Source organism: Biomphalaria glabrata, chromosome 5, assembly GCF_947242115.1.
Source record: "Biomphalaria glabrata chromosome 5, xgBioGlab47.1, whole genome shotgun sequence".
NCBI classification, from domain to species: domain Eukaryota; kingdom Metazoa; phylum Mollusca; class Gastropoda; family Planorbidae; genus Biomphalaria; species Biomphalaria glabrata.
Window position 1 is genome coordinate 18,591,823 of NC_074715.1, and position 71,457 is coordinate 18,663,279.

The window sequence follows — 71,457 nt, forward strand, 5'->3', positions numbered from 1 at the left end:
GTAAGTACTAGAACCTTTTATAAATACCAATTAAACGTTTAAATATTTAGAGGCTGTAGCTTTACATACTTTGATACGGTTTTGATTTTTGTAGATAAAGATACTAATGATATAAATTATTTTAAATGATCTTTCCCCTAGCTACTGCTAAAACTGGAAAACTTTCTATCAGCAGGGAGATTAGTAAAATCGACGCTTTGTGATTCGTTGACGTCCTTGTATCATTGTTTCCTAGAATAAACAGTTCCATTTTTCATTCGGAGAAAAAGAATGGACCAACTAGAGTCTCTCGGCGTAATTGTGTCGATATCTACCTGCTGTTGATTCGGCGTAGTGTTAGCAAATTGATTTATGTGTTGATATCATTTGCATGGGCCTAGCTGAGCTAAAAAGTAAAGAAGGGGGACGTTACAAAAGTACTCGAACCATTCCCAGGTTACTTTCACAATGATTATTTGTCCAGATTTGGTTGGCTGCCTATATAGACTTGCACTGCTTTATGAATGACATCGCTCGTATCGAAATTAAATGTCAGTTCCATTGTTCGCTAATGCTTTTGCACAATCTAGATTGAATTAGACTTTGTTTGATTTCTTACTGGATACTTATTTATGGAATATATTTCATGTATGTGGGAATAAAGTTGTGTATTAGGTTTGGTTATGAGAAGATTGCAAATGCGTGTTACTTAGTTGTATTAATTTCACTTTATTTGCAAACGAAAATGTTCGGGGAAAAATGGTCTTGAAAAACTTTGTGGCTCCAACATTCTGATATATACACAACACTTGCTGATTCTATCAGCTTAATAGTCGAGATTGTATTCTCATTTCTGAGTGGATCTATTCGAGTTGGACCTTGTTTTGTCACTAGATACTAGGACAAGTATATGATAATAGTTTTAGAGTACCGTCTAGATACATCATTGCTGTAGTTTCAATGCAGTCGATAGATTTATTACGGCTGTAGCTTACGTCTAAAGGCTAGATAATATTGCAATAACATGCCAGTAGTCTTTAGGTATGTATACGTTAACACAGAAACAAATGGTGCCAGAAATTTAAGCATGTGCAAAAATGAATAAGTTTTAGTAATGGAATAAAATCTGGCTATTTTCTTACCTTAATGTTCATTGTCATTTGTACAAAGGTTATAAAACTCTCCGTCTGTCTGGTCAAATTTCAAATACGTTGTTGAAAGTTTCTACAATCATTAATTGTACTTTACAAATCACGACTCAATAAACAAAAAAATAAACACCAAGTCAAATGTTTACTGGTAGTGAATTATTTGGTTTGATACCACAAAGGGGAATTAATTCTTCTGAGTTAACAGATAATTGTCCACGTTATTTCTCCCACACCCATTCTCCTATCAAGTTGAAACTTTCTATAATTATATTTTGTATCTAAAAAAAATTAACCTGTTTTGTAAAGTAAGCATTTAGTAAATTAATTATTGGTAATTAATTATTTTGTTTGATATTGAAAAGGAAATTAAATTTTACATTAATGAGAGATATAGTTGTAAAATGTGGAGTTCTTCCCCGTAAATGATATTTGCTTTTTGAAATGTATTTGTTATATTTTGCGTGTGTTTAATTTATAAATCAAAAATTGATTACTATATTATTAAACTTTTTTTTACTTTAGAGTTCCAAATTAACATAAAAAATGTATTCCTCAATACAATATGCAAGGAATGTGTATTCGTTAGACATTACATTTTTGTACTTTGTTTTCAGATAATGTCGCATTGTGCAAACATGATACCAAATCGTAGACTGGACATCTGCAGGATAAGCGCTTTCTCTGGACTACTGGTCCTTTTAGTTGCGTCCGTTCATTATATTTATAAAGAAACTATCCGAGTTGGCAGCGCTGTACATGAAGCCCATCCAGTGGTCACTGAGCACCTGCCATGGAGCCAAGTGGACAGAGAGCAGGCCGATGGAAGGTTCGCTCTAAGCATCAATAGAAAGCCCCCTGACCACCAGATCCTGGCTCCTTACAGACAGTGGAGGGGCGAGAACCTAACTGAAGTCAGTATTTTAGAAATGCTGTCATACAAGAATAGAGCAACGAGGCCGTAAATCTTGGGGTTACTTTATATTTGGTTTAGATACTCTGGTGTTTACAAAATATATCGGTTTCATTGAAATGTTAAGTTATTATGAGCATAACTCAATATTGTGGCATAAACACCTTGAATGGCTGTGATAAACCGCACACTATTTTTCCTTGGCACAGTCTGCAAAAGAGCTCACAGCTCAGCAGCAATAAAGCTGGCTAGAAGAAGAAGAAGAAGAAGAAGAAGTAGAAGGCCCTTTGTACTAGCTATACGCCTTGGAGACTTTTGGGACCTAGAGAGCATCTACGACTAATGGCTGGCACAGGGATCAAAACTCCATGTAACCAACCAGCGGCAGACAACTGTTATGTGTGCACTGGACCATCCTGGATGTGGGAGAATAGACCACACCTAGGACTACGTTGTCACGAGAAAAACTGCATTCATCTGCAATTCTCAGGTTCGCTGACATATTAGGTGTACCAACAAACTACTGAGTCAAAAACAAATACAAAATAACAACTGTTCTGCTTTTGTCGGAACAGTCTGTCGCTAGTGCCATTGAAATAGATGCCAGGTACAAGTGAATCGGATCTAAAGCACTACAGTGACATTTTTAAAAAATGATTTTTAGACTATCTATGTATTAACTTAGAATTAACTATTTCAGAATTACTAATGTATAAAATAGCTACAAACACTGTAGCGTTGGTTACAGGGCAGCCCTAATGGTTTGTAGTTTTGACACTGCTTGCTTTGAATAGTCTACATGATAACGTCTTTATACAATACACCTGCTCTACTATTGGAAAACTTGAAAGCTAACCATAAAGTGAAAACTTCTAAGCATTTATTACATTTTTTGACCTTTAAAAACTACATTGTTTGTATATTATTTTTAGGTCATAGATAACGTGCTGTCCTTGACTCCTTCCATCTGCACATTCATTATGCAGTACTAGACTGAAGACATTTGAAGACTTATGTGTTGCAAACGCGAATAACTGTATAATATATGTTTCTAGCGTGAATAAGTGTATAATATATGTTTCTAACGTGAATAAGTGCATAATATATGTTTCTAACGTGAATAAGTGCATAATATATGTTTCTAACTTGAATAAGTGCATAATATATGTTTCTAACGTGAATAAGTGCATAATATATGTTTCTAACGTGAATAAGTGCATAATATATGTTTCTAACGTGAATAAGTGCATAATATATGTTTCTAACGTGAATAAGTGCATAATATATGTTTCTGACGTGAATAAGTGCATAATATATGTTCCAAACGTGAACAAGTGTATAATATATGTGTTCCATACGTGAATAAGCGAACAATATATGTGTTCCATACGTGAATAAGCGAACAATATATGTGTTGCATACGTGAATAAGCGTACAAGATATGTGTTGCATACGTGAATAAGCGTACAATATATGTGTTGCATACGTGAATAAGCGTACAATATATGTGTTCCATACGTGAATAAGCGTACAATATATGTGTTCCATACGTGAATAAGCGTACAATATATGTGTTGCATACGTGAATAAGCGTACGATATCAAAGTCTCACCTACAGTAAACGTACAGTGCCATCTGATCCAAACTCAAAGCCACGTAAAGGAAATGTCCTGGAGTGTCCTCGTGTGTCATGATAGTTTTCCAGTGTACGCCATTGCTTGATGAACAAACCTAGCACTACAGCTAATGATCTAAACATACGTTTGTGTATGCCAATTCTCTAAATCTCAGCCTGTGTTCCTGTCTTGACCAACTGCTAGGTATCTATTTCAAAATCTCGGCACCATGTTTGTCTTGGCCGTGACCTCTTCCTAGTTCCTTTCGGGATGCCAACAGAAGGGGCTTCTTGTGATGTTGAATGCAGGCTGTAGAGGGGGGCGGACTATCCATCGCCAGTGTCTCTGAAGGTTATCAACTTCAATTGGCCGCTGCTTTGTTCGTTGCTATGGTTCCGCTTTAGTTATCTTGTCTAACCAGTGGATTACAATAATCTATGTGTAGTTGATAGCTTAAAGAAATTCTGTAGTGAATCCTGAATATCTGAATACACTTTTAGTGTATGTGACAATGATCTGATTCACTTTTAGTGCATGTGACTATGATCTGATTCCGTGACTATAATCTGATCCAGTTTTTAATGTATGTGACTATATTCTGATTCACTTTTAGTGTATGTGACTATATTCTGATTCACTTTTAGTGTATGTGACTATATTCTGATTCACTTTTAGTGTATGTGACTATGATCTGATTCCGTGACTATAATCTGATCCAGTTTTAAATGTATGTGACTATATTCTGATTCACTTTTAGTGTATGTGACTATATTCTGATTCACTTTTAGTGTATGTGACTATAATCTGATCCAGTTTTTAATGTATGTGACTATATTCTGATTCACTTTTAGTGTATGTGACTATATTCTGATTCACTTTTAGTGTATGTGACTATATTCTGATTCACTTTTAGTGTATGTGACTATGATCTGATTCCGTGACTATAATCTGATCCAGTTTTAAATGTATGTGACTATATTCTGATTCACTTTTAGTGTATGTGACTATAATCTGATTCACTTTTAGTGTATGTGACTATATTCTGATTCACTTTTAGTGTATGTGACTATAATCTGATCCAGTTTTAATGTATGTGACTATGATCTGATTCACTTTTAGTGTATGTGACTATGATCTGATTCACTTTTAGTGTATGTGACTATAATCTGATCCAGTTTTAATGTATGTGACTATAATCTGATCCAGTTTTAATGTATGTGACTATATTCTGATTCACTTTTAGTGTATGTGACTATAATCTGATCCAGTTTTAATGTATGTGACTATATTCTGATTCACTTTTAGTGTATGTGACTATGATCTGATTCACTTTTAGTGTATGTGACTATAATCTGATCCAGTTTTAATGTATGTGACTATAATCTGATCCAGTTTTAATGTATGTGACTATATTCTGATTCACTTTTAGTGTATGTGACTATAATCTGATCCAGTTTTAATGTATGTGACTATATTCTGATTCACTTTTAGTGTATGTGACTATGATCTGATTCACTTTTAGTGTATGTGACTATAATCTGATCCAGTTTTAATGTATGTGACTATAATCTGATCCAGTTTTAATGTATGTGACTATATTCTGATTCACTTTTAGTGTATGTGACTATAATCTGATCCAGTTTTAATGTATGTGACTATGATCTGATTCACTTTTAGTGTATGTGACTATGATCTGATTCACTTTTAGTGTATGTGACTATGATCTGATTCACTTTTAGTGTATGTGACTATGATCTGATTCACTTTTAGTGTATGTGACTATAATCTGATCCAGTTTTAATGTATGTGACTATAATCTGATCCAGTTTTAATGTATGTGACTATAATTTGATTCACATTTAGTGTATGTGACTATATTCTGATTCACTTTTAGTGTATGTGACTATATTCTGATTCACTTTTAGTGTATGTGACTATAATCTGATCCAGTTTTAATGTATGTGACTATGATCTGATTTACTTTTAGTGTATGTGACTATGATCTGATTCCGTGACTATAATCTGATCCAGTTTTAATGTATGTGACTATAATCTGATTTACTTTTAGTGTATGTGACTATGATCTGATTCCGTGACTATAATCTGATCCAGTTTTAATGTATGTGACTATAATTTGATTCACTTTTAGTGTATGTGACTATATTCTGATTCACTTTTAGTGTATGTGACTATATTCTGATTCACTTTTAGTGTATGTGACTATAATCTGATCCAGTTTTAATGTATGTGACTATGATCTGATTTACTTTTAGTGTATGTGACTATGATCTGATTCCGTGACTATAATCTGATCCAGTTTTAATGTATGTGACTATGATCTGATTCACTTTTAGTGTATGTGACTATATTCTGATTCACTTTTAGTGTATGCGAATATAAAATGAAGCACGCGGAGTACATGGATATTGTTGTTATCCGTGAAACAATGTCTTGAATAATTTTTATGCTTATAAACTTTACAAGTTAATTACATTTTCTTTGAGTTTTTCTTAAAACTTACTTATTGTTGGAGTGAAAGAGTTAAATGCTAATAGTAATGAAAACAAACATAAATACAAACAAGGTTACAAAGACAACTTGTGTGGAAACACAAACTGAAACTCGGCCCCCGAAGTGGTCTACCTAAAGTCTTCACCAGGATTCGATCACGGGACTTCTGGTTCCAAATGCTTTACCACTCAGCCACAGCATCTCCATATATTCATTTAGCGTACACTTATATTTTAAAAAATAATAATAATTTACCTTATTCATACATTCAAAATTAATAACATGTAACATGTAATAAAGAGAAACTAAAAAAGATTTATTCTTCTTACAAAATTAGATTAATTGGCAACACGAAAAAAAAATCCTTGACCTATTTTAGTTAGTGAGCTAGTTAGAAATGACTTGAAAGACTTGGAGTAGGTCTTCTTGGACCAGACATTCCCCTCGCAAAATAAAAATTAATATCTCCATTGTCATTTGTCATACAAACTAGACATAGATCTAGCTAGATATAGAATCTTAATATAGAATCTACTATATCTAGACTAGAACTCGTATGACTTTACACGTTTAATCTTAAAATTACTAGACCGAGGTCAATGTCATGATCATGAATAGTAGGCCTTTTGTTACCAGGCAATGCCCTTACTAATGGTGTACTGTGCTGTTCGTATCCGATTAATTTCTAAATGTGATACTATTGTTTACATAATAAATAAATCTTCACCCGTAAGCTGTCAGAAGATAAGTAATTGCCTTAATAATTAAAATTTTGTTCAAATTATTAATACATTTACTATAAATATATCTAGATCTGGGCTCTATTTAGTCTAATATAGACTGTCAAAACAACATTTGAATCAGTATTCTATTCAATGAGTTAGTTAATAAATAGAAAATATATTTTATAATAAACCATTGACACTTTTACCATTGTGACCTTAGATGCAAATTTTATTTACCAATGCTCGAATATATTAATGAAGCTTGAGTTATTAATGAAGAAGTCCATGACCTTTTTAAAAAAATGCTACATCCCCTGAAGTTTTTCATTTAAATTGGTGTATTTTTATTTTTTTTTTTTGGAAAAATCTATATATAATAGGGTTAGGGTTAGCATATATAATTTTAAAAATTAGATGGTTCACTTTCGGAAAAGAAAAAAGTAGCCGTTGCATCAGAACTTTGAATAATCTAAAATATCATGATGTCCGATTTTCATTTTCTCTTCTAGTTTCTGAGATATAAACGGGACAGACGGACAGACAGGCCACACAAAACTAATAGCGTCTTTTCCCCTTTCGGGGGACGCTAAAAATACAGTACGATACAAATTCAAGTTTAATATTTAAACAAAAAATATGAAGTTCTATGTACAGTTCATTCAATTATCAACTAAATTAAACCTTATCCATATCCCATAAGGTCATAGGTTAACTGACTAGATTTGTTTGGACAACTCAGCGATCGACAATATAGTATTATCTTATCTTATAAGATGATAGTATTATCTTATCTTATATATTACAGACGTTACTTGAAATAAAATTCTTTCTACCATTTCTTACTTTCCCCAATTTACTGTCTCGTATTATCTTATCTTATCAAATACAGACGCTACTTCAAAAAAAAAAACAAAAAAAAACACCAAAACAAAAACCATTACGTCCTACGCGTGTCATGTGCCAATCTAGTCATGCATATAAATCAAAGACTTACTCTGCTAACTCGTTGGTTTTTCTAGCGGAGACCACAAAAAAATTGCCTAGAACAGAAAGCATTGAATCATTAAATGACTGTTATAAGCCTCTTATCCTATCTAGACAACCAGACTACCAAAATACGACTGAGACTGAGCAAAGACTACAAATGTGATTCCCGTATTTTCGCGCATATTCCCCGTTTAGGCATATTAGCAGCACACGCGAATACCCCGCACAAATTACAAAATACCTTTAGTAAAAACAAAATAGTACAACCCGCACCTTTATATACCCCGCATGTGGAGAGCTTGACTTGGCGTAAACTACCGGAACTTAAAGAACTATCATCGGTACTATTTTTTTCTTGAGGTTTAGAATAAGCTGCTCATAAAGCTTTCCGATGTACAGCCACACAGTGAACTATATAGGATGTAGAAAGACCCACTGGTATTATCCATAGTTGCCTTTATGCTATGTTTATGAGTAAAACAAATTGTGTAAACCCCGCACCTTTGTATAACCCACACAGCTACCAGCGGGGCGGTAAAAAAAAAAGTCGGTGGATGGAGGTCGAGTGTATTGGATATATCACTTTAAATGCCAAGATATCTGCCTTGTCGAATAGTATGCGCTCTGGACTGTAGACTCGATGACCCCAGATGGCAGTTTTGGGCTAGAATGTAACAATCTTCAATTCTAAAGAAACATGTAAAACAATGAAACATTTTTTTTTGTTTACATATCTTATTTTTGTGAACAGATTTATCTAAAGTTAAAACAATGTCTTCTCCCCCCCTCCCACCTCCAAAAAAAAAAAAAAGAAAGAAACATTTAAGTTTGATATAAATGTGATGTGAGCCAAATAACGTTTTGGTTTTCTTAGTTATAAACAAAGGAAATTGAATATGAGTTTTGTTTTCATTCTCCGGCTACGTTCTGTCCAGTCACAATGTTTGTAGTGGTTTCCAAATAGATTTGAATGGCTTGATACAGTGATTTATAGTCTTCCTGCAAAATAATAAAATATTAGAGATACACATATGTAGAGATGGTCATCCAGGTCAGGGGTCTGCAACCTTTTGAGTCGGAAGACCTTAAAATTACAATATAAACAGTTTTCAAAGAGCCACTAAGTTTTTCTTGCCAAATATAAATAGTTCTCACATTATGAAATTTTTTTAATAAAAAAAAAAAAGAATTCATTTTTAAGTAGGGTTTTTCGTAACAAATTAGATTATATATATGTGTGTGTGTGTGTGTGTGTGTGTGTGTGTGTGACATTATTAGATAATTTTTTTCTAATTCAGTGACAACTAAAGCAATTAAACAATGACATTCAACACTAACTTGTACTTAAATAACAAACAATTGTGCAAACATATTGAATGGGCGCGATGGCTTTGCATGGTTTTAGAAAGTTTGGATACGCTTGGCACATACGGTAACTTGTTTTTTTTTAGTTTCAAACACGACTCTAAATTTTCAATTGTTAGTTGGCTTCTTCCTTTAATTTTAATTATATTTATACAAGAGAATGCTTTTTCGCACGAATATGTCGATGCAAAGATAGTCAGCACTCCAAAATGCCAACTTCTTCACCTGACTGTAGCAATCTGGAAGATTATTCCACGCGCCCAATTGACTCACGAATTTCTTTTAATTTTAAAAGCTGTCCATGTTTGTTGCGTTACGTACATTTTCCTACCTACATTTCTGGACCTCCAACACTTCCAACTTGTTTTTCAACTCTGTAAATTTTCCAGCCCACAAAGTTTTACTTTTGTAATCGATCAATTACATTTCTAGCGATCCAGTATCAATTCCAAACTGATCAATGTGGATTTCGTTACTATTTGGTGTACTAGGAATGCTATATTAGTTTTGTTAGTTTTGAACTGCTCAAATCTGTCAAGAAATTCATCTTTGATTTTTTTTTATAACTGTGCTGAAGTAATTTGTGTCTAAAGCTGCTCTGATTTTTATCGCGATACTGCTTTAGACATTAAAAATGAAATAATTAAGCGCTCTGAAGATATGCAAAAAGAATTCATTTTCCTTAAAAACAAAGGAATTCTTCTACAGCTTTAGATTCAGCTCATTTAATTTCTCTGTTATATCAATCATAAAGTAAAATGTTTGCAAAATGTTTATTTTGCTCCGACGAATTGTTGTTGCCCTTTTATTATTTCATGTCATACTTCTGTCTCTACCAGCTGCTATTGAAATAATTTTATTTAAATCGATCTTATTGTCTTCAATGTATTTTTGCATTGCAATCGCTCTATCGCCCCCTCTAGTTTGTCATGAGAGAGGTAGCAATCCTTCTGCTTCTTCTTTCTTTTTGCTGCTGAGCTGTGAGCTCTTTTGCAGACTGTGCCAAGGAAAAAAAGTGTGCTGTTTTCTTCAGTTGTTCAGCACTGCCGTACAGGGTGTTGGTTATGTTGGATTGTTGTGTTAGTAGGGTCTACCTAAGGTGGATTAGGAAGGGGCTTTCAAAGAGGATATGGTAGTAGATATCCTAGGGAAGACATATACCTGACACAATAGGCAACTTGTGCCGTGTCTTTATGTGGCAAGACTCATCTATAGCAAGTGATAAGATAGTAGAAAGTGTAATATCTTCCATGGGCAGATATTTTACATTTGAAGACATTTTAGCTATTCAATCTTGTATTTTTTCTGCGGATAGTGGCAAATCTTTGATTTTTGTTTCAAGATTTCTGGTTTGTTTTTGAAATCACGAAACAGTTCTTCAGACGCACGTAGGAAGCAGTCTTTGACATACTCATCATCTGTAATTTTTTACCTTTTTGTGACATTTCTAGTGGTAGGCAAAGCTTGCTAGGATAGCATTACTTGTAGATTGCTTCTAACTATTAGCATTACTTGTAGATTGCTTCTAACGTTGAGAAGATAATTCGCCTCTAACCCATTGACTTGAAACAACAAACTATACGTCAAAGTCAAATTACTTGGTTAAAATGCTAATTCATCTTCCGTCAAAGCGAATTCAAACCTACATAGAAACATCCGACGACGGCGTCATTCGAGAGCTTCCGACATTCTGACAACAGTGACGACGCGTGTAATGGGGGAGGGGTGTGGTGAAAAGCGAGTACAAGTGGCTGAGAGATAGAATCGGTGCCTAATGTTCGTTAAAAGATTCAGAACTATTTTTAAAAATGTTTCGATAAAATAAATAATATTTGCGTACGGAACTTAAGAGCCGCAGCTTCACATCCAAAGAGCTGCTTGTGACTCGCGAACCGTAGGTTGCCGACCCCTGATCCAGCTTCTAAGTTTCTTTGATTGCATCAAGAGATAAAGAAACAAAATGTAACGGCACTTAAATTATATTGGAATCTTATTTCATTCTAAGACCTACATTTCTGTCATAAGCCAGAACCTTTTCAATCCCCCCCCCCCTTTCCAAAAAAAAAAAAAAAAAAGAAGTGTCGTTTTAATACAGTCTTTGAAGACCTCTGAATAGCTCTGTTCCACGCTTGCAGACATCTTTGTTTAATTACGTAGTAAAACATCTTTTTTACTCAAGCTGCACTGTTGGTATATCAGCCGAGCTTAAGAGTAAGCTTGCTTCAAGAAATGATCCACCTTCAACAGGTGACTTGGCTAGAGAATAGTGACAACTTGGTTCACCTGCTCACAAAACAGCCATGAAATGTTCACAAACATTAAAACTTAGATCAATCTGCCATTTATTGTCTTCAAGTCTCATAGAACTTATTTACCTTGAAATGTATAAGTGACAGTTTTGAAGTTCTTTAAGATGTATCTATTGTCCATTACAATTTGGGTGATGGGTCGTGGTGGCTGAGTGGTCAAGTGCTTGTGGTCTTGGGTTCAAATCTCAGTGAGGACTGGGTTTTTAAATTTCGGGATATTTATGACTCACACTGAGACCACCCAACTCTTATGGGTAACTGATATTAGTTGGGGAAAGTAAATATGGTTGGTCGTTGTGCTGGCCACATGACACCCTTGTTAACCGTCTATCTAAGAAACAGATAACCATTTATACCATCTGCCATATAGATCGCAAGGTCTGAAAGTTTTTTTTTTTTAACTGTTTGTGGCAGTCATTATCTGGAGATATGTAGATTATGCATATCTCGAAAAAATGCTGACAAGAGTCGTGTTATTATCAATGTAACTTTTAGTCTGTCTTAATAGAAAATGCAAAAATATATAGGTTAACTCTGCCGGACCAAGTCTGCCTTCAAAAATTTAAACAGGACAATGAAGTGTTTTTTTTAATTTGCTTTTTCTACTTAAGGGTTAGTCTTACCAAAGATCTGACAGCCCCTGGAATGATTGACTTAACTGCTCCAACTACAAGAGGCATTGCCAGAGCCACACCTTCCTCCAGTCTGTCAAGCAGCATGTTTACACAGTAGGTCAGATTACTGTAGTTGGATCCGTTCCTAGAGGAATTCAAGACACACACAAATGAATGTCATGTAGACAGTTCTAGAATATATTACCTGATTTTCTTCATCACTATTATGTCACGCTGAGCGCCGTGGTAGAATGTTTAGACGTTAAAAACACGATATATTGGCGTCGTTATTAAACTGCAATGATAGTTGGCCTCTGAACAATCTTCTGTCTAAATGGCACAGAGTGTTGCAGTGAGAGTTGGCCTCTGAACAATCTTCTGTCTAAATGGCACAGAGTGTTGCAGTGATAGTTAGCCTCTGAACAATCTTCTGTCTAAATGGCACAGAGTGTTGCAGTGATAGTTGGCCTCTGAACAATCTTCTGTCTAAATGGCACAGAGTGTTGCAATGATAGTTGGCCTCTGAACAATCTTCTGTCTAAATGGCACAGAGTGTTGCAGTGATAGTTGGCCTCTGAACAATCTTCTGTCTAAATGGCACAGAGTGTTGCAATGATAGTTGGCCTCTGAACAATCTTCTGTCTAAATGGCACAGAGTGTTGCAATGATAGTTGGCCTCTGAACAATCTTCTGTCTAAATGGCACAGAGTGTTGCAGTGATAGTTGGCCTCTGAACAATCTTCTGTCTAAATGGCACAGAGTGTTGCAGTGATAGTATATTGTAAAGTGACAGTATTTTCCAAAAAGATGTTCCTCTAAACTGTCCCTATACTTAGACTATAGTGGCTATGTCACGTGGTCTTTGGTATCAAGATGTGATCCAAACATAAGCTTGCAATTGTGTTGTAAGAAACACAAGGCAGTAATTATTTAAAATACAAAGTAAAGACAACCTAAACATAATTTTAAAAAAATAAGATTATATTAAGTGTAATTGTTAATTTGGATCAGTCATTATATGTATAAATTGACATAGAGCAATAAATAGAATAGAAATATTTGTACCAATTATTTTTGTTTAGCTTTTAGCTTTCTTACTGCGCTATGACCCTATCACTTGTCTGGACCAGTTGGGAAAGGGGGAGAGAAGAAGTGGGTATATAGGTGAATGTTGACATGATCGTTTTCTAAATGCATTTAAAAAATGTTCACTCAGGTCTCAAGATTCCTCAAGGGGATTAATTCAACTTATACCACCACATATGTCAACTACGACTTCTTTCCCTTGTTCAAGATACTTAAACAAAATAATTAATTAAATAGTTAATTTATTGATGTTTGGGTTGTCAGGTAAAAGAAATAATTGTGCAAAATTTCACCTTCATCCAAGATTGAGTTAGGGAGAAATGACGTGTACAAAATTTTTACCAGACAGGTAGATTGAGTTGATATAAGCTTTATATAAATGTGGTCTTCTATATAAATTGCTATCTATTGCTCAACAAAGTATCAACGATTTATCATAAGTTAACATTATTCTTATTCGATAATGCAATGCAAAACGAAAGGCTGAACTTTCTCTGTGCTGTAAAGATCTTTGATTTTGTGCACCTTATTTTGCTAAATAAATAAGGCATGAGTAGAGCTCTTTGTCCATATGTTAGGTGGATACATTGACCGGCGTGTAGATCTAAATAAATAAGGCATGAGTAGAGCTCTTTGTCCATATGTTAGGTGGATACATTGACCGGCGTGTAGATCTAAATAAATGGTAGGCCTACATCAGACGCTATTGACTGACCTGCACATATAAAGAATGCGTTCATTCTCTTGCAGACGATGAGAGCGAGCTTGTCTCAGCAGTGCAGCTATACTCTCTGGAAGTGGCCACACCTTTCTAGCTTTGACATGTGACAAGGTGTGGAGTAGTGGAGGCTTAATTTGGAGGGGTGGGGGGAATATAAACATATTAATAGCAAGCCAGCACACACAAAAATGATATAAAACATTGGTGTCCAACCTATGGCCCGCGGATTATCTCAAAACCCAACCCATGAGATTCGGTCCTATTGGAAGAGTCCTTTTTTATTTTTATTTGGGGATGGAGTTCTTGACAAGTTTTTATATGTCTCCCCCCCTCCCCCTCTAATCAGGCCGAAAATGAAATGATAGGACACCAGTGAAATAAAATTACGAGTGAGTGAGTTGATGTATGCTTTGTAACAAGTTAGCTCTTCTGTCTTAATAACAATATTTTTAACTCTTCTGTCCTACATAACAATTTGTTTAGCTCATCTGTCTTAATAAAGAACAATTTGTTTAACTCTTCTTTCGTACTTAACAATTTGTTTAACTCTTCTGTCTTAAGTAACAATTTGATTAACTCTTCTGTCTTAATAACAATTTGATTAACTCTTCTGTCTTAATAACAATTTGTTTAACTCTTCTGTCTTAATAACAATTTGTTTAACTCTTCTGTCTTAATAACAATTTGATTAACTATTCTGTCTTAATAACAATTTGATTAACTCTTCTGTCTTAATAACAATTTGTTTAACTCTTCTGTCTTAATAACAATTTGTTTAACTCTTCTGTCTTAATAACAATTTGATTAACTCTTATGTCTTAATAACAATTTGTTTAACTCTTCTGTCTTAATAACAATTTGTTTAACTCTTCTGTCTTAATAACAATTTGTTTAACTCTTCTGTCTTAATAACAATTTGTTTAACTCTTCTGTCTTAATAACAATTTGTTTAACTCTTCTGTCTTAATAACAATTTGATTAACTCTTCTGTCTTAATAACAATTTGTTTAACTCTTCTGTCTTAATAACAATTTGTTTAACTCTTCTGTCTTAATAACAATTTGTTTAACTCTTCTGTCTTAATAACAATTTGATTAACTCTTCTGTCTTAATAACAATTTGTTTAACTCTTCTGTCATACATAATTTTTTGTTCATTTCACTCTTAACATATATTTATTTATAAAACTGTTTTATCTGACGTATGCCAATTAAACCCTAAGCAAGTGTAACAATGACGTCTCTAAATGACCTTAAAAGTGTTCATACTTTGCCTGTTTTCGTGTAGTTTACATGTACTTCCATTTTATGTTCGTCCCAGAACTTGGAATAACAAACGAACTCTGATCTTATCTTATAATTTGCACAATAGAATGGGTAGTCTGTGTTTAGTGGCTGATAACAGCCGATAGTCTGAAGTGATACAAGAAAGAAAAATGAACGTGTAGTTTATATGTTATCAATCTTTCTATTTCCCCATTAATTGCTGAGCTGATGTTGTTAGCACCGTTTAATTGTCAACAGAGCTGAGCCCAAGGCTCTACGAGCTCTAGGTGTGTAAGCCTGCCTGAACAACCGTTCTGTCTGGAAGGAATCCAAGTTAATGTCTATGTAAAGCATTGCTGTTTCTGATATATCTGGCACTCCAGGCACATGGACTAAAGCGCATGACCGACAAAATAAATCTACGCGACTAGAAATATTTTTACCAATTTTTAGCGGCCCCCGTAAGGGGAAAAAGCCGCTATTAGGTTTGTGCAAAATGTCCGTCTGTCCGTCTGTCACACTCAGATCTCGAAAACTAGAAGAGATATGAAAAATATTATTTCATCATTAAATCCGGCTTGAAAAGTTTAGGTGCAACGGCTACTTTTGGTTTTCTAAAAGCAAACCGTTTAATTTATAAAATTAATTATGCAAGCGATTTTTTCATAAAAATACACCAATTCTAAAACAATTACGTAAATGTAAGGGAGGCAATGTTACAATATGCTAACAAAGATGGACAATTTTTGTGTATTTTTAGTATCACTAAGTCAAATATATTTTAAAAATGTACAGGAAATGTTTACAACAAATATAAATAATAGTTAAAGACGTTTTTTCTGGTCAACTAGCTGCTAAAATTAAAAGAAAACATTTCTGTTTGTTTATAAAGGCTAATAATGCACTTTGTATGTAAATAACACGCACATTTTTTTAAATGGACTTTTTATGCAGCGATTTTCGTGCAGTAGCGTAACATGATCAGGTGCTAAACCAATTCCTTAAACTTTTTTTAAAAATCAGATTTTATTTATTTTTTGTTTAGTGCCCCCATCCGAATAAAAGAAGCTTATTTTTGTGCTTTTTGTCTGTTGGTCGGTCTGTCCGTCACGATTAGATTTAAAAAACTAGAACTCTAAAAGCTATTGAAAATCTGATTTACCCTTTAATGTTCCTCCCATAACATCTCAATAGTTTTAAGTATCTAAAATTGATTGTTCCGGATTTTTTTGTGCAAAACTAATCAACGCCAACAAATGTTTGTTTGCTCTTATAACTTATATTACATTCCATTTCCATGCTTAAACGTTGCAAAAACACATTATCAATAATATGTTGTTCCGTTTTTTATGTAAATAGCATATTAATGCTAAATAATAATCTCTATACTGACTTATATTTCATTAATTGTAAAAATGTTCCGGATATTGTTTTATAAAACATGAATTATGCCTAATGATTGTTTGAAATCGGATAAGGCTTTTAAAAAAAGTAATTTACTAGAATTGATTACTGAAAATTACTTTTTAGACATTTAATTTTCTTGTAAAACATAACATAGAAGTTTTGTAATCGATAAAGAAAGTTCCGGATTTTGTTTCTTACAAATCGTCGCCAGAAATTTCCGAATTTATTTAAAAATCTACTAACGCCAAATAATTGTTTGAACTCCCTCTTCTAATTAATAAACAAATAATCTTCTCATTTACGAAATAATGTTTTTACGGATTTTTATGAAAAATATTTTAACTCACTACTCTCTTACAGTACATTTAACTTTCTACCTAAAACATTAAAAAATCTAATTATCGTTAATATTATGTTCCGATTTTTAAGGAAAACAGAATCCAAACACCAAAGTAAGGTATGAAAATCTCTCCACGTGGCTGTAGTACATCTAATTTTTATACGAGACCATCCAAAAAATTTAATTAACGGTATTACATTTATCTGAAATTCTCTTTTTCTTTTACTATTTATACAAACATCCGGAACAATCTATTATATAAACTTTTCAATTGTGTTCATACCTAAAAATTATTGCGATGTTTTGAAACGTAAAATAAAGGTTAATCAATTTTTAATAACTTTTAGTTGTTTTTTTTATATCAAGATAACGGACAGACCGACTGACAGACAAAACGCAAAAACAATGTGGCTTTGATCCTTTTTAAATAATATCTATTAGAACTCAGTGCACCAATGTCTAAGAACCCTCGTTAAATATCTCGTGTAAATAAAGACACTTTTTTTATGGTACCGGTACTAGCCTATTGTGAGGTAATGGAATTTTTTTTTTCTTTGACGTCATATGAATGGACTCTTTAAATGTAATGTTAAAAGAACGCACTCGGTGCACCAATGTCTATTAACCCTCGAAAAAATTGCTTGTATTAATGAAAACATATTTTAGTCTAACTAAGCCGTGTGACGTAGTGTTTTTTTTTCTTTGACGTCACATGGAATGAATTCTTTAAATGAAATGCTAAAAGAACGCACTCGGTGCACCAATGTCTATGAACACTCGAGAAATGGCTCGTGTTGATAAAGGTGATTTTTAGTCTAGCTAGGCCTTGTGACGTAGTGTTTTTTTTTCCTTTGACGTCATATGGAATGAATTCTTTAAATGAAATGCTAAAAGAACGCACTCGGTGCACCAATGTCTATGAACACTCGATAAAAGGCTCGTAATGATGAAGGCGATTTTTATTCTAGCTAGGCCGTGTGACGTAGTGTTTTTTTTCCTTTGACGTCATATGGAATGAATTCTTTAAATGAAATGCCTAAAGAACGCACTCGGTGCACCAAAGTCTATGAACACTCGATAAATGGCTCTTATAGATGAAGGCGATTTTTAGTCTAGCTAGGCCGTGTGACGTAGTGTTTTTTTTTTCCCTCTGACGTTATATGGAATTAATTCTTCAAATGAAATGAAAAAAGAACTCGGTATAGTAATGTTTATTAAGCCTCGTTATGTGACTCGCGTTTAAAAAAGGAATGATATCTTGATTTAGATCTAATCTAGATTTTTTAAACTAGATCTAGATTTTTATTACAGTATATCTAGATCTGGATTTATATTCTAATTAAAATTATTTTAGAGTCTAGATCTAGAATTTCTAGAATTTCTACTATTTTTTTTATTAAATTTAAATTTAAATTTACGGCAAATGAATCTTTGAAACATTATTACTTTTGACCATCGGATGGCTGCCTGGTCGTGCGGTTTGCGCGCTGGACTGTCGTTCAGATTTATGGATGGCCCAGGGTTCAAACCCTGCCCGCTCCCATCCCCCGTCGTCCTGCGGGAGGTTTGGACTAGGAAGTAATTATCTTCAACTCTGAAGGAACATCCGAAACGTGTAAAACATTTTACATCAAAATTAAATCACCTCTTGAATATTATTTGCGAATATGCAGATCCGACAGGGATCCGACTTCGACGGGGGCCGCCTCTGAGTTTCTGTAACACAAACTCTCTTTGTAATCTTGTTTAATTTTTTTTCGCTTTTCATTTTAGCTTCTCAATCTGCTATGATCCTATTATTTGTCTGGACCAGTTGGGGAAGAAAGTTTACCGTGATAGCTTTTTAAAAGCAATTTTTTTTTTAAAGTTGCACAACTTTAAGCCTCAATCCTCCTTAGGCTGTGTAAAGTAACTACTCAGCCAGCGAAGTGCTAAGAAAACAGAAGGTTTTATAGTTATCTATTGCAAGTATCAACCATTTTAGCGACGACCTTATTCTCTACACAAAGTATAAACGGGGACTAATTCAACTTAAACCCTACATCTGTCAAGTACCAATTCTTTCCCTAGTTCGATACCAAACAAAAAATTTAAATTACCAACAATTAATTAACCATCTTGGTAATTCTTGTTATTGATTTATATGTTTTCATCCACAATGAAAAATTGTGCAAAGTTTCAACTTGATCCAAAAATGAAAAGATGGAGAACTAACGTGTACAGAAAGTGTACTAGACAGACAGACTGAGCCAAGCTAAGTATTTGTCACAGACGTGATTAATGAGTGTTTGAACATGTTTGTGAAGAATATGAAATCAGGCCAACATTGGCTCTTCGCCCAGCTTTACACTCGCGTGCTGTGACGCTGTCAACCGAATACATCTACTGACTGCAGTTAGATTTATACTATTTCTGTGGCCAGATTCCTCATACTATAACTGTGGCCAGACCCCTCATACTATAACTGTGGCCAGACCCCTCATACTATAACTGTGGCCAGACTCCTCTTACTATAACTGTGGCCAGACTCCTCATACTATAACTGTGGCCAGACTCCTCATACCATAACTGTGGCCAGACTCCTCATACTATCTCTGTGGCCAGACTCCTCATACTATAACTGTGGCCAGACTCCTCATACTATAACTGTGGCCAGACTCCTCATACTATAACTGTGGCCAGACTCCTAATACTATCTCTGTGGCCAGACTCCTCATACTATAACTGTGGCCAGACTCCTCATACTATCTCTGTGGCCAGACTCCTCATACTATCTCTGTGGCCAGACTCCTCATACTATAACTGTGGCCAGACTCCTCATACTATAACTGTGGCCAGACTCCTCATACTATAACTGTGGCCAGACTCCTCATACTATAACTGTGGCCAGACTCCTCATACTATAACTGTGGCCAGACTCCTCATACTATCTCTGTGGCCAGACTCCTCATACTATAACTGTGGCCAGACTCCTCATACTATAACTGTGGCCAGACTCCTCATACTATAACTGTGGCCAGACTCCTCATACTATAACTGTGGCCAGACTCCTCATACTATCTCTGTGGCCAGACTCCTCATACTATCTCTGTGGCCAGACTCCTCATACTATAACTGTGGCCAGACTCCTCATACTATAACTGTGGCCAGACTCCTCATACTATCTCTGTGGCCAGACTCCTCATACTATAACTGTGGCCAGACTCCTCATACTATCTCTGTGGCCAGACTCCTCATACTATAACTGTGCCAGACCCCATTTAGTGACTCTAGTTTTAGTGCCTAATGATAAGTTAAAAAGCCAGATAAATGATCAGAAACGTGTTTAATCTCACTACATATTAGCTATACTATAACCTTTGACTGGCGCCAAGATGTATTTCTAAGCAAAACAAAAATGTCACCTGTTATGACATGATTAGGAATTAGTTATTTGTTTCGGGAATAAGGGGAAAGTTTTAATTAGCGACAAGTGACGTGACAGATCTTTAAAAAATAAGAAATATCTAAGTGACGCTAAAAGGAAGACGCTTCTTGTAGAGTAGTAGACTAGAGTACGACATAACTGACATCGGACGATTCCCTTCTTGAGTATTAAACATATTTGTAGAACAACATATCAGCGTCGACTACATATTTGATTGTTTCGGCCTTTCGCCGGTGTTACTGAAGTAGTTGAGTTCAGCGTTACTTCCAGTCAGATCTACACTAGACAGATTGCCAAGAATCAACACCGCGCGGAGGCCTTAACACACCAGAACCCTTCAGGCTCCAGATCCTATGAGATCGTACACGTTGCACCTGTCACGAGCCTGGCATCACACCCACACGTTGCACCTGTCACGAGCCTGGCATCACACCCACACGTTGCACCTGTCACGAGCCTGGCATCACACCCACACGTTGCACCTGTAATGAGCCTGGCATCACACCCACACGTTGCACCTGTAATGAGCCTGGCATCACACCCACACGTTGCACCTGTCACGAGCCTGGCATCACACCCACACGTTGCACCTGTAATGAGCCTGGCATCACACCCACACGTTGCACCTGTAATGAGCCTGGCATCACACCCACACGTTGCACCTGTCACGAGCCTGGCATCATACATAAACCTTGAACGTAGACTAGCAAAGATAAAAAAAAATTACACTGTCGGTTACGACGTCATCCACTTCAAAGGCAATGACCAGGGCTACTTTGTACTGGACAACTAATCTCCAGAAGTCTTTGACAGCTGTAGGTTTTGGCAACTCTGATAAAATGTGCTGGTCTTGACGTCGTAAACCCTGAGTGAAACAAAATGACAAAATTAACTTTCAAAAGTTTAGAATTTTTATGCATCAAATTGTAATCAAGATTATATATTTTAGTTCTCTAAGTAACTAGAGCTTATATTTAGAGAACAGTTAGATCTACACGATTTAAACAATCAATTAACCTACAGTCTTTTCGGTATTTTATTTTTGGCAATCGAGCCAATGTTATAACTACATTGCAATAACATTGAAAACAAAATACTCTCTTAATAATCTTTGTTAAGTCGGGATACGACAAATTAATACAATGTATAGACGTTTTTTTTATTATCCTCTTTTACTTTATATCTGTTCTATAAGAATACGTAGGCCTACATATACAATCCTAGAAGTGGCCCTCTGAGTTTCTCTGGGAATTAGTCATAATCGAATCAAATTTACCTTTTGTTTATTTGTATGTCATTAAACATAGACCTAGGAATCGAAGACGTTGGCATTGTTATGAATCATAGGCTTGTTATTCCGACTAACGTATTATTTTAGATATATCGATTCTTCTCATTTGTAATGTGTTCTGTTTTACGTTGAACAATAAATAGAGGAAAAGATAGAGCTATGATTAGATTAAAATAAAGTCTGTCAAAGAAACGTCGATGGTCATTCTTTTATACAGACCCGTTACTTAATAGTATAAGCTGTATTTAGAATGACAATAAACTCATGATTAATATAATAATAGGAAGTATGGAAAAAAAGAGCCTCATGTGTTCCCAAAATTTGGTCACATTATCCTAGATGAATTCCGTTAGGGGTTGGAGGGGTAACCGTGACCGTAAAACTTTATAAATCTGTGCCTGTAGCCCGTCTAGGGTATTGGTCACAAGCCAGTTTTCTCTAGGCGTCTCGGTTTTAGGTGAGTCTCTATAAATGTCCCTCTCAGAAGGATTTCTCACAGCGGACAGTTGTAAACCAGTAGCTTCACTGCCTAGTTTTGTCTGTTCCATCATGTTGCCAAGTTTTGTCTGTTCCATCATGTTGCCAAGTTTTGTCTGTTCCATCATGTTGCCAAGTTTTGTCTGTTCCATTATGTTGCCAAGTTTTGTCTGTTCCATCATGTTGCCAAGTTTTATCTGTTCCATCATGTTGCCAAGTTTTGTCTGTTCCATCATGTTGCCAAGTTTTGTCTGTTCCATCATGTTGCCAAGTTTTGTCTGTTCCATCATGTTATCAAGTTTTGTCTGTTCCATCATGTTATCAAGTTTTGTCTGTTCCATCATGTTGCCAAGTATCGATCTCCTGGCTCTCCTCGATCTAGAAGCGGCCAGAGACGTACCGTACGTCTGGGATCTGTCCATCATGTTCCGACTATGTGACTGCCACGTTTTGTGAGGAGATAGTGCCCCCCCCCCCTCACGTGACAGCGATTAGGTTAAAAGATGTGGCAGCTTGTTTAGATCAATCATGAGGAAGATCTATAGATAGATCTATTTGTTTGAACATTTTTGTTATTTATCTAGAGACAGTGGCGTAGCAACCTAGGAGTTAAGGGTTTCAAGAGCCGGATACATGATCAATAGGAGCTCACCAGAGCTCTAAAACAAAAACGAATAGTGAACTAGATGCCATTAATTGCATCGCAATATGTTAAAGAAATAATAAATTAAAGTAAAAAAAAAATTATAAATATTAGCAGAGCGTGGTTTCGATCCACGGACCTCTGGGTTATGGGCCCAGCACGCTTCCGCTGTGCCACTCTGCTACGTGATACAAAGTTGTGTTTCAAACTCCTGTGCCATGGGAGTATCTTGTCACGAGTGCCATGGGTGTATCTTGTCACGAGTACTAAGTCACGAGTACCACGTCACGAGTACCTTGCTACGAATACCTTGTCGCGCTACGACACCTATATCTCTATTTTCTTGCATGAGTTTTGATGTTCTAGCTGAGAAAGTATATCAATACCTAATTCAACATCAGAAAGTTACTAAGGAAAATTTTTAAAAATACAAGGAAAGAAAGAAGAGATAATTAGAAAAAATAAGTTTACCGATAGCAAAGTGGCATCCACATAGTTATTAGTATCTGTACTATCACTTCTAATGTAAGGAGCATACTCTAAGGAAGACAAACACAATAGAATCAGATTTTAGTGGCATGATATACATTACATCCAAAAACAATTGCCTAAGAATTTGAAAAAGTTTTACTAATATGAAGTAAATATCATTTTTTTTTCTGAGTTTGATAACCAGTTGGACTTGTGCTGCTCACAAAGAAGTTCTTCAATGAGTTTTATTCTGGCCAATGAAAGATGAAGTGTACTTACTTAACTGTATTTGCTTATTTTGTTATCTGTTACTGTACTTCTATAAATGAAGTATTTATATGTATAAAGTTATAACTGTTATCAGAAAAAAAAATACTTGCGATAAATTTTTACTTTAAAAAAAATATTTTTGATGGAAAGATGAAACGTGAGAGCTTATTAGAAAGCTTCTATCAACTCAGTCTGTCTGTCTGTCTGTCTCGTAAAAAGTGTGTACACGTTAGTTCTCCCACACACGTTCTCGGATCAAGCTGAAACTTCGCACAATTATTCATTGACATAGACAAGACATGAATAAAAATAAAAAGAAAACAATTAGTCAATTAATTACTAATATTAAGTATTTTGTATGATACCAACAAGGGAAACTAATCCTTCAATATTCACAGATAAGGCTAAATGTGTCTGGCTTAGTCCCCTAAAATACTCCTTATTGCTTTTTCTTCCTCACTCATTCTCCAATCCATTTGATACTTTAAACACTTATTTATTGTAGGTATAACAAACAGGAATCCATTTTTAAAAAAATACCCAATTAGTCAATTAATTATTAATATCAGGTGACCGAGCCTCGCTCGGATGAATAATTTGTTAAGGAAGGATATATACCCGAAGTTATTTTGAGAATATTTTTGTACCAGGTGGCCGAACCTCGCTCTGTTAAATAATTTCGGAAGGTTATATACCCGAAGTCATTTTGGGAATATTCTTGTAATTACGAAAATGAACGATCGGATAAAGACTACTAATCTGAAGAGTTGTTTTAGTGTTCTGTTAGTTCTAATTGTAGGCCTAATTGTACATGTCGATTAAATTTAAAGTCTTTTAAGTCCTCCTACAGTCTAGACAAACTACAGCTCACGTCCGTCTTATAGTTTTACAATCCATCTTTTGCGTAAAACTATTGTAGGCTTACTATTATTGGCTTGGAAGAAAGTCTTTGCAATGTAACTTCTCTACGTTATAAGATAAAACATGCACTTAGTGACAAAGTAAAATGGCGCGTTTTTTCTTATTAGACTTAAATCATGGCATTAGTTTTCTAAAGAAACGTTTCCTTGGGGCACCTCTGTTACGCCAAACAATATGCTCGTTACCCATACGGGTTACGTGCCCTGCCCAGCCTGACTGTCGGACTATAGGAAGTTCATACCGGCTTTTGTCATCCATCCATCTTAGTGGTGCTATGGCCTGCTTTTACACATCCCTCCATTCAGATCTCTCCTGGCCCTAACTCCAAGCTTTTTACCGAGGTTTATAGTTAAATCAAAAGAGGCTGCAGTGTACGCAAACTCGTTGACCGCTAGATGGATATCATGTTTAGTGTGAGCAAGTAAGGCGTAGAGAAGTTGTGTTATGACCATTTCCTTTGTTTTGGTACAAGAGAGGTAGACACTGAAGCATGAACACATGGTAATAATTCACCAGCAAAATAATAATAATAATAAGGCTTGTCTTAGTGTCCGAAAATTAATGAGGATTGCAGCTGTGACCTACATATCTTGCCACATCCAGGGCAAGTATAACCATTGTCCGCGATGCTCGATTAAGATTTTCTTTTAGCGTCTGCGTCTGTCCTCGGCAGCAAATTTTCTTTTGGTCTCAAATGTGTATCCGGGGCTTTGAATAGAGGTAATTCTTTAAGTCCGTCAGTTACGCTGGACAGAGCGGTATCCTGTATGGAAGACGAAACTCAAACGAACGCATGCCAAAGGCAGTCTTTTTTGGTGAGCTAAAAAAGTGGACGACGTAATACCGAAACGCTGAAAAGACAGGCGCCAACTTGCTTTAACTGAAATAGAACAGCTGGAGGTCACCAGCAAAATAAACAACAAAGTACAAGGTATCTACACCGCTCTAGGCAATTCAAGTGTTATCAATTTATAAAGCCTTCAAAACACAATAACTAATCGTACATTGGCACATTTAATTTCATTACTTCTCTTTTATAGTTCTATAATAAATCAATCTACAGTTAGATGGTGTGCAAATGTTTAATTAGGTCTATTGATCCTTGAGAACTCGTTCTTGTTTGCAAAGAAATATTTTAGTGTACTGCGGTAAGCCTATTGACGTAGGCAGCGTTTTTCCCGTTCACGTCACGGAAAATTTTCATTCATAAAACATTCTAGCCAAAATTAATTTTTCGATAATGAGGCATTTTCAAACCGATATAACGGTCGACCTCGAGTTTTCCCGATGTGGCCAATGAGTTGAGAATTTTTTTCTCACTATTATGCACATACCGTGAACTTTTAAAGAAAATCGTTAGAGCCGTTTTCGAAATAAAATTTATATATATATAAATATATATACATACATACATACATACAAGAATTACTCGCTTAAGAGTATAGGATTGTCCAGGGATATAAGGGACATAACTTGCACATTATTGGTAGATATAGTTTTAAGGGTGGAGTTTTTCCTCTTTGGATAAGCTTTTGTTTATTTGTAAATATTTTTGTTATATATTCCTTGTTTATACGTTCTGTAGAGAAAGAAGAAATTAACATAGACAACAGGATTATACAAATACATAATTGAATGATTTGTATAAGACATACTTAAAATTCTGGAATACATGGGCTTGTCCTTTAGACCTTTCTCTACTTTACTGTCCCTTTTGTTTTCCTCAGAATTCTTGTCGTCCTCCTGTGTTTGAGACATCAACAGTTCACAAATTTGACCTAAAATCTCATGTTTAGAATACAACAACCATGAGTTAATTTGATTGTCATTTCCATAAATTAACATTAAAAACAGTCTTTAAAACAAGATTATAAAAACAGTTTGTGTGGAAACACAAACTGAAAATCGGCCCCCGAAGTGGTCCACCCAGGCAGGTAATAAGGCAGGTTTCAATATTATCAGAATGAAATTCTATCAAAGACAAATGACAGAGAAGAATGGAGAAAAAAGGTTGACAGATCTTGTGTGGTGCCCCAGCGATCCAGCAGACCAAAGGATAGGTGAAAGGGAATGTGAAGTTAAATGTGAACCTGGCCTAATTGATGTCTTTTAATGAATATCTAACTGATCTTATTTTTTGTAAAGGGGCAATCTCTTATTCCTCAAGAAAAAAACATTTCCTTAAAAAAAAAAAAAAAAGATCCCCCCCCCCCCCAAAAAAAAATATTGTTTTTCTTTGGTTCAGTTGTATAGTGTCTTATAATGAAGAGTCTGTAGTGCTTGTTACTATAATGTAAATACCTAAATTTTATTTATTGATTTGTAATCTTTGGAAAGTCTTCATGGTAAGAAATCAGAAAATATGATCACGTGATGTAATGGTTATATAAAGTTAATGAACGTTATACAACGAAACACTAATACATTTCAGGACACAGAGAGCTCGTTATTAAGCTGAAGCAAATAGAATAGTGAAGCAAATAGAATAGTGAAGCAAATAGAATAGTGAAGCAAATAGAATAGTGAAGCAAATAGAATAGTGAAACAAATAGAATAGTGAAGCAAATAGAATAGTGAAGCAAATAGAATAGTGAAGCAAATAGAATAGTGAAGCAAATAGAATAGTGAAACAAATAGAATAGTGAAGCAAATAGAATAGTGAAGCAAATAGAATAGTGAAGCAAACAGATTTAGTGCAGTAAATAGAATAGTGAAGCAAATAGAATAGTGAAGCAAACAGATTTAGTGCAGTAAATAGAATAGTGCAGTAAATAGAATAGTGAAGCAAACAGATTTAGTGCAGTAAATAGAATAGTGCAGTAAATAGAATAGTGAAGCAAACAGATTTAGTGCAGCTTACTTTATATTCCTGTTCAATGAAAAGGTTTTGTTCAGCAGACGATACAGGCATTGCACTTGACATGTTGCCATTATTTGCATTGAAAATGGATGAACCTGTTTGACTCAGTATTGCCACATAGGCTGCTTGGTGTAAAAACACGTACTGCTCCTATAAACATGAATTTAAAACAAAATGTAGATGTTACTATGAAGGCATCACACTGAGGAGTAAAGAAAATTCCTTGTTGAAGACATGCGCAGAAGACGAAAAGAAAACTTAAACAGACCCCAGTGGACAATGGCTTTTTGTGCATCAGTTGTAGAAAAATATGTAGGTCACAACTGGGTCTGCATACTCATGTGAAACATTGCACTCATCTTTATCTTCGGAATCGAAGACATTGTTATTATTATATTGATGATTATTATTATTATTAACAAAAATAAAATCTTGTTTCGTAATGTAATCCCATGCATACTTACAAACTACAGGCAAAGGTAAATCTGATTCTTAAATAGAGGTTTTTACCACAGATAGTTTCTTTTTAAAATTATCTTTTGTTCAAATCACAAATTTTAAAACGAATATTATATGAATATATTATTTACTAGATACAAATATAATGTATCATTATGGGTTTGGAAGTAATCAATGAAACTGTGTGCTTGTTTGAAAAGTCATTTTATTTCATAGTCATTAGTTAATCGTTATAATTAAAAAAAAAACAGCTTACATCGTAAACATTTTGAGCAGTCTGACTTAAGAAAAAAAATACTATTAAGTTCTAACTCCACCCCACCCCCCCCCCCCTTTAAAAGTAAACACGGAAAAAAGTGACCAGGGTTCGAACTGGGGAAGATAGTGAAGACAGTCTGAAGAGCATTTCACACATGGCAAGAATAAGCATATTCATTTCTACACGTATGTACGTATACATAGGCTATTAATTAAAGACAGCACTGGGGACCACAATTTTTTATGATAAAAAATGGAAAATTAAATGTATCCAAAAAATAGGCTGCACTGACCAGGGCACGATCGATGGACCCTCCGAGACGACAACCTAGACTAGCAACAAGACAGTGCCACGCAAATAAGCCACTAGCCACAAGACCGTAAGACCTTACAGATCTATAACACAGTGCCACACAAACAAACCACAAGTCACAAGACCGTAAGACCTTACAGATCTATAACACAGTGCCACGCAAACAAGCCACTAGTCACAAGACCGTTAGACCTTACAGATCTATAACACAGTGCCACACAAACAAACCACAAGTCACAAGACCGTAAGACCTTACAGATCTATAACACAGTGCCACGCAAACAAGCCACTAGTCACAAGACCGTAAGACCTTACAGATCTATAACACAGTGCCACGCAAACAAACCACAAGTCACAAGTCTTATCAACTATTGTTAATTGTGGTGTTCGTTGGGTAGTTTGAACTCGCCCAGTAGAACAAGTGATGTAGGGTTATAGTTAGACAAGTCACAACATCCGAGCCAGGACAATATTTACTGTTTCCATGGCTACCCAGTTGCGACCTGCATATTTTCTCACAAGTGATGCACATGCAAAGCTGTTTTTCTACAAAGGCTTTATTCTGGGTCTTTCATTTGTGCACTGCACTTAATCTTTAATCTTCAGACTCGAAGACAATGCCATTGTTATTTATACACGTAAAATGAATGCATTGTAATTGTTTCGGCATTTAGCTTTACATTTGTTATGTCAGGTGTACGTACAGTGAAATACAAAAAAGTCTAACAATCTAAACAGCTGATTACCGCCGTCTGCACCATGTGTGTCCTATCTTCCCTTAGTCTGACGACTGTGTTGAAGAAATCCATATGTCCAGTGGTCATTGCCTGGTTGACTATATTCTGAAGAGCTATATAGGTGCCAGTACGACCTACGCCAGCACTGTTAGAACAATGGCAAAAAAAACAACAACAAGAAACGTATAATAAAGTTTATAAATGTCCTCAAACTACACACTCAATGCCTAAATGTCCTCAAACTACACACTCAATGCCTAAATGTCCTCAAACTACACACTCAATGCCTAAATGTCCTCAAACTACACACTCAATGCCTAAATGTCCTCAAAATACACACTCAATGCCTAAATGTCCTCAAAATACACACTCAATGCCTAAATGTCCTCAAACTACACACTCAATGCCTAACCTATAACGGTAAATTGTATAGCTCGTTCGGTTTTAGAAGGAAAGATAATCTATAAGAAATGAAAGTAAAGGGAGATAGCCATAACATTACAAGGTTCCTCATAATTATTGCCCTTGTTTGGACCCTACCCAACTTTTCTTTTTCTAACTAACTAATCACAACATCGGTACAGAACTAAAAACTAAATCCTTAAGGACATTCAATTGTTAATATTTTACTTGCATTAGTCATAGTAACAATTTTTAAAGCAAGAAAAACTAGATGAATATAATTGAATTCAATGCCCAACAATCAATTTACAACTATTACATGTCAATCTGCCTATCCAACACATCCTTTCCATTGATAAACTACATTCATATTAATATGTCTTTATACTATCAGACGTTGATATAAAAGATGTTGTTTTTGCAATACCTCTATTCAACTCATAACTTCATGGAACCTGGGTGGGCTGGGAAACCAAGGATTTCGAAAACGGCTCAAACTATTCTCCTAGTAATTTGATGTTTATCTTTTGGAAAAAGAATTGCTACCTCGTTTGCCACGCTGGAAATCTCTAGTTTGACCGTTTTAACTTTACACAGTTTAAAAATAAATAATTTTTAATTTGGCTAGAGAACTACAAAATATTTGTCGTGTCTACACGACTTTGGGTTTATTCGCATGTAATCATTATATTATTTAAGAGTTTAATACATTAATATTCAGGAACTTCTAAGTCTAAAGCCTTATTACTGGTAAAAAATGTTTCATTTATTTTTATTATATTTTTTGTTTTAAGTTAAATGATAGGCGGCGTCCAATAAGACATTTAAAACGAGGCTGAAATCTATATCTAGAAATGATGTTACGAAAATATATATATATTTTTTTTTACTTTTCAAGAGCAAAACAGAAAAAATCATTAAGCGTAACCAACAAACATAGAAAGGAAGAAGCATACAGTGAGAGAGAGCGAGAGAGAGAGAGAGAGAGAGAAATGTAAAAAAGAAAAAGATTTTATCGCAAAAATCAGGAACCGCTTTCACAATAATGAGGGACAACTTTCGATGGTAACAAATGGATTACAAATCATTTCGTTTTAAAATTAACCAAAGCATAAAAGATACAAAAAATGCCGATAGATAGAAACATGGGTACTGATATTTATATCCTGATAGTAGCCAACTATCTATCCATAGTTAGGTTCTTTTCAATGGTTACTATGTACTCACCTACAGTGGACTACGGGCAAAGATGTTGTCTTTAGAGCTGAAACCCTTCGTTGGAAGTCTACCAGAGCCCAGGGGGAGTCTGGGATTCCTTTATCAGGCCAGGAAGTGAACTGGAACTGAACCACATGACGTCTCTCTATGTTCTGCTCAGTAAACAAACAGCTGTCTTGCAGTAAACAAACAGCTGTCTTACAGTAAACAAACAGCTGTCTTACAGTAAACAAACAGCTCTCTTACAGTAAACAAACAGCTCTCTTACAGTAAACAAACAACTGTCTTACAGTAAACAAACAGCTGTCTTACAGAAAACAAAATACTGTCTTACAGTAAACAAACAAGTGTCTTGCAGTAAACAAGCAAGGGCCTTACAGTAAACAAACAGTGGTCTTACAGTAAACAAACTAATGTCTTAAAGAAAACAAAAATTTGTCTTAAAGTAAACAAACATTTGTCTTTAAGTAAACAAACTTCTGTTTTAAAGAAAACAAAACATCTGTGTTACAGTAAAAAGACAAATGTCTTATAGTAAACAAATATATTTTACTATTTGACAGAGAAGCATTCAAACTATTAAACGGATCTAGAAAGCTTTGTTTCATCATTCCTAGTACTGTTCACTATACAACCTCACATACGCACACACACACACACATTTCTATCTAGAACGATTGGTTTTAAATATGGTCTGAAGCGACTTGTATATAGCCCTTCATTTAATGAACGTATTTTCTTATGCTACAATCCGTTCTAACTAGCACCATTAGAGGTGAGGCATCAAAACATGAGGAGTTTCTGAACTACACTACAGCCATTGGGCCCAATAATGAACTTCTAACCATTTGTAAAAAACGCACACTAAAACTTAACGATCATATCGCAAGATCCTCATGGCTTTGCAAAGACCTTCCGTCAGGGAACAGTACTAGGAAAAAGAAGAAGAGAACACAACAAGAAAAGAATCAACGGGCCTGTCATTAAAAGAGATTGTATTCAAGGCAAAAAGAGAGAGAGAGAGAAAGAGAGAGAGAGAGGAATGGAGAAAGACGATTGACAGATCAAGTGTGGTGCCACTTAAGAAGAGATGGGTGAAGGTAAAGAGACTCTCTAGTAAGTGGCGTGTACACTCGAAATGTTAATGACAATTGCTTTCATATTCTAATTAACACAATCGCATTTCCATAACTTGTAGTTCGTACAGTGTCATCATTAAGGATTTTTTAGTCACTGCAAGCAAAGACATATTCAAGTGGACACTTCTACTATATCATTAATTACATTCAAAGTGTTCATTAACAGCTCGAATATATTCAAAGTAGAAGTTTGACGTCCTCGGCATACATGGCAAACATTTTAAGTTTTAATATCAGCCATTAATCATTAATCCATTGAGTCTTCTCAAATCTATTGGGCAGTTGAGAAAAGAGAAGTCGGCTTTCCAAGAGTTTGGCCACATTAATTAACCAGTGCTGTAGGAACGTGTATGTTTATGCAATCTGTCCAGTTGGGCAATTTTACATAGTTGTTACGTAACTTTATTTATTTTTTTCTTTTCAAAATATTTTTGAATGACATAAATCTATTTTTAAATTTAAAGATAATTAACTCTATATACCTTTAACATTTGTTGCAAATACAAAAAAAAAGTTAAGACAGAACCATAGAGTTCTATAGACTAGATCTAGACTGGACATGGACATTTGTTAACACTACACAAAATGTCGAGAAAATATTTTAAAAAGTTGGATCAAGGGATTGTTTTGTAAGGATTAAAGTTGTATTTTTTGAACCCTAACCTATGTAACATATTATTTAATTTTAGATCTAGATCTAGTAATTGAACATTCAGTATACGAAAACTCATATCTCATAATTATTCTTTTGCAATTTTTAGATACATAATCTAGAAAGGTCTAAGTAATCAATCTATTTAAATATACATACGAAGATTTAAATCAACAAGAATTGATTCGATCAAGGATTTTAAAAACATTATCTCAATGGAAACAAACAGGAACTGGCTTTGTTTCGTATATTTAAGTGAATATCCGAGAAACTTTGAAAACTAAAGATCATTACTTTTCTAAGACAGAAAAGATTGATTGGTGCGACTCCCCTTAGAGCTTAGAGCTTGAAAAAGAGTTTACGTACATAGAAATCTATATATATATATATATATATATGTCTGTGAATCGATCAGTCGCGGATGAGGATTTATTTCTGGCTTCCAGTCTAGTATAATATATAAGTCTATGGACAGAACATTGTTGCGCTCACAAAGTGACTTTTACAAGATATCCAAATTGGAAAACACACCTTGTTCTTCTATTCATGAAGGGACGCCCGAGTTGTTCTATCGAGTGACTCTGATGCAAGTGTATCTAATAACATTTACCTTTTGAAGCTTGAATGTCCTGATGGTGTAGTCAGTGTAGCTTTGCGCTGAGACTAGAGACACTTGAAAGGCACCAAACATTGTCTCCCCTGAGTCAGACCAATACTTCTCACATCGAAACTGTGAACGATTCATCAGGAATAAAAAAGAATCAATCACTTGAGACAAAAATCCACCATCTTAACACAACCGTTAGCCCAACAGAAACGAATTCTACCTAGACGGAAGTCATTTGCCAAAACTGAGAATAAACTCAATGTGGCTTAACGACAATGGCTAAGATGGAATTCAGGAGTCAGTTACAGAGGTTGGGTCTCAAGCAAGGAAATGCAATGCCGAACTGAGGCTTGACCACCGAATGAGATTGTGACCGATTGTGACAGAATGAATTACGCATTCCAAGAGTTGCAATGACATGGAGGAACAGGGACGTCCTCGCAAAACTTGGCGGGACACTTTCATGGAGGACCTCGGAGCAGTGGACACCAGGAGGTAAGAGAATGTAGACATTATTAGTGACAGATCTTTATGAAGACAGCTTGCCGTCCAATGCGCCGAACGGCGCGAAAGAATATAAGTCTAAGTAAGTATTCACAAAAGTCGAATGTATATTACATTATAGCTAAATTTCAAGTATTGCTTAATGTAATAGAAATTTTGGATTCTTCTTATTTTTTCTATCTCATATCTGTATAAAAAGAATGTTAGAATGTGTAGACCTAAATGACTGCTTCTAAGCTAAAACATATCTGTATAAAAAGAATGTAGGAATGGGTCCAGACCTAAATGACTGCTTCTAAGCTAAAACATATCTGTACAAAAAGAATGTAGGAATGGGTCCAGACCTAAATGACTGCTTCTAAGCTAAAACATATCTGTACAAAAAGAATGTAGGAATGGGTCCAGACCTAAATGACTGCTTCTAAGCTAAAACATATCTGTACAAAAAGAATGTAGGAATGGGTCCAGACCTAAATGACTGCTTCTAAGCTAAAACATATCTGTACAAAAAGAATGTAGGAATGGGTCCAGACCTAAATGACTGCTTCTAAGCTAAAACATATCTGTACAAAAAGAATGTAGGAATGGGTCCAAACCTAAATGACTGCTGCGAAACTAAAACAATTATTGACCAGGAAAAAACTAAAGACTCACCCTTGCGTGTTCCACAAGTTTCGTCAACATGACTACCACCTCGACCTTCTGCTCCCACAACATTCGAATGAAATCGTTGACAGTTGTAGCCAGTGGACCTAATGGGAACAGTTTTTACATTATTAGATTGCAGTATCCTTGAAACTATTACTAGACTAGCAGAGGCTTTGTTTAATAAGACAAGATCAAACATGGCAAATAAACTATTGAAACAACTGCAAGATTTGATAAGAATTTATTAGTTTGGCAGAGCAGATTTTAAACTAATATTGTTTTATTGTTTTATTTGTTTCCGATTAAAAGTGCTTTTGATTTTCTTTTGTGTAAAAGCATCAAACGCATTTTGAAGCAATTTTATTAAAGTAATATGTGAATTTCTTTTCCTAAACAAGAAACTAGTTCTAAATAAAAGTTTACCTTGTGCTGAAATATATTCAATCTTGTCACCACAGCCCTAGAGAGACAGACGAGTCTTGAATAACTAGGGTACGCAACTTAGCATTCATATTGCAATCATTTTAAATAGCAAAAGCATTTTTATCCATGTACAATTTAAAATAACTTCTAGTATGTACATACAAAGCCTCACTGGAGTGTGAAAGACTTTCGTATAATTCGGGGTACTACTAGCAAAAGCGGCCTTAGTGGTGACGAGGGAAAATCGCCCCAGGCGATAACAAAAATATAATATCTAGTTTGTTGATTTTGATGCAAAATGTTCCTGAATTATAAGTTAAGTTGAATAAAGGCCACTAAATACATATTGGAGGATTGAGGAGAAAATCTAACAAGCAAAATCAACCATGCAGAACATTTATAATACACAACGTAATGTAGTCTAATGCCAATAGTAGCCTACAGTACCTACGTAATGTAGTCTAATGTCAATAGTAGTCTACAGTACCTACGTAATGTAGTCTAATGCAAATAGTAGCCTACAGTGCCTACGTAATGTAGTCTAATGCCAATAGTAGTCTACAGTACCTACGTAATGTAGTCTAATGCCAATAGTAGTCTACAGTACCTACGTAATGTAGTCTAATGTCAATAGTAGTCTACAGTGCCTACGTAATGTAGTCTAATGCAAATAGTAGCCTACAGTGCCTACGTAATGTAGTCTAATGCAAATAGTAGCCTACAGTGCCTACGTAATGTAGTCTAATGCCAATAGTAGCCTACAGTACCTACGTAATGTAGTCTAATGCCAATAGTAGCCTACAGTACCTACGTAATGTAGTCTAATGCCAATAGTAGCCTACAGTACCTACGTAATGTAGTCTAATGCCAATAGTAGCCTACAGTACCTACGTAATGTAGTCTAATGCCAATAGTAGCCTACAGTACCTACGTAATGTAGTCTAATGCCAATAGTAGCCTACAGTACCTACGTAATGTAGTCTAATGCCAATAGTAGCCTACAGTACCTACGTAATGTAGTCTAATGCCAATAGTAGCCTACAGTACCTACGTAATGTAGTCTAATGCCAATAGTAGCCTACAGTACCTACGTAATGTAGTCTAATGCCAATAGTAGCCTACAGTACCTACGTAATGTAGTCTAATACCAATAGTAGTCTACAGTACCTACGTAATGTAGTCTAATGCCAATAGTAGCCCACAGTACCTGTTTTATACAAACAATAGGACCAGCTACAGCAGTAAAGGCGGACGAGACCTTTAACGTGATATGGTACGGTAGTATCTATAGATCACAGCCCCACTTGCCCTGGGCCAGGCGTACTGCTAGGGCCGCTTCTGACTACTAGACTGTAAAACTTAATATTCTACTATGAATGAGCTATAAAGCTGATTAAAATAATGTGATACAAAATCTAGGCAGTAGTATAATGCTTCGATGAAACAGTTTAGATATATCTAAAACAATCTTTACACTCGAATTATCGAATAAGGAATGGTGACATTTTGCTTTCAACTCCGAATTGAAAGATTTAAGACAGGAGCTTATGTAAAGAAACATAGTTTCTAAAGGCAATGGAATCTACGGTCATTGGTTTGAGTGCAAACACTTTATTGTGAAAGCTGTCGGTCTCATCCAGACATTCACACATTTGGGCAATTGATATTTCAATCTATTGAAATGATTTGGTTACATACTTTTTATTGACAAGGTCTGGACATGTTTGTAGAAGAAAACAAATCTACAAATATTCTTGAGATACTAATTTTCAAAACGCTACAGAAAACTACTACAGTAGTAGCGATAAACTATCCATTGTAATTGAGCTATTGGTACAGATATAAACGCTAATATTAGGCTCATTTTGTCTACACTAGATAATGATATTAAAATTACCTTTATGTAGGATGCGTTAATGTAATCACTTTGTGTAGTATCTGCAGTTACTTGTAAGGGCACTCTTGAGTGGTCGTCTTTGTACAGCCAGCGAAGAAAAAAATAACAACACAGGAAATACAATGTTAAGGAGAATTGTTCAGGTCCAAGCGATCCTGACAGTATTATTATAGCTTTTATATAGCGCTACTTTCATGCTTATTGCATGCTCAGAGCGCTTTGGTCCAATCTCATTTGTGGACCAGTTGGGGAGGGGGGGAGATTGGGTATCTAGGAGTTGGTTTTCCGTGCTGCCTTTAGGCGCTCAGTAAACGCAACTCTGCCCGAGTCGGGTGTCGAACCTCGAGCCCCCTTCTAGGTAGCCAAGACAAGCCAAGTTCAAGCGCACTTAGCCTCTCGACCTCGCTTAATCATTTATCTAGTGTCCTGACAGTAGTCATTTATATAGTGTCCTGACAGTAGTCATTTATATAGTGTCCTGACAGTAGTCATTTATCTATTGCCCTGACAGTAATCATTTATCTATTGTCCTGACAGTAGTCATTTATCTATTGCCCTGACAGTAGTCATTTATATAGTGTCCTGACAGTAGTCATTTATCTATTGTTCTGACAGTAGTCATTTATCAAGTGCCCTGACAGTAGTCATTTATCTATTGCCCTGACAGTAATCATTTATCTATTGTCTTGACAGTAGTCATTTATCTATTGTCCTGACAGTAGTCATTTATCTATTGTCCTGACAGTAATCATTTATCTATTGTCTTGACAGTAGTCATTTATCTATTGTCCTGACAGTAGTCATTTATCTATTGTCTTGACAGTAGTCATTTATCTATTGTCTTGACAGTAGTCATTTATCTATTGTCTTGACAGTAGTCATTTATCTATTGTCCTGACAGTAGTCATTTATCTATTGTCTTGACAGTAATCATTTATCTAGTGCCCTGACAGTAGTCATTTATCTATTGTCCTGACAGTAATTATTTATCTAGTTCCTGACAGTAGTCATTTATCTAGTGCCCTGACAGTAATCATTTATCTAGTGTCCTGACAGTAATCATTTATCTAGTGCCCTGACAGTAGTCATTTATCTAGTGCCCTGACAGTAATCATTTATCTAGTGTCCTGACAGTAATCATTTATCTAGTGCCCTGACAGTAGTCATTTATCAAGTGCCCTGACAGTAATCATTTATCTAGTGCCCTGACAGTAGTCATTTATCAAGTGCCCTGACAGTAATCATTTATCTAGTGCCCTGACAGTAGTCATTTATCTAGTGTCCTGACAGTAATCATTTATCTAGTGCCCTGACAGTAGTCATTTATCAAGTGCCCTGACAGTAATCATTTATCTAGTGCCCTGACAGTAGTCATTTATCAAGTGCCCTGACAGTAATCATTTATCTAGTGCCCTGACAGTAGTCATTTATCTAGTGTCCTGACAGTAATCATTTATCTAGTGCCCTGACAGTAGTCATTTATCTATTGTCCTGACAGTAATTATTTATCTAGTTCCTGACAGTAGTCATTTATCTAGTGCCCTGACAGTAATCATTTATCTAGTGTCCTGACAGTAATCATTTATCTAGTGCCCTGACAGTAGTCATTTATCAAGTGCCCTGACAGTAATCATTTATCAAGTGCCCTGACAGTAGTCATTTATCTAGTGCCCTGACAGTAGTCATTTATCAAGTGCCCTGACAGTAATCATTTATCTAGTGTAAGTTCTGATGCTATGCTGCATGGTCTGTGGTAACGAGGGTGTCAGGTTATCATACAGAGCAGTGTTTCTCATACTTTTTTCTTAGCGAAACACTTTGTTTATTTGTTTAAACATATATATTAATTCATGTATAAAACTGGATGTGCGGAAACTTCATTCTGAAATTCAATTATTTCTTTTAAAATTGGTTTGTAGCAGTTGAGTGGGGGAAAGAAAGGCGGTTGGTCGTTATGCTGGCCACATGACACCCTTGTTAACCTTGGGCAACACAAACCAATGACTTTTAAAGCATCCGACTAATAGAGTTCAAAATCGGAAGGGGTCACTTTTTTTTTATTTTGTAGGATGGAAGCTTGTGATTTTTTGTTTTCATTTTTAGGGTGACGTTACGGCGAATTTGAAATGTCCCTGTAGTTAATAAAATTTCATAGCGTTATTTAAAGGCAACGCTAGCCACTCAGTTCTGAGTTGTTAGTCAAATAACTTGTCAATCTTACTGATATCTTAAAACTTACATGCACAGATATTCGTGTATCTGTTTCTACTTTTGTTTGGGCCACTCTGTCCAACATAGGTAGTTGCTGTAGCACTGTTCTGTATAGACTGTAGAAGTTCAACAAAATAGCGAGTTAGGTGAAGTCAATCCTAGAGAATGACTCTGTCCCTCTTCATAGCACCAAAGAGAACAGTCAAGACCACACTGATGTGCGTCATGTGAAACAAATCATTGACATCTTTTATTCTGTTCTAGACACTGTTACTTTAAAAAACAACTTGTAATAAAATAATAAACTAAGACTAAGACTAAGAGTAAGATTGCTTTATTGATCCATACGGACATAAGTTGTGATCATAAGGACTCTCATAAAAAGACAACACAACAGAAACATACACATAAATACAACAGACACAACATAAAGAGTTCATTCAGCGACTACACACAGGCATCTTGGTCCTTTTCATGTTTCCTGATCAACGGCTGGCGTTGATATAGTCTGACCGAGTGAGGTACAAACGAGATTTTGGTACCGCTCTGTTCTTGTTTTGATTGACAGTAGTCGCCCACTTCGCGACGACCTGACATAGTTATGATTGAGCGGGTGGCAATTGTCTTCCAAGATTTTCTGATGTTTCTTACACATTTCTGTTCATAAAGTACATTCAAATATGGTAATATAGTTCCTGTGATTTTTTGATGCCCTCTTTATAATGTTTTTATGCGGCGCAACAGTTTAGAAAAGGGTCTAAACTCCCCCCCCCCTCAAGAAAAGATGAAGAGGAGGCGGCCCAGGAATACATGGCGCCGAGATTTGGAAGCAGGTGTAAAGCAGATGGGCAACACGTGGACACAGGAAGCTGGTTGGTGCCCCAGACTAGACCACAGTCAAAGAGGATGAGATGAAAACCAACGTAAATGAACACAAAACAATAGAATAAAATCTGGGATCAATTTTACAATATCAAATAGTAATAACAATTTTCTCTATGTTTCTATCTTGCCACAGCAAGAGTGTAGTAGGCCTAATACCTATCTGCAGAGTAGCGATTTACGTTTTGTAACAAAGCTTATATCAACTTACTCTGTCTTTCTATCGGGTAAAAAGTTTGTTTTAGTTATTTCACCCACACCCTATCTCGGATCATGCAAAACTTTTGCACAATTATTTCTTTTACCTGACAACACCAGAATGAATTTTTAAAAAAGAACCAATTTGTTAATTAACTATTGGTAATTAATGATTCTGTTTGTTATCTTGAACAAGGGCAAGACATGGTTCATGTGCTGAAATAAGTTCAACCTTTATAGGTCAACGCTTTAAATTGAAACAAACAATATATAACTATACAATCTTCTCTAGTTATAAGTACCTTGATAAGACAACGAAAAAAAAAACTGTCACGTGACAACCATCATGCATTAAACATTAGATCGTAAATTATTTAGAAGAGATAGAGCACCACGTGGCTAAATGTTGTTTTTTCTTTTTGGTCAAGTCGTTAACTATTTGTGTCTCCATAAATCACAACTTGTATGTCCTCACTCAATGTAGAGAAAGAATTAGAAGCGATCTAGTCAGCTAGCGACATTGAAGAAATGAAATCTACTACGCAGACCTACGTATAACTTACATATCTATGGTGAAGAATTACTCTTGGGTTTTCGCGTTCAGAATATGTGGATGGTATTTTGAGGATGTGTTCAGCATGTAAATGTGGATCTTGTTGGTTAAATAATAGGATGTATGGTTTGAGCACAATTCTTAGATTTTAGAACATTTAGTTTGCACACATTTTAATCCTACTTCTAACGACCTTCTAAAGAACATATCAGTGTTCTAGTCTTGCCTTTGTTTAACGACCAGATACTGAGGTGAGCCAAACGTCGTTGTATCGTACCTTAAATTGCGAGATCAAATTGTCTCTATTGTAGGAAGTGACATATGACTCTAACTGTTGCATGGTCATAGGAGTATTTACAGCATCTGAATGAGCTTTAGTTCTGCTGGGTCTGATATCTGTGATATTGATGATAGTAAACTCTCCTGTTAGAAAGACAGATACATTTCATTGTTGTGATACATTGTGTTACTAAGGGTGTACACTATTGTGGAGGTGTGAAGCTTATTTTTCCGGCAATATTTAACTGACAGATAGCTGCTATATTTCTTATCCGAGAGATACGCTGTTAAACGTATAAAGAGCTGCATTAGACTCACCAAGGTTAGAAGTGTATGTTGGCTGCATTTCATAATAGGATGCTTCATTCTCTGTATCTTCTGTTCCTGGAGTTACTGGTAACAGCTCCTCTTGCTGTCTTGACTGACATTTCTTTCTGCCAATTATTTGTAACAAAAAATATATTTTTACAAATAAAATGTGGTCGAACAATGTGATCAAACTATGTGGTTAACCAATTCTCCGTAGAGCCGAGTTCTTAGTAAAGGATGAAATGTATGGGGCTTTAAACGTCTTTGAGTCCAGACAGAGCTGCGAAATACCTCACCTTAGTTTGGTAGACAAGACAGAAAGGCGCAAGCTATTTAGTATAATTTAGGTACAATTTCAAGACATCACTCAATAGGTTGCCTACTTTGTTATACTTGTAGAGAACTTTTTATCAAAGATGTCAACAATGATAGATTTTTTCAAAAAGTTTTTTTCTTTTATTCTTGTTTTTTTTTACGTAAATCTAGTATAGAGTACTTCTACATTCTAGATCTAGAAGACAATGTACATCTATTTAGACTTAGAGCTAGATCTAGACTTGATCTTAAGAGTTCTACTTTCTATCTTACACACTGCCCACTGGCCTAATTGGTAGAATCGTTCAATCAAGAAGCTGACTGCGTCAACACTTCGAGATCGATACCTCAATTTGAGGTCAAGAAAAATAATTTAAAATTAATTATTTTAAAAATATTTTTTAAAAGTTGTATTATGGAGGTATTGTCTTTAAAAAATATCTTTTAAATTTTTTTATTCTTTTTTAATTAAAACTCTATAACCATCAAACTAGATTTTCCCTGTGTAGCCAACAAGCTTTATTTCTTGAATAGAGGCGTTCTAAACATGAAAGATGACAGTGCTACTTACCTATACAAAACTAAACTCACTGATCCAGTAAGTAATAATAGTATCAAAAGTGTCACAGTAATGGCCGCTGCATCGTCACTGGAACTTTCTTCTGGTGCAGAGTCTACGATTGTGTGTTCAAAGTGTGCCATTGAAAAAAAAAAATTTGTGAGTGGGAAGTTATTTAAAAATTCAACATATATATAAACATTTTATACATGTATACTTTATTTTTACATAGATTCAAATCTTATAGAAATATATTTATTAATATTTTTGTGAAAACATTCACTTTGGTCCAACATTCCATCCCTGTATTGGCAACCGAGGCTTTAGAAAACAAAATGGCTCTAACAGACATTATTATCAAACTTATAAATGCCTCGAGTCAAAGTTCAAATAAAAGGTAGCCATTGACAACCTCAAGCCCCCTCCCCTTCCCTAATCACATCCTCTAATACATTTGAACTAAGTATTGCAAGGATTCTCATATTTATACTTGCTTTTATGTTTTAAAAAGAATAACTGATCAATTTTTTTAGTTTGCAGTTTACTGGTTGAAAAGTAAATGTGTTACTGGTTGAAAAACAATGTGTTACTGGTTGAACAGAAATGTGTTACTGGTTGAAAAACAATGTGTTACTGGTTGAACAGAAATGTGTTACTGGTTGAAAAACAATGTGTTACTGGTTGAACAGAAATGTGTTACTGGTTGAAAAACAATGTGTTACTGGTTGAAAAACAATGTGTTACTGGTTGAACAGAAATGTGTTACTGGTTGAAAAACAATGTGTTACTGGTTGAACAGAAATGTGTTACTGGTTGAAAAACAATGTGTTACTGGTTGAAAAACAATGTGTTACTGGTTGAACAGAAATGTGTTACTGGTTGAAAAACAATGTGTTACTGGTTGAAAAACAATGTGTTACTGGTTGAACAGAAATGTGTTACTGGTTGAAAAACAATGTGTTACTGGTTGAACAGAAATGTGTTACTGGTTGAAAAACAATGTGTTACTGGTTGAAAAACAATGTGTTACTGGTTGAACAGAAATGTGTTACTGGTTGAAAAACAATGTGTTACTGGTTGAAAAACAATGTGTTACTGGTTGAACAGAAATGTGTTACTGGTTGAAAAACAATGTGTTACTGGTTGAACAGAAATGTGTTACTGGTTGAAAAACAATGTGTTACTGGTTGAACAGAAATGTGTTACTGGTTGAAAAACAATGTGTTACTGGTTGAACAGAAATGTGTTACTGGTTGAAAAACAATGTGTTACTGGTTGAACAGAAATGTGTTACTGGTTGAAAAACAATGTGTTACTGGTTGAAAAACAATGTGTTACTGGTTGAACAGAAATGTGTTACTGGTTGAAAAACAATGTGTTACTGGTTGAAAAACAATGTGTTACTGGTTGAACAGAAATGTGTTACTGGTTGAAAAACAATGTGTTACTGGTTGAACAGAAATGTGTTACTGGTTGAAAAACAATGTGTTACTGGTTGAACAGAAATGTGTTACTGGTTGAAAAACAATGTGTTACTGGTTGAAAAACAATGTGTTACTGGTTGAACAGAAATGTGTTACTGGTTGAAAAACAATGTGTTACTGGTTGAAAAACAATGTGTTACTGGTTGAAAAACAATGTGTTACTGGTTGAAAAACAATGTGTTACTGGTTGAACAGAAATGTGTTACTGGTTGAAAAACAATGTGTTACTGGTTGAAAAACAATGTGTTACTGGTTGAAAAACAATGTGTTACTGGTTGAAAAACAATGTGTTACTGGTTGAAAAACAATGTGTTACTGGTTGAAAAACAATGTGTTGAAAAGTTGAAAAGCGATAAGTTACTGAAAACAACAACTCCTAAATATACCTTCTATAGATCTCAAGTCTGTAATATTGTTTCTAGAAATACAGAATCCAGTAGAGAAATCACATCTTGACAAGTGACACTTTGTGGAGCACCTCTGACTACAGTTTCTGCCGTAATAGTTTGGACTGCACACTTTTGGTACAGAGTAAAACAACAATCATGACAAAAGTACTTTACATTTGATATTTAAAGCTTCATATACATTGCAAATATTACTTAAGTATTAACATTGTAGCTCGGCATGACGAGAACATTATACAACAGAATATGAACGTAGACAGGGCTCAACAGTTTAACAATATTACTAGAATAATTAGAATTTAACGGCGCTGTAGCTGTGAAGTGATGTGGTTCATTGCTGTTAAGCTCATGACTAATTGAAGCCTTTAAAATGATAGGCCTTCAAAAGAAAGCCGTTTTATTACACTTACAAAGACTTAGAAATTGTAAAAATAGACCTGACCTAATTACTTGTAAGACGTTGTAAGAATTGAGTGTAAGGACACAATGAGTGTAAATAGGAGTGGAAACTTCCGGACAGGGAAATCAATGAAAGGCCAACTCTCACTCCTGTCGTCTGGGTAAAATTTTTCCCGTTGGTCAATGGGTCATAAATGGGAGCTAGCTTGACCTTTATAGGACACTCAATGAGGTGTATTGAAATATCTTTCTAAAGGTATGGAAACATAGAGGATTGTATTATTTTTGTTTACACTAGGGGAATAGATGGAAATGGCACCATCATATTCTGGAGTTGGTTCCACGGGCGCATTGCTAAGCCTCGGGGTACAATGTTTCTTATGTGTATATAATAATAGTAATCATCTTCTTTTTTGAAGTAACGTCTGTATTATATAAGATAAGATAAGATAGTATTTACTGTATTTTAGTGTCATTAATATTTAAATTGATGTATTGTGAGGGGTCGAGTGGTACCACCCCGGACTGTTGTCTCAATTGCGGGTTCCAACAATGAACACCGCTACCCCCTCCCCCGCCGTTCTGTAAGACGTCTGAGCTATGACGTAATAATCTTCCTGTCTAAAGGAACGCCCGAAAGATGTAAGTCATTGGTCAATCCTGTAAAAACAACATATACAGAAACATTATTCTGCTCCAATAATTATGTCGAGCTAGTTCAACAGTAAAACTTTATTGCCACGTCACCAGGTCCTCAGGCGAGACCAATCATTATAGAAGCCCTCAGACCTGTGACGTGGCAACGAGCTATTGGTCTAAAGTACCAACAGGCTGCGACGTCGCAAGGCAGTGTTCAGACCTATTGTAACGATAAGTCTTGCTCTAGTCTGGGGACCCGCCAAGACCTTCCTTCAGGAAACAGTACCAGGAAAAAGAAAAAGAGGCAAAGATTGGAAGATATCATAACAAAATGGACGGGCCTGTCATTGAAAGAGATTCTATTCAAGGCAAAAGACAGAGAGGAATGGAGAAAGACAGTCAACAGATCGTATAGTGCACCAAGGGTTCAACAGACTAAGCCAGTGATGCCCAACCTGCGAGCCATTTTAATTTCCAACACGCGTGTCACGGGCCACATGACCGAAAAAATACAAAACGATATGAAATTGACTTGAAACTTTAAGAAACCCGTTGATAATGGATTCACATCGACTCATGAGAAATTTGAAGCAATTTTTTTACGAATAGGAAAATGGCTTCATTTCTCTACTTACAATGTAAGCAACATAATAGCCAGCTTTATCACTGACTCTCTTGTCTCTTGGTTGGTTTATATTCTCATAAACCCACCAATCTCTAGGCGTAGCCATCTTTTATTCGCTGCTCAGGCCAAGAATGTCATCATATTGGTTTCATTACCTTTTTATGCCTTTGTCTGTTGGACCGTTGGGGCATCAAGCAAGACTCGTCGACCGTCTTTCTCCATTTCTCCCTGTCTTTTTCAATCTCTTTCAATGGTAGTCCCGTCCATTCTTTGATGTTGTCCTCCCATAGCTTTCTCTGTCTGCCTCTTCTTCTTTTTCCTTGTACTGTCCCCTGAAGGAAGGTCTTTGCAAGCCCCGTATTGGTTTCATAAAGACTTTTAATGTTGTTTTAAACAGCCATACTTTATTTCAAATATGTTAATTACTAATTGTCATGTTCCACTTAAAAGTAAAGATCCGTTCACTTTCCCAGGAAGATTGTACATTCAGAGTCCCATTTCATAAATGCAGAAAATGTTAAAGTTCATGGTACCAATTCATCAGAGAATAAGTGATATCCTAACCTAAAGATACATTTTTAACTTTTTTTTGTTCTTTTTTAAATGGGCTATATTCAACACTGTCTGCAGACGTTTCGGCGGGCCGGAATGAACCATGTCACGGTCCGTATTTTGGGCACCACTGGACTAAGGAATAGGTGAAGGTGAAAGCTACAAATGCGAACTACCTGTTTTACAAAGCGGCGGTTGATAGCCAGGACGACATCCCTCGTAACAATGGCCACTGCCTGGTATGCAGGTTCCTAGAAAACATTGACTGCTGCATTGTACGGAACAAATTGTGAGATTTGCGCCGAGCTGCCAGCCTGGTCAATAAATTCAAAACAAAGAATCAGAAAATAATATGAAATGAAAGATTCCGTTTCAATATATCTATGTCTCAGACTTATTCTTTCTCTTATTCCTTATTCTTGTTTATTCTTAATGTGACCTCCCTATGTTAATCATTTAGCCAATGAGACCTACCTAAAATAAGGAATATTATCCAACAGAATTGAACACAGAAAGATAACACGAAATCATGTTTGGAAAATTCCGACATCCTCAAAATTCATGGCTTGTAAGCATTTCTTCTTATATTCTTATATTAATTATTTCTTAAAGAAAGCAATTTATTATGATGAAAGATGTAATTCCGATTGGATATTGCGTCAAAGTAACAACATAGACAAGTCATTATAGACTCTATTAATCAACTTAAACTAGGCGTGTGAGAATACGCTTATAATCAATTAAGCCTCAGTTTCAAACTGTACTTTAAGTTCATCCTTTTCCAGTGTAGCTCTCACAATTAGTCATTTCTAGAACACAGTTATCAAGGAAGGTAAAAAAGGACGTTTTTTAATCCAGAGTTCACAGTTGAAGTGGATTTCATAATGTTAAGAGTTTTCTTTCCTCATTCTTTCAACTATACACACTCAAACACTGATATAATATACAAACATTCACTCGTTGGAAGATATACACACACATCTACTTTATAAAGTAGAAAGTAAGGCGTATGTATGTATATACGTATGTATGCATGGATGTATGTATGTATGTGACGAATAGACATCAAAACCGCTTGACCAATCTTGATAAAACTTAGCAGGAATGTTCCTTGGGTACTAACTTAGACCGTAGTGTATGTATTGTAGCCCTAAAAAAAATTAAGACCCTCAAAAAAAAATAAAGTTGTCCGATTCTATTAAAGCTATAGTACTTATGGATATAGGCTTTGTTTACAATGTTGACATGAGAAAAGATCGAAAGGATTTAGATCTAGATATAATTTTAAGAACTACACTTTGCGCAGATAGTTTTTTTCTTTGACACTTGAAAATACAAAAGAAGGTTCATTGATGTCACTATATAATAAAATTAACCTTCAAATTTGTGTTTCAAAACCATTTTTTACATAAATTAGTTCCTTATATCTGTGACTACAGATTTCCAGACGATCCCGAAATTAGAAATCCCAGTCTTCACCGGGATTCGAACCCGGGACCCCCGGTTTGGATGCCATGCGCTTTACCACTCAGCCACCGCACCATAGGAAGACATAAACACATAAACACATATATAATATACAAGCAGACATTCATTCATATAAAGACATTTACGTTTAACGATTTTACTCTATTGAAGTACATGACACAATGTGCCAGTATTTCCATTGAAATAAAAGAAATCTACAGGTTTTCATATTTCTAGATAACCGATGTACATTGTAATGATGTCGGTCTTTTTTAACCCAAGTCTACCATTACAATAAAACAATACCACAGCTTAGGTCCAGAGGCGTAGTGTCACATCAAGTACGCTGCTCCGGCCGCACGTTTTGCTCCATACGTCTCTGCTAAGGTCTCAGCGATTTCCATCAATACTCAGGTACCAACTTAAATAAATGCATGTTGCGATATGATCATTAAATGGAAATCGTGTAAAAACTTGATCATGCTTCCTTTTCTTTAGAGTCAGTAGATCATTAGAGTTCGACTTCATACTTAAACGCAAATTTCTAATACCTTTTTACAAATGTCTTTTCTTCTTCTTCTTCTTCGTTCTCATTGTTATGTTGGAGCGTTCAGATGACTAGACCAATACATGAGATGAACTGCGCAGTGGTTTCCAAGTCAGGGAGCTCTCCATATAGTTTTCTTTCTATTGGGGTGTTTTGGGGCAGTGTCTTATACGGGCCTCTTGGTAAAGAGAGCAGTTTTAGAGCAGTTCTGAGGTTTTTAATATAAGAGTTTTGCAAGCTTTGGAGGGTTGTTTTCGCATCGGTTAGAAATACAATCTGACTGTGTACTGTACCCTAGTTCCTATTATACAGCCTACTCATTTCAATGTCTAGGTTCTAACAGTACTTTCTCATCGATTAGCTCCCTTGTAGTAGACCACTTTGTTCTTATAGTATAGTCCAAATGTTTCTTCGAATGGGAAGGTTATTAAGTTCTAAGTGTATCCATTGGTTAAGTCATGCTTATATTTCTATGGTTGAAAAGGCTGTTCCTGTAAACCCTTTATGGCACACAATCATGCTATGGTAAAGATTTCAGATGACATTTTATATAGAATACAATTGTTTTATTTTGTAGCGTGTTAAATAATTGTACACATTTTATTTTATTAAAATAACAATAAGCGAAGTGATAATGCATATTTAAATAATGGCTTCTTACAAAAAAAAAAAAAGCTTTTTAAATTTTGAAACTCCCATATCTGTACCTTAACTTTCGTCGTATGGTTGCTGTGACAGTTGGAGTCACCAAATCCCTCCACTTTTCCTGGTCAGTGTCTGTTCTTAGCAAGATAGCAAGAGAGAGGCCGGTCCATTCTTCTGTGTTATCCATCCAGCCTTTCTTTGGACGACCCATTTCTTTGTGCTCCTTCCTCTGTACATTGAAGAATGACTTTTGATAGTGAGTCATGTCTTACAATAGGACAGAACCAAGTCAACCAACTATGCTTTCATCTCTTCACAGTATTGAGGAGCCTTCCAGAGTGTCCACTTGTAAAAATATAAACTCATTGTCTCCTTATCCTAGTAACTGATGCCCAGTAATTTTTTGTAGCATTTACTTTCAAAGGTTCTTCTTTCAGCCTCTGTGTTTTCAGTGTCCAACGTTCAAATTGTAAAGGAGAAACTACTAGTGAAGAATACAGTTTGTATAGGAGTACAGAGAGGCTACTAGTGAAGAATACAGTTTGTATAGGAGTACAGAGAGACTACTAGTGAAGAATACAGTTTGTATAAGAGTACAGAGAGACTACTAGTGAAGAATACAGTTTGTATAGGAGTACAGAGAGACTACCAGTGAAGAATACAGTTTGTATAGGAGTACAGAGAGACTACTAGTGAAGAATACAGTTTGTATAGGAGTACAGAGAGGCTACTAGTGAAGAATACAGTTTGTATAGGAGTACAGAGAGACGTCTAGTGAAGAATACAGTTTGTATAGGAGTACAGAGAGACTACTAGTGAAGAATACAGTTTGTATAGGAGTACAGAGAGGCTACTAGTGAAGAATACAGTTTGTATAGGAGTACAGAGAGACTACTAGTGAAGAGTACAGTTTGTATAGGAGTACAGAGAGGCTACTAGTGAAGAATACAGTTTGTATAGGAGTACAGAGAGGCTACTAGTGAAGAGTACAGTTTGTATAGGAGTACAGAGAGGCTACTAGTGAAGAATACAGTTTGTATAGGAGTACAGAGAGGCTACTAGTGAAGAATACAGTTTGTATAGGAGTACAGAGAGACTACTAGTGAAGAATACAGTTTGTATAGGAGTACAGAGAGACGTCTAGTGAAGAATACAGTTTGTATAGGAGTACAGAGAGACTACTAGTGAAGAATACAGTTTGTATAGGAGTACAGAGAGACGTCTAGTGAAGAATACAGTTTGTATAGGAGTACAGAGAGTCTACTAGTGAAGAATACAGTTTGTATAGGAGTACAGACACTACTAGTGAAGAATACAGTTTGTATAGGAGTACAGACACTACTAGTGAAGAATACAGTTTGTATAGGAGTACAGAGAGACTACTAGTGAAGAATACAGTTTGTATAGGAGTACAGAGAGGCTACTAGTGAAGAATACAGTTTGTATAGGAGTACAGAGAGACTACTAGTGAAGAATACAGTTTGTATAGGAGTACAGAGAGACTACTAGTGAAGAGTACAGTTTGTATAGGAGTACAGAGAGACTACTAGTGAAGAATACAGTTTGTATAGGAATACAGAGAGACTACTAGTGAAGAATACAGTTTGTATAGGAGTACAGACACTACTAGTGAAGAATACAGTTTGTTTAGGAGTACAGAGAGACTACTAGTGAAGAATACAGTTTGTATAAGAGTACAGACACTACTAGTGAAGAATACAGTTTGTATAGGAGTACAGAGAGACGTCTAGTGAAGAATACAGTTTGTATAGGAGTACAGAGAGGCTACTAGTGAAGAATACAGTTTGTATAGGAGTACAGAGAGGCTACTAGTGAAGAATACAGTTTGTATAGGAGTACAGAGAGACGTCTAGTGAAGAATACAGTTTGTATAGGAGTACAGAGAGGCTACTAGTGAAGAATACAGTTTGTATAGGAGTACAGAGAGGCTACTAGTGAAGAATACAGTTTGTATAGGAGTACAGAGAGACTACTAGTGAAGAATACAGTTTGTATAGGAGTACAGAGAGACTACTAGTGAAGAATACAGTTTGTATAGGAGTACAGAGAGGCTACTAGTGAAGAATACAGTTTGTATAGGAGTACAGAGAGACGTCTAGTGAAGAATACAGTTTGTATAGGAGTACAGAGAGACTACTAGTGAAGAATACAGTTTGTAAAGCAGTACAGAGAGGCTACTAGTGAAGAATACAGTTTGTATAAGAGTACAGACACTACTAGTGAAGAATACAGTTTGTATAGGAGTACAGAGAGACGTCTAGTGAAGAATACAGTTTGTATAGGAGTACAGAGAGACTACTAGTGAAGAATACAGTTTGTATAGGAGTACAGAGAGGCTACTAGTGAAGAATACAGTTTGTATAGGAGTACAGAGAGACGTCTAGTGAAGAATACAGTTTGTATAGGAGTACAGAGAGACTACTAGTGAAGAATACAGTTTGTAAAGCAGTACAGAGAGGCTACTAGTGAAGAATACAGTTTGTATAAGAGTACAGACACTACTAGTGAAGAATACAGTTTGTATAGGAGTACAGAGAGACGTCTAGTGAAGAATACAGTTTGTATAGGAGTACAGAGAGGCTACTAGTGAAGAATACAGTTTGTATAGGAGTACAGAGAGGCTACTAGTGAAGAATACAGTTTGTATAGGAGTACAGAGAGACGTCTAGTGAAGAATACAGTTTGTATAGGAGTACAGAGAGGCTACTAGTGAAGAATACAGTTTGTATAGGAGTACAGAGAGGCTACTAGTGAAGAATACAGTTTGTATAGGAGTACAGAGAGGCTACTAGTGAAGAATACATTTTGTATAGGAGTACAGAGAGACTACTAGTGAAGAATATAGTTTGTATAGGAGTACAGAGAGGCTACTAGTGAAGAATACAGTTTGTATAGGAGTACAGAGAGGCTACTAGTGAAGAATACAGTTTGTATAGGAGTACAGAGAGACTACTAGTGAAGAATACAGTTTGTATAGGAGTACAGAGAGGCTACTAGTGAAGAATACAGTTTGTATAGGAGTACAGAGAGGCTACTAGTGAAGAATACAGTTTGTATAGGAGTACAGAGAGGCTACTAGTGAAGAATACAGTTTGTATAGGAGTACAGAGACACTACTAGTGAAGAATACAGTTTGTATAGGAGTACAGAGAGGCTACTAGTGAAGAATACAGTTTGTATAGGAGTACAGAGAGGCTACTAGTGAAGAATACAGTTTTCATTTTACTGCCAAGCTGATGTTACTCTTCCAGATTGTCCACAGTTTGTTCATGGCAGCTGATGCTAACCAAGCTTAAACGGGTTTTTATCTCTTTTATTGAGTTTCTTGTTATGTTTGACCCTAGGTATTTAAATGAGTCATCTTCTTCTCATGTTTGGCTATTCAACTGTACTCAATTAGAAGTGGATTTGGCTAGCAGTTAGTGAAAGTGAGCTTGATTCGTACGGACTATTTATGTCTCAGATTTTTAAAAAATATATTTACTTTCTGTTTGTGTAATCGAACTATTGTTTATTGATTTTATTCGAATAAGGAAATTGATTGACAAGAAATGGTCTAGTCTCTAAAGCAAAACTGATTAGTCATGAGGCTTAAGTTGTATATTCATACAAAACAATCATGTCCTAAGACTTTAATTTTCTTGGGAAAAGGTTTTCAACAGTATGACTAAGACTAAGACTAAGACTAAGACTAGGACTAAGACTAAGACTGCTTTATTGATCCTTATGGGAATTAATTGTGATTACAAGGACTCGTTTCTCAAATACAGACAACACAACAGTTAGCAGTTGCATTTTGCAGGTCTTTTAAAAATGTATAATTTAAGTCAAAGTCATTAATGTATCACAAGTACTGTTGCACAAGTATTCACTATATGTTAATTCTTCAAACTTTCAACAAAAAAAAAATTAATTCGATATTTTCCATTTAATAATGTAATAAGTGATTTTTTAGAAAATAAATTGACACAGTGTATGGCGTCTTTCTATCAGGAAATTCATGAAAGGTAGTCTCAAGAAGATAATTTGTTTGCCACCCAGCTGCGGAACCTTGAAATATCCAAGTAAAATTGAGGCCAAGTACCTGAAACAATTCAATAATTGTTTGTTTGTTTTTTAATAAATGACAGAATCTCGTATATTTAAATATAAAGTTGTACACATTTTCATTTAAAATTAACCCTTGCACTTCTAATTACTTTTAAAACACAAACATTAGTACAAAAAAAATATTTATATTTGCAATCCGGGTCACTTCCTTTATCCTCGCTCTATGTAAACATATAGGCACATAAATACACTCCTACAAAAAGAGCTAATCTAGATAAATGAACATAATCTAGAAAAATGAACATAATCTAGATAAATGAATATAATCTAGATAAATGAACATAATCTAGATAAATGAACATAATCTAGATAAATGAATATAATCTAGATAAATGAACACAATCTAGATATATGAGCATAATCTAGATAAATTAACCTAATCTAGATAAATGAGCATAATCTAGATAAATGAACATAATCTAGATAAATGAACATAATCTAGATAAATGAACATAATCTAGATAAAGGAACATAATCTAGATAAATGAACATAAACATACCGTCGCAATTCGATATTTTAGCAACAGCAATACCAACTAGCACATCTCTATTTGGTCCACACAGCAGAGGGCCGCCACTGTCACCATTACAAATAGTGGTACTCCTAGAGGGACTTTCTGTAGCAATATAAAGACTATTTTACATGTTTAGGTCGGTCGAAACATGTAAACATTGAAATAGATAACACTGGAGCACATATTAGTTAGTGATGGGAGACGAGCCGAAACCGAACCGACCTCGAACCGAACTGACCTCGAACCCGAACTTTGAAACTGCTCGGTACGAACCGAACCGAACGAACCCTCTTTATCTTAAAACCAAACTATTTTTGCAATTTGTAGGCCTACATCCCTTTTTTTTTTAAATATATTTTTGGTTAAATAAATACTTAATTATTTTATTTAAATTCTAATGATTCCATTATCCTTTGAAAACTTGGGGAAAAAAAAAAGGGGGGGGATATTTTGGAAACTTTAAAAAGAAAAAAAAAGGGGTTTTCCAAACGTTTCAACTCTCCCCTGACTTTTCGCGGGTTGCAACATTTGTTTTAGCCCGCCCTGTAAGTAGATCTAGTCATTAGAAAGTCAATTTTAAAATAGTGTCACTTTTATTTGAAATGGCTGTTGGTTGAGAGTAGAATATTTTTGGCCGTTTAGAGAGTGTAGATATAAATTTACAATAAGTTCATTTATGTTCTAGTTTAAAATAAATTTTAATTCTCTTCTTTTCGTAGTAAAATCAGTTAAAACGAAATCTGTTTTATAAATATTTAATATTAGAACTATCTTATCTTATATGATACAGACGTTAGTTCGAAATTATATATAACAGTATTTACATTTCTTTTTAGTGTTTTAAGTTAAAAAAAATTGAAGTATTCGTATTGGAATATTATTACTATTATTCTGCTTTGCATTACTGATCATCAGTATTTTTAATGCAGCGTTTCTCAAACTTTGGGTCCCCCCCCCCCGGGTTGTGAGATGGCGAGTACCTCGAATTAAGGGGGGGGGGGCGCAACTTCCTGACGAAAAGGGGTGTTATAGAGTGTGTGTGTGTGTTCTGGCGGCGGTTAGAAGAGTTAGAAGCAATTGATTGGCGTTTATGCCTTACGGATAATGTAATTAGCGTAATGCAAATGTGAAACGGCAGACAATCTTGAGACATGAAAGTGTAAAGACGTTGTTTTGTGGTGAGCTAGATTTCATTTAAATATCAGTATATTTAATTAATATTACATCTGTCTCAAGTTAAATATGTGAAAATTGTAATAACAGTTTGGCTATATTGAGTTGTTACATAAGAAGTTTCTCTGTAAGCTTATTTTTATTAAGTAAAAATATAAAACGTATCTATTGGTTCAATTGTACGAGCTGTCATAAGCGACAAACCAACGACCAACTAACAAGGAGAGGGGGCGTCGAAAAAAATGTTTTATTTTCTGTGTTATCAGACTATTAGTAAAATTACATGTTTGAAATTTAAAATATATTAATAATTAGGAGATTGTTAAATGTAGACTGCTTTTTGCGAGGCGCGTATGCAACAATATTGGTCAAAACGTTTTGAAGAAAACATTTTAAAACGTCTCCGCTAGTGTGATTCTTCTGGATTTTGTTTGTCTTAATCATTGTGGGGCCCAATGCGAAACGGATTTCGCGGGGCCCAGTTTGGGTAGGGATATGGAAAGTAAGTGAAAATTAAGAGTTTGTATTAGAAAATATATTCGTCTTTGCATTTTATTCATTGTTTACTACGCTTAGAATTACTTTACGAGCCTTGCGTGTAGCGAAGTCATACAGTATATCATAATAATTCCTGTTTCCTACATAGAGCACGCTCAATAGCAAGAATTACCAAATGTTTCAATATATCTTTGAGAAATTGTTAACCTCAAGTAATTCTTCATTAGTTTGAGGCTCAAGAACATTCTTTCACTAGATTCCACAATTACGGGTATCGAATAATGTAATGTGTTTTTTTTTAATCGAGAGTAGGATTGGCGTTTTCTATATTGAATGACACCCCAAAATGACAATTTAATTTTTTGTCTATATATTTCAGGAGATTTTTATGAGTTCTATATCTTTATCATTCTACATTTTTACCATATTTGTCTAAAACGCAAATAATAGTTCCTGCATTTAATTCTTCTCTCATAATTGGCCAATAGGTCTCGCACTCCATTGTAGAGATGAGTGTTGTTTCTCCTTTTTGGAGATAGTTTGGAATGTTTTGCGTGCCTTCCTTGGTAATACCCCAGCCAGTTATGGTGCATTCTGTATTGAAGTAGAGAGCGCTATTAGCTGAGAGCTGGACAACCTTAGAGAAAGAAATGAAAACATTTTACCAGCCAATAATTGAAAACAATTGAAGGTTCCCTTCTCAATAACGTAAAACACTTTAAACACGATAACAAAGAGAATACATTTTTTGATATATATATATATATATATATATAAGGCAGGGGTTCTCAACCTGTGGGTCGCGACCCCTTGATAGGTCGATTGACGATTTGTCAGGGGTCGCCTAAGACCATTAAAAATATGGACTGTATTTTGTCTATTCTTCTATTGCTGTGTGTGTGTGTGGGGGGGGGGGGGGGGTCGCAGCAGAGTGGGGGGTAGTAAAAAGGGGTCGCCGAGCTTAAAAGGTTGAGAACCGCTGATATAAGGGGTGTATATCATTCCGGCTCTGGCTCCTGACGCATATTCGGCCATTTTTTACTATTCAGCCATATTCGACTTCGGCAGAATATCACTGCAGGATTGTAAAAAGTACAACGTAGTACTTATATTTTAATATTGTTAGACGCCTCAGCGCTACGTGAAACAAAGGTAGCACTTAAATACCGAAACAAATGCCGAAATGACAAGAAAGTAAAGGAAGTCGACGCTGATTGACGATGTCGAACTAAACGTGTAATACTTGATGAAGGGAACCGTCGAATGTTGTCAAATTAAATCTCTACGTCAATAAAAACCTGCCATATTCCTAAAGTGGGCATGATTCCTAAAGTGGGCATGATTCCAATATTGTCAGTTCTGAAATTCATTAACGTTTATGTTTCAAGTAAAAGAATGTGCACGTTTGAAACTTTTGTCTTGACCTATGAGTGGGCTAATTAACATCTTATATTTCCTTAACTACGTCACGCTGACCAGACATCTGTCTAGATGTGCGGGTATATCTCTAGAGGTAGAGATAAACAACTCTCACCTTCCTTTGTTCGTTTACTCAAATAACATTGAGTTCATAGATAAACAGGAGTCCTTTCTCATTCCTCGTTTTTGGTAACTTTGTAATTGGAACAATAAAAATACGGCGGAGGGGAGGAGCAAAAACATATGGGAGTGCCATCAAACGTCCCTGTCGACCAGCAAAATGATTAGGCCAAATACAACCTCAAAGACATCAAAGCAGTGTTGTCGATGCCTCTCGAGCATGGCAAAAAAAAAAGTACGGTCTAACGTTTTGCAAATGATAATACGTACAGTGTATAGTGTAAATGTTTGGATATTTTTTTACATTTCAAACAAAATTTTAAAAAATACAAAACAACAAAACGTGTCCAGGCATCTGTGTCTTGCTGCTGTCAATTTTTTTTAAAGTTTTCTGCATTTAAAAAAACATTTCGGCTCATTTGGTGCCGACCCACCTTGCATTTACTCGTTTGCTTAGAGCCAGTCCGCCCCTGCCCTCAATTCAAGAAAACAAAAAGAAACTAGAACAAATACAAAATAGAGCAGTGAGATTTATAGGAAACGAATATTCCAATTTGATTACAGTAACACCATTAGTAAAATCACTAAACATAGAGACACTTCAGGACAGAAGAATAAAAAGTAAAGTAGCTCTAATACATAAAACACTAAACCAGAACTTACAAATAGAAAAACAAAACCTAATGAAATACTCAGAAAGACACAAAGATAGAGGCTCATTAGTTATAAAATACGCTACAACAAATTCGTACAAGTGCTCCTTCTTCCCTTGTGCCATTAGAGAATGGAATGGGTTGCCTGAATCAGCCAGAAAAACCAACGACTAAGCAGTAGAGTTTAAGTCATTGATGAACATGCATGACTAGATTGACACATAAAATGCACAGGACGTAATTATCTTTTTTTAAACTAATGTCTGTAATATATAAGATAAGATAACTAAAATAATGTTTCCGGACTTGAGCTTATTCTATTCCAGGTTTGTTTCACGTTTACCTGCTACACTAAAAAACAAGTTTGTTTTCTTTTTTTTCACGTCACAATGTACGATTGTTGTTGGTTGTCATACAAACAAAAACTTTTCAAATATTAAAAAGAAAGTGTTACAAATCGGAGCTCATGTTAATTTTTGTTTTGAACACAATGCTATGTTATTTCAGAAACATGAAAAACATGAAAACATTTTTTTAAAAAGCTTAAGTGTATTTGTATAAATTAGTTTTTTTTAATTGAAATCATCAAGAATTACATTGCAAGTAAGAAATAACAATATATGATATAAGAGCTAAATTATATTACGAAACTTTTGAAAAACAAAGAAATTTTCTATCAGTTATGTATTTTCGAGAGTGACCGACCTTGGCATTATAAATCTGTGATTAGATATATTGTTACCAAATGTTTTTGTTTAGCTTTTAGCTTTCTGAATGCGGTAAAATGTTTTCCTCTGTCTCGACCTGTTGTGAATGGGGAAGGGAAAAAGGGGAATAAATCAGCTTATACCACCACATCTGTCAAGCACAATTTCTTTCCCTTACTCAAGATATAAAAAAAAACACAATTACAATAATTTTACTTATTTTACTTATTGGTTAAATTTTAAAATTGTGCAGTCGTGTAAAAGAAATATATGTGCACAATTTTAGCGTAATCAGAGATTGGGTGTGGGAGAAAAAACGTGTATGAACTTTTCACCGCACAACCAGACAGTTGATAGAAGCTTTGTAAAAAGCACGTGAACCTACCTGGACATTCCGAGTAAGTATGGCTGGAACAGCCAACGTTAACACAGCTAAATCGCATAGAGGAAGACCAGGATTCGAACCCATATCTCCATCATGTACATCGATTTTTGAGACATAGCTGAACTGTTCGTACCCGCTGTATGGTCCGTAAAAGCGTATAACTCCAACAAAAATAAGAAAATTGCTGGCGGTAAATTTTTCGACGCAATGTGCTGCAGTAAGAACCTATAAAATAGGTGATATATAATATAGGTGATATATAATATAGGTGCTATATAATATAGGTGATATATAATATAGGTGACATATAATATAGGTGCTATATAATATAGGTGCTGTATAATATAGGTGCTATATAATATAGGTGATATATAATATAGGTGACATATAATATAGGTGCTATATAATATAGGTGATATATAATATAGGTGATATATAATATAGGTGATATATAATATAGGTGATATATAATATAGGTGATATATAATATAGGTGCTATATAATATAGGTGCTATATAATATAGGTGATATATAATATAGGTGACATATAATATAGGTGCTATATAATATAGGTGATATATAATATAGGTGACATATAATATAGGTGCTATATAATATAGGTGATATATAATATAGGTGATATATAATATAGGTGCTATATAATATAGGTGATATATAATATAGGTGACATATAATATAGGTGCTATATAATATAGCTGCTATATAATATAGGTGCTATATAATATAGGTGCTATATAATATAGCTGCTATATAATATAGTTGCTATATAATATAGGTGATATATAATATAGGTGACATATAATATAGGCGATATATAATATAGGTGATCTATAATATAGGTGATATATAATATAGGTGATATATAATATAGGTGACATATAATATAGGTGATATATAATATAGGTGACATATAATATAGGTGATATATAATATAGGTGATATATAATATAGATGATATATAATATAGGTGACATATAATATAGGTGATATATAATATAGGTGACATATAATATAGGTGCTATATAATATAGGTGATATATAATATAGGTGCTATATAATATAGGTGCTATATAATATAGGTGATATATAATATAGGTGACATATAATATAGGTGCTATATAATATAGCTGCTATATAATATAGGTGCTATATAATATAGGTGATATATAATATAGGTGCTATATAATATAGGTGCTATATAATATAGCTGCTATATAATATAGGTGCTATATAATATAGGTGATATATAATATAGGTGCTATATAATATAGGTGCTATATAATATAGCTGCTATATAATATAGTTGCTATATAATATAGGTGATATATAATATAGGTGACATATAATATAGGCGATATATAATATAGGTGATCTATAATATAGGTGATATATAATATAGGTGATATATAATATAGATGACATATAATATAGGTGATATATAATATAGGTGACATATAATATAGGTGATATATAATATAGGTGATATATAATATAGATGATATATAATATAGGTGACATATAATATAGGTGATATATAATATAGGTGACATGGGCGTAGCAGGGGGAGCGGGATTTGAATTTAGTGACTGATTATTTGTTTTGATTTTGTTTATTTTGGGTGTGATTTTAATACTACACTATCACTTGCCCCAGCACAGCCAAGGGGGTTTTGAGTTTAAAAACCCCTACCAGAGGATTGGGCAGTTAAATTCCCCTCTTCTATAAAACAAAACAACAAAAAAATAATGCAAACGACAATCCCAAAATTGCAAGACCACAGCTAAGGAAGATTTTGATTTTAAACCCCCCCCCCTCCGAAATTTTCGATAAAACCCCTTCTACAATATAAAAAAAGCAAATTACGCACTCAAAATTCTATGATGTAGCTTAAGGGGTTTTGAGTTTAAACCCCCTTTCAGCGGGGTTTGAAGCTAAAAAAATACCTCTTCAATATTAAAAAAAAAAACTAATTACACACTCCAAATCTATGAGAGTATCCAAAGTGATTTTGAGCTTAAACCCACCTTTCAGCGGGGTTTAAAGTTAAAAATACCTCTTCAATATTAAAAAAAAAATAATTACACACTCCAAATCTATGAGAGTATCCAAAGTGATTTTGAGCTTAAACCCACCTTTCAGCGGGGTTTAAAGTTAAAAAATACCTCTTCAATATAAAAAAAAAAGCAAATTACACACTCAAAATGTTATTAGCGTAGCCAAAGGGGTTTTAAGTTTAAACCCCCTACAGCGGGGTTTGATGCTAAAAAAAACCTCTTCAATATAAAAAAAGCAAATTACAAACTAAAATTCTTTGAGCGTAGCTAAGCCGATTGGGGGTTTGAGTTAAATACCCCTTCCTCCAGTTGCTTTTTAAATTAAAAAAACCCTCCAGATGGTTTTGAGTTTAAAATTCCCCTATAGAGAGTTTTGAAGTTGAAAACCTCTCTCTTCAATAGTATTCTTAAGCAAACTACAGTCACCAAATTCTATGAGGGTAGCTAAATGAGGTTTTGAATTAAAAAGAAAAAACAACTCCAGACATTTTTCTAGTTTAAAAACCCCCAACAGATGATTTTGATGATAAAAATTCCCTTTTCAATATAAAATATAAAGCAAACAACAGTTACCTAATACCACAAGCGTAGTCAAGAGAGGTTACATATTTCTACCAGTGGCTGGGCTCCAATAATAAAATGATGTGAATAGTCATCTGCCAAAATTGAAAAGCACTAAATGTGGCTCAACAAAGATGGCTGAGACGGATTTTAGGAGTCAGATACAGAGATCGGGAAATCCTATGCTGAAGTGGGAGTCGACCCCTTACTAAGGTTGTGATATGAGGTTTGCGGGACATGTTCTCAGACAGAATGAATTACGCATAATAAAAGTTACGATGACATTCTAGTAAGTACACTTGGCGCCACACTTTCATGGAGGTCCTCAGAGCAGGTGATAAGAAGCTTCAGACATTGCCAGTGACAGATTATTTTGGAAACATCTTGCCGTCCAAAGCGCCGAACGGCGAGGGAGGATCTACAATTTTTCCATTAACTCCAGGAATATAATAATAAAACAATGAAGGGTCAGAATGTATTAAAGATTATATAATTTTTTTCGCGGGGGGGGGGGGGGAATTACCCCCCAAACCCGAAAAAAAAAAATTCTGGCTACCCGTATGACATATGTATATCATATATATATATATATATATGTGTGTGTGTGTGGTGTGTGCATGCTTGTGTGTGTGTACATAATTAATCTTTATTACATTCTGACCATTCATTCTTTCGGAAGACGTTTATTGTACCATTGATTAGATTTTTCCTGGAATAAGTGGAAAAATTGTAGACTCCCCGCTATTTCCAGCTAGGGGGTCTGGTGGAGTTTCACCAGCCAAGCACTATTTCCGGCATTAAAAGCCAACAAAATATATATTCTTAGGTATCTACAGTGCATTATTCTGCTATTAAAAAGTTTTATTTCAAATGACAACGTTTCATTCATTTACTTGTACTGTCATTTATTATCAGACAAGTTTAAACAATAATGACCTGTATATATAATTGATTAAGATTTAGCATCAACAAATCCTTAACAAGAAAAGTCTTCAGAAAAACTTTATACTCACCAAAACTATATACATTTACAATGTTTTTTTTAGGAAATTGATATACACAAATCTGTATGGCCTAAAGATTATAGCGTATTTTGAGCATTGTATGAATAGGAGTTACATTATAAAGAACAGATGAGAATAGTGGACATATTTTTAAAATATCTTGGGTAATAAAAATTAAAAACTAATATGATACAAAAAAATTGAAACATTAGCCACATTTTTTTTTTACAGTTTCACTCTATGTAAACTCAGTGCTTGAAAAAAATAATTTTGATATTATTTTTTTTTTAATTATGGTTCTTTAGTCAATGGAATGATAGCAGCAATTAAAATGCAATCAACAATATCAGGATTATCCATTCAGTTCAATATACTTATGACTGAAAAATAATTCATAAGGTTTGGTTGAAACCATTTGCAATAATCATGATAATTTGTTTTTTATTTGCTTAAGTCAAATCTAAACGTAAACAAGATTTCCTCTGACAACAAACTTGTGAGGGAACAACATGCATGTTCTCTTCTCAGTAAGTTTTGCAAAGGGCATTAAGAATATATAATTTATGTGCCATTATTTTTAACCTTCCGACCTGGGTTTTGGTTTTGAGGAGAATGTACAATATTTTATGTTAACTTTATTTAGATTCTTATTTTGAAATTAAAAAAAAGTTAAGTTCCCCTTACATATCTTGCAATAGGGCAGATGATAAAGTTTATCAGTTTCTGTGCCCCATGGTTGGGAGGGTGTCAGGTAGCCAGCACAACAACCAACCACCTTTAGAAAAAAGTTCCCGTTTCAGACCTCACAATCTATAGGGCAGATGATGTTAAGGTCATTTGATTCTTTAGCCAGGGCGCAGCACAACAACCAACCATCTTTACTTTCCCCAACGAAAGTCAGGTACCCATTAGAGTTGGGTGGACTTAGAGGCACCCTAAAAATCCCAAAATTCAAAATCTGAGTCTTCACAAAAATTCAAACCCATGACTTAAACATTCAGCCACGGATTCCCAAACCGCATTTACTTATTATTATTATATAGCGCTACTTTCATGCTTATAGCATGCTCAGAGCGCTATATGGTCCAATCTCATTTGTGGACCAGTGGGGGGGGAGGGGGTATCTAGAAGTTGGTTTACCGTGCTGCCTTTAGGCGCTCAGTAAACGCAACTCTACTTCTAGGTAGCCAAGCCAAGCCAAATTCAAGCGCACTTGGCCTCTCGACCACGCTTCCCACCAAGTTATTCCTATTCCTAACTAATGCCATATATCCATTAGAGCTTGGTGGACTCAGAAGTGCTTTAAGGATTCTGAAATTGAAAATCCCAGTCTATTTCGAACCCAGGAACCCTCAGTTTAGAAGCCAAGTGTTTTACCACTCATCCACTGCGCTCCCTCTTGTTTTAATGTTGCTCAGAATAATAGTTTTCTAGTAGAATCTCAAACAGTTTTAAAGAAAGACTAAATCCAAATCTGTTAGCTGAATGACAGGATATACATAAATGTGTACAGAGTTTACAGTATAACATAACTTATTAAAAATGGTCCAAGACTTTTGTTTTGCAATGTGATGGGATTTTCCTTTCTGGTGGTGCTATGCAGGAGTCCAAGAATCTCAAATTTTCTTATAACAGAAGGTTATCCAGTTAAAAAAATAAAAGGATTAAAAAAATATGTGTAAACGTATTTATGTTATTAAGTATAATTATATAATTTTGCCATTCTAAAAATAGTTTTGTACTTAAAATGAGCTACTCAGTTATTGTGTGATGGACAGTTAGTTTTCAAAAATAAAAGTACTAGTTGACAATATTAGACTAGACTATGGCTATGCACTAGCTTAGTAAGTAGCTAGATCAAGAGACACAGTACTAGACTCTTGCCTCGTTGGGCCTCTCAAATCAGCTACAGACTTTTGATACACTTTAATTAACTTTCGGGGCGCGAGTTTCGATCCAATTCCAAGAAGTACGTGTTAGAGTCTAGTGCATGTAGAGTTACTAGTAGGCTGATCAATAAAAATAAATCATTGCTAAAGGTTGTTTTTTTTTAAGTTAAAAATCTAATCTATATATCTATAATATAGAGATCCAGATCTAGAGATCTAGATGTTGATCTATGTCTACATCTTTTTTTATTTAAAAATGATAAGGCTAATGATATCAATTATCATAATTGAAACATTCACATTGTCATACAAATTACAAAGATATAATATAGGAAATAATTAGATCTTATACCGCATTAAGCCTTCAAGTTTATGTTACACTAGCATGGCTATATTGACTAAATAGGGTAACAATGATTATAGATTATTATCATTAATCATTATTCTATGGTAGATCTTTAAAAAAAGTATAACCAGTGCATTCGTTTCACTCCCTGCCTGTATCATCGTGGGACGTGAAGTGGATAGATAGTTTTATGAATATTTTCTATAAACAGAATCAGAAAATGTTTTTTTTTTTACTTTTACCTATGAACACTCTGGCTGGCCAAAAGGATGACTCATCAATACTGTGAAAAGACGATTATAACCGCATGAGTTGGTTTGGAATTGTATTTTGTAAGACTAACTTGCAAAACATATCCTTCAAGAGGGAGAACGAAAAAAAGAGTTGTCAGAAGAAAAGCTGGCTGGACAACGCAAAGGATTGACCGGCCACTCTCTCTTGATTTCTTGTTAAGAACAACTGGTGACCGTTAAATAGTGGCGGATTTGGTTACGCGGGACAGAGTGATAATGATGACATGTACATGAAAAAAAATCCTGATTTTGTGTAAAATGCCCTATTGTGGAAATACTGGAAACATCTATTTTAATGAAGTGGTCTTAAAAAATTAACTTTAGTGACGATCACTTATTCAGGAGAATTGTATATATCACAAAACATTGTGAGAAAATGGATGGTTTATCTTTACAGACCTAATCCAATAAAGTGTAGGAAAGTTTTACTCTTATTGCAGTTAAGTCCAAGTGGTTGGTTGAGTATTTTTCATCTTTGGCATCATCATAGATTTCTCCATATTGCAACATGCGCGAAAAAAGATGCGCGACGGTACTCCGCTCGTAAAAACTAGGAGCTGTTGTTCCATGCGTATAGTTCCATGGGCATACTAGAAATACGTAGAGTAAGGAAAGAAAGAAAACAAAAATACCGGATGAAAATTCATCTTTAATTATTAAAACTCAAGAATAGAAAATCTCGCTTTGAGAATTGTTAGACATAAATCTGTGTTGAGATATGATATTAAAATTAGTTTGTTAAATGTAGAAGAAATATTTACCTTATTTTCAGTTACCAAAACTCCTGTACAGATGGCATACCAAGCATTGTCTTTTCTTATTGTAACTGCTGCTACATAAGGAATTTGGAAAAGTTTGGCATCCTCACCACTGATAATACGCTTTTGTAGCTTAGAAGAATCTAGTGCTAAAAGAAAAATTATAAAGATTACAAATTGATTTTATGTTTTACAGAAACTCAGAGGAACCACAAAATTTCCGCCGCTCACGGTTCTAAATTAAAGTATATTACTATAATGAACTACTGCCACAATTAGTAACTAGACAAAAAAAATATCAAGAGCTATTGTGTTTGACGTTTTCTGTACAAATATAAAATATAATTTTTCTTACCACGTCCGTTGCTCTCATTGAAGCCAATAATCAAAATCAACAAACTGTTTAAAAGTAACAAATACATAGTAAGTGTTGTGTTAGGCTTTGACCAAATCTTGATCTTATGACAAATAACCATATCTGCCTTTTATGACCAATTGAAATAAACGAATCAATGCCCTGTCTCTTTTGGTTTCAAAGTCGGTCTTGAATTAAGCTGACAGTGAGCTCGAGTTAATTCCATCACATTTAAACGAGCTCTGTTTAATACGTTGAGCTCAAATTAGCTTGAGGAAATACAGTTTGTGATTTCAAATGGACATTTTAAATGTAGTTTTGCCTTTTCAATAAAACAAGTCAATGTAAGGGAGACAATTCAAGTGGAGGGTGAGGACAAACAAAACTTCGTGGACAAAGACTACATTTATAGAAGGCGGATCATAAATAGAAAAGAGGAACAGTAAAAGGGAAGCAAATCAGAAAGATAATGGAGATCAGAAAGAGAGATGGAGCTCATATGAGATAAACAAAGGGTGAAAGAGATTTTACAATGAAAGAGAGAAGAAGATAAGAAAACGTATACCTCTTATCATATACGTCTCGGATAGAGTTGCAGTTTTACATAATTATTTCTTGCACCTTACAAAATAAGAATCAATAAAAACATTTACCAATTAGTTAATTAAATATTGGTAATTAATTTTTGTTTGCCATTTCTCTGGTTATCTCTTCAAAGAAGATGAACAATCAATATCAAACATTGAATCTAATGCAATACAGATTTCTGTTTTGAGTTAAGAACGTAGATCTATAGAGAAAAGCTTACTTGGTCATTATTCTCTTTTTGGCAACAATGTAGAGGCTCCAAAAGACTTCAAACTTTTTGAGGCGATGTAATTTTTGTTTGTTGTATAACTGCTTCAAACACTAAATCATACTTGCAAATCAAACAAATCACTTCTAAAGAGTATCTTTATTACTTCTATCATACAAATGATAATCTTTGAAATGTTTATCATAAGGAAATGTTGTTGTGTCTTGCTAACAATTTTGAAATGGATAAGTGATTTCACTTCTTTTTTTTGTTACATGTGTCAGAAATAAAACATAATAACACAATGAATGCTTAGTCAAATTATCTAAGAATTGAATACATTTAAATTCTTGCATTCAACACATTTCTTTTAAATTATTTTAAGGGCTCTTGTGGGTTCCCATCAGTCATGGGCCTGGGTTCATTACACCCTTTCGCGCCATGGATGCTACGCCACTGCTCGTACTCGCTATAAAGATCAACTCAGGCGCCATTTCGCCCTCACTAGTATAGAAGAAAGTAGCTGGCAGCAGATGGTCTCTGAAAGAGACTAGAGAGCTTCTTTACTAATTAGCCGACATCGTCTGATGTCTTTTAAGAGAAAAAAAATGTGTTCAAGTGTGACAAGAGGGACAATAAGGGTGACTACCTTTATTTTTTTATTAGAGTTAGTCCCCTTTATTACTTTAAGTCCCTGTTAACTGTTTACAATGGCCACTCTCTCTTGAGTCTTTAAACTGACCAGTGTAGCTTGAACTAAATCTCTATAATGTTTATACTTGTTGTAACAACACTTGTGCCAGATGTAACAACATGCACGATGTTACGATGTGTTGTTATGCCGGGGATTTTACTTGAATTCAATAGTTAACAAAAATGACGATCTAGAATGACAATTGACGATTCTTTGATAAAACAAAACTCTGGAACTTTAATAAATACAACGTAAGTACAGTTTATGTACAAATTACAAATCAATGAATATGGAACATATTACAAAGGCTTTAGATCAGAGCTCTTAGAAAAGTGACTAGCTACAAGAACATTATTTTATCGACTGACTTTTCTTTCTTACTACCGCCAATTCTCTGGCGCTAACTCTTTTCAAAAATGTCTTTGTTTAAATTCAAATCAACCAATAGATTTCAAACATACTAATTACGTCCCTTGGGTAAATCCTGACTTGAACGTCAAGTGTCTAAATTTGAGGATTAAATCCCGAGACTCATGTCGAGGGCTTATATTACTTTCAAAAGTGAAATGTACAAACAATTCTATAATGTAATCTGTGACATATTACCCCCCTCTCCATTTAGCATTTGTATGGTAATAGAAATGCTCATATGTATTAAAATATTTAAATATACACAAAATACCATACATGAAATTATAGAAAAATGGTTGAGGTAACATATGACAAAATAAAGTCAACTTGGAGATAAAAAAATATGTAAATGCAGTGAATAAAATTATTGATGACTTTGAACACTTGTTTCACTATTCAAGTGGTTATGAAAATGAGACAATGCTTGTCATGAATAATATCAAAAGTTGTACAAAGCATAATACTTGAATAAATGAAATCTTGAATTGAATAAGTTATGAAGCTTCATGATGAAATTAAAATATGACAATATAACTCATTTGGTTAGTACTAATGTGAAAATGTGTACATGGAAAATTATATTGCATATGAAAAATTGACATAGAAAAATGATGTATACATGACAATCTTCTGAATAATGTGTGAAGCAATGAAGAATTTCAATTGTCTGTCATGTATCTGTACTATTATAATAGGACATATGCAATAATATTCGACCTGAAATAAAATGCACATGATTTAAAATTAAGATGTCTGATGCATGTCATATGCAAAGATTCTAGAACATAATAAACAAAGTATCTTGAATGAGTGACTTTCCTCAGTGGGTTGCTTGGTGCTGAAATAAATACAACATCTGATATAGAACTCCTGTGGAAAAAATGAGTAGACAAATTAATTAAGTACAACTGAATACTGTTCTTCCTTGACGAGTATGAATGATAATGGATCAAGTGACACTAAATATGCTATAGTACATATGTAGAGTAGAAATGTAAAGTTCGGAACCCTTCTGAATTGCCGACATGGATGTGTGTACGCGTTTTCTAAACTTGAAGAAAAGGTCTTTCAGTTTATGAAGCTGTTGTCTCCATGTCATAATGATCTCACAGATAATGTCTGATTGAACCGTGTTTGAGTTTGGTGAAAATAAGAACTGTCCGAAACCAAAACTCAATTTTCTGGTTGATGAACTTTGACGCTGTAGAACAATGGTAGCAGAATGCTTTGCGTTATAATGTTCAATAGAGCAATGACTGAACATGTCTGAGTTCAATCGGTCAATACAGCAATGTTGAAGAAGTTCATTTGTTCCTTTCTGAAGAAAAGTTGCCCTTTGAGTGGATGGAGGATGAAACTTGGTGTTGTCAATGTTGTTGCTTTCTGAGTTTCTTTCAAATTGCAGTACTGGAAATGTTTCAGAAACACTGGTAAAGAAATCTGCATGGTCTGGAAACACTTTAATGTTCTTCACTGTTTGTAGTGCTATGTCATTCAGAGTGATGACTTTGGGAATGTCAATTTGATTTGATGCTGGTAATGAAACATCTATCTCAGGAATGGGTGTTGATGATGTTTCTTCTTCCTCAGGAATAGTTGCTAAGCTTGCAAAATTATCAACTTCTGCTTTGATGTCTTCATTATCTGTTTCATGGTAATGTTCAAACATATGAACATGAAATACTTTGGTAACCTTGTTGACATTGATTTCATAAAGCAGGTTGGAAATCTTTCTGGTGATGGTAAATGGACCTTGCCATTTGTAGAATAGCTTGTTACTCCAATCTGGTAACAGTAAATTGATTTGATCTCCTTGAGCAAAATATCTTGATTTCATGTGTTCATGTAATATTCTTTGACTTTCAATGTTCTTGGTTGTAATGGCTTCTTGAGTTGACTCACATTCTTTCAGATGAGGAATACTTGTATGAGTGTTAGAGTCAGGTTGCATAGTTTTTCTTTTGTCTGGTATAGCCAAAGTTGATTGAATATAAGTATCTGCTTCTGGTTCATGAGACTTGTCTTGATTGTAGTAGAAATGTTCAATGCATATCATAGTATTTGATGCAGATGCAGTCTTATTCAAGTCTTGATGTATGAAGTCATCATCAGTGGTTAGGGATGGGAAAGTACTTGGTAGAGGTGGGCTTGTATTGTCAGGTAGGGATGGACATGTAGAACTAGTAGCAGGTAGGGATGGACATGTAGTAACTGGGGGTGTCCATGTTGAGTGTTCTTGATTGTTGCTGGCTACTGGACTAGTAACTGGTTCTGTTGCATTCTGCATAACTTGCGTAACTGAGGTAGCCATGTGATTATTTTGGCTAACTTGTTCAGGTGCCAAATGTTCTTGTTGTCTGGACATGGATCTTGTCATTACTGCCAAACATTTTTGACCTTGCTCTATGGCATTTGTACATTCAGCAAGTTCTTGAGGAGTGCATTCTTTAACTCCTTCTATGTTTCCAATGATTAGGTCCACTGGTAGATTGGGTGTTACTAATGCTTTTGTTTGACCACTGAAGAATGGTGTAGTAACATAAATGATGGCCTCAGGTAACTTGCTGACAGTTCCGTTGAATGCAGTGACTTGGACGTGGTTGCCTGTGAAACGGTTTGCGTGTACGAAGCGTTCATGTACTAATGTGGACGTGCTTCCGGTGTCACGAAGAACTTCCACCTTCTTGTCTCCTACAAAGCCTGGATAAAATTTGAGACCATTGGACTTTGCAATGACTGTCATAGTTGAATGCTCATTGTAATAGCTTCTGTTATATGAGCTTCTGTTTGGCATATATTGTGGTCTGGAGTCCTGTGAATGACTTCTGTAGCGAGGTTTGTTGTTATCTGGTTTATTATTTCCAGGTGTTTTGTTGAGATTGTATTGCTCTCTATTGCTGTATCTTTGAGTTGGTGATGTGGGTCTATCAAAATTTTGATTTTTGGAGACTGCCAGTTTTTTCCAACATTCATGAGTTTGGTGACCCTTTTTATGGCAATACGAACATTCTGTGGTTCTGCTGCGGCATTGAGATGTGAAATGCCCTAGTTTATGACATTTGTTGCATTTGACTTTGTCATCTGACTTATATCTTGCATTTTTGTCTTGAGCAAAGCAGACAAAATTTTCTTCAACAGATGGTTTGACTGACTTGTTTGGATAGGCTGCTCTATATTGTCTGATGATCTTGGTTAATGTCTGTATATCAGTAGGATTTCTCTCTATAATATAGGATTGAATATCTTCTGAGTGAGCATGGGTGATGTTGTCGATAATAATATGTTGACGAAGAGCTTGGTAACTTTCTTCTATTTTTGCCATGGATACCCATCTATCAAACCACATTGACATATTAGCTACAAAAATTTGAGGATCATCATTTTGCTGTGGCCTTTCATTATAGAATTTCTTTCTATAGTTGGCTGAGGTTGCTCCGTATTGGCGCAGTAGAGCTTCCTTGATATCAGAGTAAGTGCTGCGTTCATTGATGGACAGTTGTGTGCAAATGTTGACAGCTTTGCCAGTCAAGAGGGTAAGGAGTGAGCTCGACCAATGTGCTTCAGGTAGACCGGATGTTGTAGCTATTTCTTCAAATCTTATGAGATACGAGTCCATATTGTCAATGTTTTCGTTGAAAGCCGATATTTTGTTCATTAATCTGTATTTGTCAAACATATTTGATTGACCTTGAATTGGAATGCTTTCTTTATTTTCTTTATTTTGTTTTTCGAATTCCATTTTTTCTTTTTCATGTTGCCTTTGTTTCTCGGCTTCTTGCCTTTGTTTCTCGGCGTCTTGCAATTTTTTTTCTTCTAATTGCATGCGTTTTTCAGATTCTTGCTCTTGGTATTCTTTTTCTTCTTGTTTCTCTGCCCACTGCCACTGGTCTGGTTTTGGGATATGCTTTTCTTTGGCTAATTCTATTAATTCGAAGAATCGTTGTGTTCTAGCACTGGAAGCCATATTTAATTTTTTTGTTAGTTTCTTGTATTGGAGCAA

At 35.0% G+C, this 71,457-nt stretch overlaps 2 protein-coding genes and 1 long non-coding RNA gene across 8 annotated transcripts; 1 reads left to right on the plus strand and 2 right to left on the minus strand.

Annotated features, from left to right (window-relative positions):
- Positions 1 to 245: 245 nt before the first annotated feature.
- On the plus strand, positions 246 to 6,147 carry LOC129926243 (uncharacterized). The gene is made up of 2 exons (XR_008777868.1): positions 246 to 1,020; positions 1,745 to 6,147. It is a non-coding gene; the product is annotated as an uncharacterized LOC129926243 (long non-coding RNA).
- Positions 6,148 to 6,462: 315 nt separating this feature from the next.
- LOC106071318 (receptor-type tyrosine-protein phosphatase delta-like) lies at positions 6,463 to 46,837 on the minus strand. 6 transcript variants are annotated; one of them, XM_056028854.1, is made up of 21 exons: positions 46,490 to 46,835; positions 46,192 to 46,329; positions 43,780 to 43,911; positions 41,922 to 42,024; positions 41,045 to 41,160; positions 40,725 to 40,870; positions 38,843 to 38,930; positions 36,604 to 36,680; positions 34,707 to 34,743; positions 34,290 to 34,387; positions 33,135 to 33,254; positions 30,743 to 30,885; positions 29,123 to 29,258; positions 27,347 to 27,496; positions 26,142 to 26,229; positions 23,296 to 23,363; positions 21,141 to 21,278; positions 15,243 to 15,386; positions 13,969 to 14,102; positions 12,177 to 12,312; positions 6,463 to 8,878 (listed from the first exon to the last, which is right to left on the minus strand). In XM_056028854.1, exons 1-21 carry the CDS (start codon positions 46,563 to 46,565, stop codon positions 8,789 to 8,791), a joined length of 2,358 nt encoding a protein of 785 aa, XP_055884829.1. In that variant the 5' UTR covers positions 46,566 to 46,835; the 3' UTR covers positions 6,463 to 8,788. The 6 variants fall into 6 exon arrangements, with proteins under 6 accessions (XP_055884829.1, XP_055884828.1, XP_055884827.1 ...); XM_056028853.1 differs by having other exon boundaries at positions 26,142 to 26,271; positions 41,922 to 42,009; positions 46,490 to 46,834; XM_056028852.1 differs by having other exon boundaries at positions 26,142 to 26,271; positions 41,922 to 42,012; positions 46,490 to 46,834.
- Positions 46,838 to 52,502: 5,665 nt separating this feature from the next.
- Positions 52,503 to 65,987, minus strand: LOC106071895 (chymotrypsin-like serine proteinase). The gene is made up of 6 exons (XM_056028871.1): positions 65,557 to 65,987; positions 65,205 to 65,350; positions 58,276 to 58,500; positions 55,415 to 55,628; positions 53,306 to 53,422; positions 52,503 to 52,779 (listed from the first exon to the last, which is right to left on the minus strand). The coding sequence occupies exons 1-6, from the start codon at positions 65,675 to 65,677 to the stop codon at positions 52,709 to 52,711; spliced, it is 894 nt and encodes a 297-aa protein (XP_055884846.1). The 5' UTR covers positions 65,678 to 65,987; the 3' UTR covers positions 52,503 to 52,708.
- Positions 65,988 to 71,457: the final 5,470 nt, after the last annotated feature.

Bases quoted from the DNA above. Each gene is read 5' to 3' on its own strand.
- LOC106071318 (XM_056028851.1), bottom strand. From the start codon at position 46,565: ATGTCGGAATTTTCCAAACATGATTTCGTGTTATCTTTCTGTGTTCAA. The intron at 27,497-29,122 runs GTAATCAGCTGT...TCATGTTTATAG, and splicing joins CACACATGGTGCAGACGGCG to GAGCAGTACGTGTTTTTACA. The intron at 12,313-13,968 runs GTCAGTCAATAG...GAATTCCTCTAG, and splicing joins CGCATTCTTTATATGTGCAG to GAACGGATCCAACTACAGTA.
- LOC106071895 (XM_056028871.1), bottom strand. From the start codon at position 65,677: ATGGTTATTTGTCATAAGATCAAGATTTGGTCAAAGCCTAACACAACA. The intron at 55,629-58,275 runs GTAGGTTCACGT...TCTTTCTCTAAG, and splicing joins TACTTACTCGGAATGTCCAG to GTTGTCCAGCTCTCAGCTAA. The intron at 53,423-55,414 runs GTAAAAATGTAG...ATATTGCTACAG, and splicing joins TTGCGTTTTAGACAAATATG to AAAGTCCCTCTAGGAGTACC.